Consider the following 72,089-nt stretch of genomic DNA (forward strand, 5'->3'; position numbering starts at 1 on the left):
CAACGAGCTCGGGTGTTCGCATCCATAATGAAATCGGAACACAACTCAACGAGTTTGGATGTCTCATAATTCTCATGAACTCGGACCACAACTCAACGAGTTCGGATCTCAATTTCTTAGTGACAAGTCACTTGTATCCTAACCTATTCCTAAGGTTCAAACGGGCTCTTTCCTCGATCATACGCCTTTGCCATCTTTCTCATTATGTCAATATCGATACTCCGATGGCAACTCATATTTTTCAAGTATTCCACATAATTTGTATAATAATTCAACAATAATCATAGAATGCAACAATACGTAAACAATAATCATCATACTATTATCAAGACATCAACAACATATAGTAATGTTGCACCATTTACATAATATCAAATTATTCACATATATGTATATTTACAATTCATGTAATATCATAACATTAACATTAAAATACACATTGCATTATTAAAATCATATGAACTTCCTCGTATGCGAAAATAGTCATTTTTACCATTTTGTCCACAAATTGGTATTTTGCCGATTTTAGCCCGAATTTCGATTTTCCTTACTCTATCATTTCAAATATAGCCTAATTAGGACTCATATTATTCAAATCAACCCAAAATCATATTTTGGAAAAATTACAATTTTACCCTTAAACTTTCGCATATTTACGCTTTTTCCTCAAATCTCGTAAATTAAACTTCATCCTAATTTCTTATGTTTTATGATATTCTGATCATTTTTTTCCTTCTATAGCAACATCCAATTCTCACTCTAACATGTACTTATGAACATTAGGTATTTTTACCAATTATGTCATTTTACTCGTTTTCACGTAAAATCACTCAGCAAAAGTCGTTTATCTAACACCCAACCTTCATTTTCTATCATTAGAAATCAAAATACATGCATATTATTCATGGGTAAATTTTTAGACATGAACCTTAGCTCAAATTAATGGTAGAAATAAGTAGAACAAGTTACCGGGATTTCAAAAATGTAAAGAACTTTAAAAATGGGGCAAAATGGACTTACAATCAAGCTTGGAAGTTTTAAAAACCCTAGCCATGTCTTCCATCTCCATATACGGTTATGGCATGAGAAAAATGAAGAAGATGACATCTTTTTCTTAATTATTTTAGCTTTATTAACCAATTTACTAAAATACCCTTAATGAAAAATATATAAAAACATACTATGCCATGTCTATTTTTGTCCACTAATTACAAGATGGGCTATTTACCATTTAAGGACCCCCAATTTAAAAATCCATTACTCACAAGTACTTAGTACCTTTGTAAACTAGAATACACATTCTGCAACTTTTACAATTTAGTCCTTTTGACTAAATTGAGTGCCCGAGTGTCAAAATTTTCGAACGAGATTTTCACAAAATTATTTCGTAAAATCGTAAACCATAAAAATATAATAAAAATAAAAATTTTCTTCATCGAATTTGTGGCCCCGAAACCACTGTTCCGACTAGGTCCAAAATCGGGATATTACAAAGCAAGAATTAAAACTCACAATTAAGAATAAGAACAAGTATCTATCATATAAATCAAAGAGTAATAAGATTCGTCTTAGGTTTCATCTCCCTTAGGTATTTAGGGAGTTTAGTTCGTAATATTAATAGAAAACATCTCAAAGTTTGGAAAACAACAAAACATAAAGAAACCCAAAGAACTTCTAGGAAATTGGATGGAAATCTTCAGTCTTGATGTAGATCTTGGCTTCGAGGTGATTCCGATGGCTATTCTCGAGTATTTTCTGCCTCCAACTCTGTGTGTCCCCCCTAATCCTTTTCTAGGGTGTTTATATAGGCTTTAGAATGCTTCCAAACCCTCAAAAGTGGCCTTTTCCAAGTAGAACTAGACTTGGGCTCGACAGGGACATGCTGTGTGCCACACCCGTGTGTAAGTGCTCAAACCGTGTGCAATTCTAACTTGGATTTATGTTGACACGGCCACGACACACGGGCGTGTGGACTGCCCGTGTGCCTCACACGGGCGAGTGGTTTACCTATCTGGAAGTGTTTAGGTCGTGTCTAACACTATTTTAAGCCAAATTTGTCCATTTTGGCTCGTTTCTCGCTCTTTTTGTTACCCTAGGCTCTCCTGAGTATAAAAACATTAAATTAAAGGATTAGGAGCATCAAATTCACTAAAACCAAGGAAAAAAAATCATTCCTAAGTATGCCAAGCATGGGGTAAAAATATGTATAATTTACGGTTTATCAGACACACGGTCGTGGCCCAACCCGTATCCATACCTGTGTAACTCACTGACTTGGGTCACACAGCCAAGCCACACGCCCATGTGCCAAGCCATGTACCTTTCGAAATGGCCTCGCACACCCGTGTGCTAGTCGTGTGTCTCATACGGCCAAGTCACACGCCCGTGTGTCTGGCCATGTGGACCTAAAATGTGTCTTAAACAACAAGTTTAACTTTTCCTACTTGCTTGGGCATTAAGTAACACAAAAACCATTCGTTTAACCTATTCAAAACATGATCAAACACACTCAAAACATGCCAAAACAATCACCCTAAGTGTCTAACCAATGTACCCTCATTGGTACCACATTTATATCATCAAAACATTTCATTAATGCATCGTTCAAATCCAAATTATAAACATACCAAAATCACTCCATTTAGTCTAGTTCGTAACCACCTAAACATCAACTAAAATTCACAAACACTTAACCTATCTTGGTTCAATTAAACATTTCATATTATGGCATCAAACGCAAACAAATGATTACATATACACCAATCAACATTACACTTATAGTTTTATTTACAATCCATCCACAAAATAACTATCAACTAGACATCCCAGGTACATGCCAACACAAAAGATAAACATCACCACATTTGAGATCGGGATCGTTGTTGGATACTGAATCGGCAATCAAAAGTGAAGTGCCTAACCTGCGCATGGAAAACAAAACCGTACTCTAAGTAAAATTCAGTGATATTTCTATAATCTGAACATTTAAAGACAAAAGAATACAATTTGCAAACTTGAATTATAAACACATATTAATATTTAAAAATCACAACTACCATATGCCAAACCTTTGAATTCATACATAATGGCATATCATTTCATACTATATTCAACTTACACATGCTATCATATTTCATTTGTTTAACAAATGTCCCAATTCTCATACTTGCTATATAAATAGCTTTTCACATATCAAACCACATTTCATTTTAACAATGACATAATTCAACTATATTCAATCAATAAGTACATTACTCATATATCTCATTTATAATCACAAACTTTTTCACCTTTCATATATCAATTCACTTTTCCATTTCCAATTCACATATTTTGTCATTTCAATATTAATCACAGAATTTGTTATTTAATTACCACTATTAACACGAATCGGACTCGGACGGATACACGAATCCAACCAACACACCAGTTTGGCACCCAATGCCTCATCGGATAAATCCGAAGTAATAATTGCGCCCAACGTTTTATAAATTGACACTCTCATCGGTTAAACCGAAGTAAATTGGCACCCAGTGCCTTATCGACTCGAAATCCAAGAAATACCTAAACTCTTCCTATCTTATGGCATGCCATCTATATCCGACTTAGCCCGATACAATTAATAGGGTTTAATTTCACATTTCAAAAACAACGAATATCCAATATCAATTTTTCATATAATCACATATACACATGAATTCAATTCAATTTATAACAATTAATAATCCAATTTTCAAAATGTCAAATACTCACCTCAAACACTTACTGTATGCATTAAATCGAATTACAACAATTAACAACTAGGTTCGAATTATAGAAATACAAACCGTGGATTCCGAGCTATTCGGCGTCGATTTTATCCTTCCCCTTTCTAGTCGAGGATTTCGGTATGAAGTTAGCTATGGAATTAAAACAATTAAAATTCATCAATACAACTCTGTTCAATTTCACATTGAATATTTCAATTTTTACTCAATATTCGCTTAAATTCCAATTTAGTTCCCTAAATCAAGACTAATTTTTATTCTTTACATTTAATTCTATATTTTCATGCAAATTTCATTTTAAACTAAATTTAAATCCCAATTTTCAATTAAACCCCTAAATTTTGAATTTTTCACAATTTAGTCTCTATTATTCACAATTTACAATTTGTTCTACAATTTAATTCTTTTCTATTTCTAGCTTAAAATTTTATCAATTTAATCCCTAATACTAAAATTATTTAACAATAACAATATTTAAAAACTTAATCAATGCTAAAATTACAACATGGTTCGGGTAGACCTAAGTATCGGGTTCCAAAAACATAAAAATTGCAAGAAAGGGGGACTAAATTGACTAACCTATTGAAATTTGAAAGTTTGAAGCCCTTAGTTCGTGCATCTCTCCTTTCTCCTTTCTTTCTCTTTTTCTTTCTGAATTTTGCATGTCTTTCTATTTCTATTTCTTTATTCTTTCTTTTAATACCTATTTTGTTTTATTATACTAATTATTATATAATACATATAAATTTCATTTTATTAAACATAATATATAAATTTTATATATTAAATTATTATAAGCTATAATGCACATTAATGCGGTCCACTATACATATATATATAGGTATAATTGTTTCTTTAATCCTTTTAATTATTTTCAAATTATAATTTTACTTCTACCTTAAATGCAATTTAGGCCTTATACCTAATTAGTTTTAATTCAAATAAATCCGCTTAACTAGACCTGCTCATAGGCCGGGTTACCCGGCTCGGCCCGAAGGCCACCCCGAAGGCCCGCCCGAAATATGGGAGGGTTTGGGCAAAAATATAGGCCCGAAAAATGGGCTTGGACAAAAGAATGAGGCCCGTTTAAAAAATGGGTCTGGCCTCGGGTAAGGTATTTTTGGCTTGGGCCTGGCCCGGCCCAAATTCACTAAATGACAAAAAAGTTCTGCTATTTTTTTTTTGTTTTTGAATGTTATTTTCTTCTTGTTTTTTCTCTCTATTTTGCTACCATATTACTATTAGTTGCTCCTATTATGTTGTTATCATTTGGATATTGTATAAAACTTATTTTATTATTAATTTTGTTATTCTTTTAAAGGTATTTGTTAATTTTATTATTATTTTAGAGGTATTTGCTTGTTAAGTTACATCTATCTTAGTGCTATTTAAGTCTACATATTTTTTAAAATTTATTTTTAATTTGTTGGAAAATATTTATTTTAATTTTTTTAGTATTTTTGATGTATTATATATATTTAAAAATTATATAAAATAATATAAAAATAAATACGGGCGGACCGGGCCGGGCCTGGGTTTTAGTATTTTTATTTGGGTCGGACTTGGACAAAATTTTAGGCCCATTTTTTGGACCCGGCCTGGCCCGAGCCCAATGAATGGGCCTAAATTTTTAGTTGAGCCCGACTCGAACCTGGCCCTGCCCGGCCCATGAACACCTCTACGCTTAACCGAAACCTAATTAACTACACAACTAACTTCGTAAATATTTATTAAAAATATTAACGAGTCTGATTTATGGAAACAAAATCCTGAGAATGCAGTTTCCGACACCCCTGACTATCGGGTCGTTACAGATATATATGATCTATTTCTCTAATTCGTTGTTTCACATTTTCATATCATCGATTATGCAAACCATCAAGGTTATACTAAGCTAGTGAAGATATTAATCGGACATATATAATTAGGGCTAAAATAATTTGTAATTAAGCTTCGACGCTTCATCTATTAATTACAACATTATTTAGTCATGGAGTCATTCTAATAAAGTACCATAACTAAACTTTCCCTATTATATACCATTAAAAAATTTATTATATCAAGTGTTTGTCTAATGACCTTGTCATGTTTTCAAGATATACCAATCCAATTCAACATATTTTCAAGATAGATTTATGCATTTTTATAAGATAACCTCATCACATACCAAAACCAAGATTTGTTAGCCATACCAATGGCTGACCTTACATTCATATCACATTAACATTTACTTTATTAGCTTATACATGCCATTGATTTCCAAAATAAAGTTTCTTGATATATCGAAATCTTGAAGTTGATAGCGTGATGTGTCTCCGACCAAGTCCGACCTCCGAGCTCTTAACACTACAAAATAGGCAAAAAGGAAATAGGGTAAGCACTTTGTGCTTAGTAAGCTCATGTAACAAGAATTATACTTACCTAATATTTTCAATACAGTACAATAAACATTCATATATCCATTCAATGCATTATTACCCTAACATGCACAAACTTAACATTCAAGTTAGTACAATAATTTTCATGTGTCAATAATATATATACCATGATTGATGAACTCATCAATACCATGATTGATGAACTCATCAATACCATGATTTCCATTCCCTTATTATTTTTCCATATTTATCCCGTTGAATTTCTCGGAATTTAGATGGATTTTCAGAGGTATACTTTTAGTGTACAATTTCTGGGTCCGTCAATTCATATTTATGTGTGCAAATTTCCATTTCAGAGAGCACACTCTCGCGAACCTCATCTTTACAGCGGGATTACCAGTCCAGGCTAAATCCCCTGTAATATAAACTAATAGAGTATTGTCGAGATTACCAGTCCAGGCTAAATCCCTTGTAACGGCAATTACTCTAATGAGCTTGGATCTGAATTACCAGTCCAGGCTAAATTCAGACCCTAATTCAAATTATCTGTCCGGGATAAATCCATTTTACACATATTCTTCGGGAGGGCTATATCAAGATAGGATCACTCGTCCGGGTTAGATCCTTTTTACTGTCAATTCCTTTTCAGAGATCTATCGAATGTTCCTTTCATTCAACCGAGATTTCTCGATACGTGTTTGTAAACAAAAATCTACTAATCCCGAACTTTTTCCTTTCCTCGATCTAGCTTCGTATTTAAATCTGCTGGATTCGGTGCAAAAAATTATGAAATACCAGCTTAAAGAACCCCTCTTATGGCGTTTTGGTTGATGAGAATGAAGAAAAATGAAGAGAAATCTAGATATTTCCTATTTAGTCCTATCTTTATTTAGTTAATTATGCAATATTTCAATTTTGCTCTTAAATCATCAATTTTCCTACTCATTTCATACCCTTGCCGTCCAGCCCAAATAAATTTTAGGTCTAAATGCCTTTTAAATCCTTTCTCATTAGACACTTAAGCTATTTAATCATTCTAGCAACTTTTACACCTTTTCCAATTTAGTCCTTTTCATTTAATTGACTACCCAAACATTAAAATTTTTTAACGGAATTTTAATACCACATCACTAACATTTCATAAGTATTTATAAAAATATTTTTGACTCAGTTTTATGAGATCAAGGTCTCAATTCTTTATTTTTACCCAATTCATTCAATAATTCTTTTTTTTAACTAACACTAAATCGGTAAAATTTTTCTATCGATATTTTAATATGATTTTCCTATCATATAAATATTCATGCAAAAATATTAAAATAAATTTCTCTTTAAATTGGATTTGTGGTTACGAAACCACTATTCCGATAACCTTGAATTTAGGCCATTACAACTCTCCCTCCTTTAAGGATTTTAGTCCTCGAAAATCTTACCAGTAAAGAGGTTTGGGTATTGTTTCCTCATTGCCACCTCCAGTTCCCATGTCGCTTCCTCAATCCTGTGCTTTTACCACAATACTTTCACCAAATTTTTCTTTTTTACTTCTAAGCTAATTTATTTTCCATGCCAATATCTTGACTGGTTCTTCACTGTAAGTCATATCTGGTTGAATCTCCACTTCTGTTGGAGAAATAACATGTGAAGGATCTGATCGATATCATCGTAGCAGAGATACATGAAAAACATTATGGATTTTATCAAGTTCCGGTGGTAATGCCAATCGATAAGTGACCGGTCCAATTCTTTCTATGATTTCATATGGCTCGATAAATCTTAGACTCAATTTATCCTTTCGACTGAATCGGAGAACTTTCTTCCAAGGAGACACTTTTAGAAATACCTTATCACCGACATGAAATTCAATCTCTTTTCGTTTAAGATCGGTATATGATTTTTGATGATCGAAAGCTGCTTTTAAACTATCCCGGATAACCTTTGCTTTTTCTTCTGTTTTCCGGATCAAATCAACCCCATGTATCTTCTTTCACTGTGTATTGTCTAATATAACGATGTTCTAAATTTTCTACCATACAAAGCTTCATACGGAGCCATTTTAATACTGGACTGATAACTGTTATTGTAAGCAAATTCAATCAAAGGTACACATCTCTCCCAATTACCTTCAAACTCTAGTATACAATATCAGAGCATATCTTCCAATACTTGAATTACACGCTTAGAAATAAGACATAAATCGGGGATCTCTATTTGATATAATGGAGACATGCACTCCATGTAGCCTGACAATTTCAGATATGTACAGTTCAGCTAGTTTATCTAAAGAATAATCCATACGTACCGGAATAAAGTGCGCTGACTTTGTCAATCGGTCAACAATTACCCAAATAGCATCTTTTTTCCTCGGAGACAACGGTAACCCTGATACAAAATCCATAGTGATTCTTTCCCATTTTCATTCCGGTATAGTAATTGGCTGAAGTAACCCCGAAGGTACCTGATGTTTAGCTTTAACTTGCTGACATATTAAACACCTTGATACAAACTCAAAAATATCACGTTTCATTCCCGACCACCAGTACTTCTTTTTCTAATCATTATACATTTTATCACTCCCCAGATGTACAGACATAGTACTGCTGTGAGCCTGGCGTAGAATCTTCTGTATGAGCTCTGAATTCTGAGGTACACATACCCTACCTCTAAATAATAAACAACCATCAGAACCAATCTGAAATTCAGAATCAGTACCTGACTTACACTGTGCCCGTTTAACCTGTAACTTCTCATTATTATTCTGAGTTTCACATATTTGCTTTAAAAATGTTGGTTTAGCTCTCAATTCAGCTAGGATTGAACCATCATCAGTCAATGATAACTGGGTATTCATAGCTTGTAAAGAAAACAGAGATTTTCGGCTCAAAGCATCAGCTACAACATTAACCTTACTCGGATGGTAATTAATAATCAAATCATAGTCCTTTATCAGTTCAAGCCACCTGTGCTGTCTCAAATTCAAATATTTCTGTGTCATCAAATATTTCAAGCTTTTATAATCAGTATAAATATGACATTTCTCACTGTATAAGTAATGTTGCCATATCTTCAGCTCAAATAAAATAGGAGCTAATTCAAGATCATGTACTGGGTAATTTCTTCCATGTGGTTTAAATTGTCTTGAAGCATAGGCTATTACTTTACCTTCTTGCATTAAGACACAACCTAAACCACTTAATGAGGCATTACTATTAAAAAAATTCCTTACCCAGTTTAGGCTGCACTAATACAGGTGCTTTTGTTAGTAGATCTTTCAATCAGTTGAAATTCTGCTGACATTCATCAGTCTACTCGAACTTTACATCTTTCTACAATAATCGAGTCATTGGAGAAGCTATCATAGAGAATCCCTGTACAAATCTCCGATAATAACCAGCTAAACCCAAGAAACTTCTAACTTCAGATACATTCTTCGGTGGACTCCAATTAACAATAGCTGAGATTTTACTTGGATCTACTCTGATGCCTTCGGCAGATACAGTGTGTCCAAGAAAACCCACTTCTCAAAGCCAAAATTCACATTTACTGAATTTATCATATAACTGTTTCTCTCGCAGAATTTATCATATAACTGTTTTTCTTCATCCCGAAAATAAACCAAAATATCATCAATGAATACTACAACAAATCTGTCTAAGTACGGTATGAATATCTGGTTCATCAAATCCATGAATATTGCGGGTGCATTAGTTAACCCAAACGGCATAACCAGAAACTCATAATGCCCATACCTTGTTCTGAAGGCTATTTTTGGCACATCTGACTCCTTTACCCGTAACTGATAATAACCTGATTGGAGATCAATCTTTGAAAACACTATAGCATCTTTCAACTGATCAAATAAATCATCAATCTAGGGTAATGGGTACTTATTCTTTATGGTTACTTTATTAAACTGCCTGTAGTCAATACACAATCTTAAAGACCCGTCTTTTTTTTCACAAATAGAACCGGAGTACCCCAAGATGAATGACTCGGTCGGACAAAACCCCTGTCAACAAGTTCTTGCAACTGTGTCTTTAACTCCTTTAATTCTGTAAGAGCCATCTGGTACGGAACTATGAAAATCAAAGTAGTTTTCGAAATCAAATCTATAGAAAATTCCACTTCTCTATTTGGTGGCAACCCTGGTAATTCCTCTGGAAACACATCGAAAAATTCGCATACCACTGGCACTGCTTGTATCTTTGACTCAGATACCTTGGTGTCAAGTACATAAGCCAAGAAAGCATCATACTTTTTTTTTGACATACCTCTGTGCTGCCATTACTGAAATCACATCAGATAACCCCTCTATTTGATTAGATTTAACTTGGAGCAACTCACTATTCTGACATTTTAGCACAATAAATTTCTGTCTACAATTTACTACTGCATCATGCTGGGTTAGCCAATCCATGCCCAATATCACGTCAAATTCATCAAATGGCAGCAACATCAAATCAGCCGAGAAACAATAACCTTTTACCATCAGTGGACAATTTTTTACAAATTTTTTATCCACCAAAACAGATTGACCCAGGAGGTTCGAGATTTTAACCACAAATTCAATAGATTCAATGGATAAATCTTTAACACATGCAAGCTTTATACATATATATGAATGCATAGAATTGGAATCAATTAATGCAATAATATCAGTGTCAAGTAAAGAAAATTACTGAGGCATATTCTCTGGCACGAATGGCACATGTCCTAGCAGGTGCACGTGCCTCAGGCCTGCCTACAGTATCTTTTGTAGCTCCAAGGCTACCACTGATATTACCGGATGGTCGAGGTGGTCTACCTCTCGAAATTGGATTACTCGACTTCAATATCTGTTCAGCTTCTTTTTCACCCCTTTCTGGACAATCTCTGAGGAAATGATCAAATGAACCGCATCGGTAACAAGCCCTACTTTTCAGCCGACATTCTCTAAAATGAGCTTTATTACAGTACTAACATTTCGGCCCAACACTGGTCACTGATGGAGTGGAAGGTCTTGGATTAGTGTGTTGAGAACATCGCTCTCTGCCCGAATACCCAGTGGCTGAGGTAGAACGATCCTGGTACTTCTTCAATTTCTTTGGAGTAGAAAATTGAGATTTTCCCATTGGTCTTTTACTAAAAATTCGAGCTTCTCTCTCAGCCTGTTTCTTTTCTTTGCTCAATTCTTCTGCTTTATAAGCTTTCTCTGCCAATGTAGTAAACTCTCGAATTTCAAGAATTCTGATCAATAGCTTAATGTCTTCATTCAACCATTTCTTCGAATCATTTGCATATTTTAGCTTCTGACTGTACCCATTCTCGAGCATATTTACTCAACCGAACAAATTCTCTTTCATACTCAGATATTGATCTATTGCCCTATTTCAGCTCAAGAAATTCTTATTTTATGATCAAGGAACCTCTGGCTGATATATTTCTTTTTAAATTTATTCTGAAAGAACTCCCATGTAATTTCTTCTTTTGGAACCACTGAAGCTTTAGTATTCCACCAATGATAAGCAGTGTCTTTTAATAGTGAGATGGCACATTTCAGACATTCTTCTGGTGTGCAAGATAGTTCCTCCAAAACTCGAGTAGTTTCTCTAACCAGAATTCAGCCCGTTCGAAATCATCATCAACTGCTGCTCGAAATTCTTCGTCCCCATATTTTTAAATTTTATCTACTGGAGCTTTTCCTGTTCTGACAGATTCAGTTCCTGTACCCTGTGGGATCTCGAGAACTGATGGAGGAGCAGGAGGGGGAGCTTGAACTTGCTGCACTACAGGGTTAGTTCTTAGGTATTGACTAAACCATTCATTCATTATTTGAAAGAATGTTGTTTTTGCCTCCTCCCATCGACCCTTTGTCTCGGGCCTTCTACTGCTAGTTTCTTCTCTTTGTACTGAACCCGCAGTATGACTCCCAGCTTCCTCGGATTGAGCTTGATCAGATGACATTACTATAAGAAAAACACATTTTAAATGGTCAGGAGATATCACACTATCAATAATAATTTAAATGGCATGTATAGCTAATCTCGTATTTGCTACATCGATCCTAAAACCGGCTAAACCGTAGCTCTGATACCAACAAATGTAATACCCCCTACCCGTATTCATCACCGGAATAGAGTATGAGGCATTACCGGATTTTTCGAATTAATTTTTTTTACTCAATATAGCCCCTTTATAGATATCTAACCTTCCCTGCAATATTAAACCGAGATCAATCCACATCAACCAATCCAATTCAACATATTTTCAAGATAGATTTATGCATTTTTATATGATAACCTCATCATATACCAAAACCAAAATTTGTTAGCCATACCAATGGCTGACCTTACATTCATATCACATTAACATTTACTTTATTAGCTTATACATGCCATTGGTTTCCAAAATAAAGTTTCTTGATATACCGAAATCTTGAAGTTGATAGTGTGATGTGTCTCTGACCAAGTCCGACCTTCGAGCTCTTAACACTACAAAACAGGCAAAAAGGAAATAGGGTAAGCACTTTGTGCTTAGTAAGCTTGTAATAACCCGAATTTTACAGTTATCGGAAAAGTATATTTTCGGGTCTCTGTTTCTGAAAAATAGATTTGTAAATATTTATTAAAAATATTTACAAAGTTAATTGAGTGGTTAATTAGAGTTTAATTAAGTGAATTAGCTTAAATTAAGGATAATTGGATAAAAGGATTAAATTGAATATAGTGTGAAAGTTTAATTATAGAATAAAGAAAATTGAAGGGACTAAATAAGAAAATAAGCCAAAGTGAATGCAAAGTGTGTGGCAAAAATAAAATACAAGTGTAATAAATATTATACATACATTTGTAATACATGTATGTATCTGCTTATTATTTAAGTAAATATTAATGTATTTATTATTATTAAATTGATGTAGAGGTGTGCATGGGCCGGACCGGGCCGGGTTCAAGCCAGGCCCATAAAAAAATTTCTGACCGTTTTTAAGGCCCAGGCCCGGCCGGACCCAAAGTATAGGCCTAGAAATTTGTCCAAGTCCGGTCCCAGAAAAAAATAGTAGGCTCGCGCCCGGCCCAGCCCGGCCTGGCCATATTAATTTTTTTTTCTTTTTTTATTAAATAAAAAATTAAAATATAATAAATCAAATACATTTAAAAACATAAAAACAAATATTAAAACAAAAAACAAATAAAAAATGAAACTAAAATAATTCTTAAAATAATACATAAATTAAAAATATAATAAAAAGTAATTATATTAAAATTGAAAAATTGAAACAAATTAGAACTAAATTAAGAACCAAATTATATTAATAACAAGAGTTTTACAATATCAAAATAACATTAAAAACAACGAAAAGAGTAAAGTCAAAGTACTAAAGTTACTTAAAATTAAAAATAAAAAATTTAAAAAATAATTTAATATTAAAATCGGGCCTGGCCGGGGCCAAAAAAATCTTACTCGGGGCCCGGCCCGTTTTCTAAACGGGCTTCGTTTTTTGTCCAAGCCCATTTTTTGGGCCTAAATTTTTACCCAAATCCTCCCATTTTTCAGGCGGGCCTTCGGGCCGAGCCGGGTCGCCCAGCCCATGCACACCTCTTATTGATATTATATGATGAATAAATTAAATAAAGACAAGTGTATGGCAATGATTTGTTACAAGTGTATAAATAAAAATATATACATTTGTAATACATATATTTATTTATTAATAGATATTTATTAATTAAATAATTATGTTATAAGATTTTTATGTAATAAATATATTAAATTATGACAAGTGTGTGGATATAAATGGATACAAATGTAAAATAAATATTTGATATTAATTAGATATTTATTAAGTTAACATATTATATATATATATATAAAGAAAATAAAGAAAGAAAACAAAGAAAGAAACAGAATGCTCAAACAAAAATGGGGGAAAGAAAGGGGAAAGAAAGAAAAAAGGGAGAAATTGAGGTTTTGAAGCTTTAAACTTTAATAGTTAGTGTTGTGCCGAAAAATCTCGGCTAGGAAAGAACATGACAAAGACGACGGGAGTTAGCTTGGAAACTACGGTTTGTATTTCTACAAACCGAATCTAATAATTATTTGTTGAATTTATTATTTATATGAATGGTAATTATTATTATGGTATTGAATTGAATAAAAATTCATGAATTATTAGTGATTATTGATGTTGAATAAAATATGCGAATATTGAGTGGAAAATTGAAAAAAGGATATTGCATTGAAATTGATTTGCATGTGGATTGATATGGAAAAATGTATTAAATTGAATTGAAATTAAATTACAAATGAAATTGAAATTTTGAAAGTTATTGAATACCCTATTAACTGTATCGAGCTAGTCGGATATAGTTGGCATGCCATAAGATTGGAAGTGTTCAGGGATATTCCGACTGTGTGTTGATGAGACACTATAAGTGTCGACTACTGTTACTGTTCCGGATTCGTTCCGAAGAGGTACTCTGTACTTGACTGTGACTGTTACTGTTACTGTTTTGGATTTGTTCCGATTAGGTACTTTGTGTACCGCTAAAGTTACTGTTACTGTTACCCTTTCGGTGTATTCCGGCTTCGGCCGACAAAACACTGTATACTATCCCCAGTGTGTAGGTTGGATCCATGTATCCGTCCAGATCCGAGTCATGTTAATAGGGGTAATGAAAAGTATTAAAGACTGACTGCTACTAAATAATTAAATGTTATAGAATAAATGACTAATACTGAATAAATAAATATTACTGATTAACCGATTATTACTGTTGACTGACTGGTACTGAATGATAAAGTTCAATTGGTTGTTACCAATGAATATTGACTGTTATTGAAATGAGATAGTACAAATTATTGAATGAAAGGTGAATAATATTATTACTCAAATGAATTGTAAATAAAAGTACTGAAAAACTAATTGTTACTGAATAATGGACTGCTACTGAATATCTGAATGATACTGAACACAGGTTATTACTGAATAAGTATGAAAAATTGACGGATAATAAATAAACATTGAAACTGTATACATTTCATCGAAAGTGATTAACAAGATCTTAGCATTATATATTAAAAAGAAATGATTGAACTATTAGGAGTAATAGATTGAATTTCTCAAGGTTCATTGATATATGATTTATTATTGACTTAAATATCGGTTTATAGAAATACCACTGAGTTCATGCTCCGCGTACGGTTTGTTTCCGTGTGCAGGTTAGGTTAAAGACGGATCGTCAAATCAGCATCATAAGTCGATCCCGAACTCAAAAAGGTAAAGCATGTTAATTATCGATAATGGCATGTACCTAGGATGTCTTAAGTGTGTTATATTGGATTGTGATTGTAATAGTGAAATAAGTAAATTGATAATTGATAATGATACATGATAAGTTTTTAAAGTTAAGTATTAGATAATATATAAAATGCGTTTGGATTGGTTTGATATTGGTATTGTATGGGTTGTGGATTGAAATTTACAGGATTGGTAAATTTTTAAACTACAAGGTTCATTTTAAGTTCACATAGTTTGTCACACGGGCGTGTGCATTGGTTGCCACGGCCGTGTCTTAAAGTCAGTTTAGTACACGGGTAGGCCACACGGACGTATTCATGGCCGTGTTTAAAAGTCAATGTTGCACACCGGTTGAGGACAGGGGCGTGTCCCATGCCGCACAGTCAGGTTAAATTAGCCACACGGGCGTGTGATACTGTTCAGAAAAAGAAAATTTAAAATTTCACAAAAAAATTACTAAGCTTAGCCACACGGGCGTTTGATACTGTTCAGAAGAAGAAAATTTAAAATTTCACGAAAAATTTACTAAGCTTTAGGATCGAATCCCGGTTTGTTTTAATTGCACTTGTAAAGTACTATGGACCCATTAAAATTATATTTAGATGGATATATTGCATTTATACTTGTTTATGTGTAAATGTACTGTAATGACTGGTAATACTCTGTAATTCTGTTCTGGTAACAGAACGGGGTTAAGGGTGTTACATTTAGTGGCAACAGAGCTAACCGGGTTTAGACGATCCTAGGATTAAATTGAGTACAGAAAGTGGCAACAGAGCTAACCGGGTTTAGACGATTCTAGGATTAAATTGAGTACAGAAAGGAGTCTAGAGGAACATGCCATAATTAAATTGAAATTGAGTCGGGATCGGATGCTGATATATTTGTTTGTTACTATTTTATAGTTGAAAATGTTAAATAAATATATCGATGGTATTGGTTACGAAATGTATACTGGAGACGAATAGTCTCGTAAATTAGATGGAAACTGAATCGGTAATATTGAGTATTAACTCAATGGATAATTATTACTGAACGATGACTGATGAAATAATAGAGAAAGAAATAGTGTATAATTATTTAGAACTCTGACAGATGCTCTTTAGTGAGTAGAGAGAAAAACTGTATCTGCTACGACATCTACCCCTCATGTTTCTCAATCGGTTCCCGAAGTGCTTCAAGGTACAGAGCCTGACTGAACGGGTAAGTTATCTGTTGTTAATACTCCGTAAATATAGTATGGAAGAATTGAGAATTTCAGTTGGAAATGATCTTGAAAGAACCGAAATATGGTTAGAGAATATTGTCAGGATTGTCAATGAATTGTTCTGTTCACCGATTAAAGGATAGAAATATATGATATTTCTGTTAAAAGATCTAGCTTACTAGTGGTGGAAAATACCGACTTATGATGTGATTAAAAAAGGGTTATTTGGAAAAAAAATTTAAAATAAGTTCTGAAAGAAATATATGTCAGTCAGAGATTTCTTGATCAGAGATGTAAATAATTCCTGAAGCTTAAACAGAGTTATATGACTGTAACTGTGTATGAAGGTAATTTGTTTGATTGAATAAATATATCAGAAGATGTATTCCGACAGAAACTGTAAGGTACAAGTGGTTTGAAAATGGTCTAAATGAAGACCTAAAGCTGAAGAATGAAGAATAAAGAGTGGAATATGTGTCGGATATGATTCTTTTAATCATTATTTTAGTGATTGCTTGAAAAGAGTTGAAAAAGATATTAGTCAGATTTCAAGAGCTTCCAGAGGTAGATTACTCTATAACTCCAGAAATACGAGTGATAATTGAAGCATGACAAAGGACTTCACTGTAATATCTAAAGAATGAACATCAGCCATGCCATATGTTAATCGTATACACGAAGATATTTTTCTACCGGATGTCATTATAGGTACTTTCTTCTTTATTGACACTGATATGATTATTCTAAATTGATTTTGGTTTGACTTATTCCTACGATTGCTTGAATTCAGTATTTGCTAAAGACTTGCCTGTTGAGTTGACTGAATTATGGTGGAAGTATCAAATCAGTATTTATTGGCTGATAAGATCTGCAGGAATTGTTTGATAATGATACTACTATTTTCTGTTCGATTTGATGTTATTACTATTTGATGTGATCTTGAGAATGGAATGGTTAATTCTGCATGATGCTGTGGTAAATTATAAGTAGAAGTATATTATATTGCGAAGTTAGGATGATGAAATGTTTTGTTGCATCAGAGAAGATTGAATGATTTACCTATTGAGACATTGATCATGTCAAAACAGAAATGTGCTGGAAAAAGGGTTATGGTATTTACTTTGTTTATGTATTGGATATTAAAGTATTCAAGTTAAAGTTTAAATCAGTGGCAACAGTGCGAGAGAATTCTGATGTGTTTCTAGAAAAGTTACCTGAATTACAGTTGATTGAAGAAGCCGAATGTGCTATAGATCTTGTGCTTGGAATGATATTGAAAAGTATATCTGAAATCAGAAGTTTTCTAAAACTAGTCGGTTATTACCAGAAATTTGAAAAAGGGATTTTTGGATGATATGATTACTACAGAAAGAAATGGCATTGGAATGATATGATAAATGTCAGCAAGGTTTGATTAGTTGAAAACTCAGTTAACTGAAGCACTAGTTCTGGTTTAGCCTGAAATTCGGTGAAGAAACTTGTAATTTACAAGGATAGCAGTGTTTTGATATAAGAAGGTGAACTAATAGTTTATGTTATGAAAAGTTGGAATCACATGGGAAGAATTATTTGATACCTGATTCGGAAATGGTAGTTATTGTTCTTGTATTAAAAGATTAATATATGATAATTAATTATCATCCGAGAAAGAAAAATGAAGGTATGTACATTTAGAATTGAAAGCTTTGTTTTGTGTTATGAGCTATGAAAATTTGACTGTAATCATTTAAAGATGGCTTAATTTTGGTTGAGATAAAAGTTAAACTGACTTTTCTAAAGCAGATCTGCGAAGTTCAGAAACGTGATAACGAGTTACGGGTTAAATGTGTATAGTATACAGATGACTTTTGATTAAAATTTTAGATTGAATTTGATAATTGTTTACTACTTAGAAATAGAAGCTGTACTGAAGAATTCAGAACTGTTACAGTTAGTGATGATATCAGAATGAAAATGAGATAGAATTCTTATGGGATTGAATTGGATTTATCTCTATCTGCGAAAAAAAGATGATATTTGAATAGTTGTAGAAGGTATGGTGAAGTCTGCATATTTTATTCTGGTATGAATAAATTTCTTACTTAATAATTGTCTGAAAGATGGGTTTCTGATATTGCCAGATTACATGGTATGTCAATTTCTATTATTTTGATTGGGATACATGGTTTATATTCTGATTCAAGAACAAGTACAAGAAGTTCTGGGTACGCAATAACAGTTTTCAGCATTGTATGAAGCTCTGTATGATAGTAAATGTAAAACTACATAGTATCTGATTGAACATGATGAGAAAAAAAATATGCAGGGTTGTTTCGATTAGTGAAACTGAAGAAAAGTGGAAGTGATTCGAGATAGTTTAAAAGCAGTACTTGATTGTCAGAAACTTTATGTGGATATTGAAGAGAATAAAAATGATTGAGTTAGAATTAATTCAGGAAACAGGGAATACTGTTAAAAAGATTCAAGATAAACCGAAAGCGGCTTTTGACAGACAAAAATTATGTATATTGAGTATTCTGCTAATGATAAGGTATTTCTTAAAGTTTATGAGAAATTAAGCTTTTGTTCTGTTTGGCTATGTGAAATTGCAGAAAAGTTAGATTGATAACGCATTGGTTGATATTGCTTCTGAAGTTACAGAAAATTTATGAGGTTTTTCAAGATTTAGTATTAAAAAGATATAGATCAGATCTTCCACATGTTACCTCGGTAAAAGAATATTGAAATTTGAACTGATTCATTGTATGAAGAAAAAGAACCGATTGAGGTACCAGATTGAAAGGTAAAGTTATAATATTGAGGAAGCAACTCGGGAACCGAAAGAAACAGTGAGATCTTTGTAACTCCACCTCTTTTAGGCAAATTTCGAGGACGAAATTTATTAATGAGGGAAGAATTGTAATGACCTGAATTTTACAGTTATCAAAAAAATATATTTTCGGGTCTCTATTTCTGAAAAATAGATTCATAAATATTTATTAAAAATATTTACGAAGTTAATTGAGTGGTTAATTAGAGTTTAATTAAGTGAATTAGCTTAAATTAAGGATAATTGGATAAAAGGATTAAATTGAATATAGTGTGAAAGTTTAATTATAGAATAAAGAAAATTGAAAGGACTAAATAAGTAAATAAGCCAAAGTGAATGCCAAGTGTGTGGCAAAAATAAAATACAAGTGTAATAAATATTATACATACATTTGTAATACATGTATGTATTTCCTTATTATTTAAGTAAATATTAATGTATTTATTATTATTAAATTGATATTATATGATGAATAAATTAAATAAAGACAAGTGTATGCAATGATTTGTTACAAGTGTATAAATAAAAATATATACATTTGTAATACATATATTTATTTATTAATAGATATTTATTATTAAGTAAAAGATATTTATTAATTAAATAATTATATTATAAGATTTTTATGTAATAAATATATTAAATTATGACAAGTGTGTGGATATAAATGGATACAAATGTAAAATAAATATTTGATATTAATTAGATATTTATTAAGTTAACATATTATAATATATATATATATATAAAGTAAATAAAGAAAGAAAACAAAGAAAGAAACAGATTGCTCAAACAAAAATGGGGGAAAGAAAGAAAAAGGGAGAAATTGAGGTTTTGAAGCTTTAAACTTTAATAGTTAGTGTCGTGCCGAAAAATCTCGGCTAAGAAAGGACAAGACAAAGACAACGAGAGCTAGCTTGGAAACTACGGTTTGTATTTCTATAAACCGAATCTAATAATTATTTGTTGAATTTATTATTTATATGAATGGTAATTATTATTATTATTATGGTATTGAATTGAATAAAAATTCATGAATTATTAGTGATTATTGATATTGAATAAAATATATGAATATTGAGTGGAAAATTGAAAAATGTATATTGCATTGAAATTGATTTGCATGTGGATTGATATTGAAAAATGTATTAAATTGAATTGAAATTAAATTACAAATGAAATTTAAAATTTGAAAGATTATTGAATACCCTATTAACTGTATCGGGCTAATCGGATATAGTTGGCATGCCATAGGATTGGAAGTGCTTAGGGATATTCCGACTGTGTGTCGATGAGACACTATAAGTGTCGACTACTGTTACTGTTCCGGATTCGTTCCGAAGAGGTACTCTGACCTGACTGTGACTGTTACTGTTACTGTTTCGAATTTGTTCCGATGAGGTACTTTGTGTACCGCTACTGTTACTGTTATTGTTACCCTTACGGTGTATTCCGGCTTCGGCCGACAAAACACTGTATACTATCCCCGGTGTATAGGTTGGATCCGTGTATCCGTCCAGGTCCGAGTCATGTTAATAGAGATAATGAAAAGTATTAAAGATTGACTGCTACTGAATAATTGACTATTACAGAATAAACGACTGATACTGAATAAATGAATATTACTGATTAACCGGTTATTACTATTGACTGACTGATACTGAATGATAAAGATCAATTGGTTGTTACCAATGAATATTGACTGTTATTGAAATGAGAAAGTACAAAATATTGAATGAAAGGTGAATAATATTATTACTCAAATGAATTGTAAATAAAAGTACTGAAAAACTAATTGTTACTGAATAATGGACTGCTACTGAATGTCTGAATGATACTGAACACAGGTTATTACTAAATAAATATGAAAAATTGACGGATAATGAATAAACATTGAAACGGTATACATTTCATCGAAAGTGATTAACAAGATCTTAGCATTATATATCAAAAAGAAATGATTGAACTATTAGGAATAATAGATTGAATTTCTCAAGGTTTATGGATATATGATTTATTATTGACTTAAATATCGGTTTATAGAAATACTACTGAGTTCATACTCAGCGTACGGTTTGTTTACGTGCGCAGGTTAGGTTAAAGACGGATCGTCGAATCAGCATCATAAGCCGATCCCGAACTCAAAAAGGTAAAGCATGTTAATTATCGGTAATGGCATGTACCTAGGATGTCTTAAGTGTGTTATATTGGATTGTGATTGTAATAGTGAAATAAGTAAATTGATAATTGATAATGATACATGATAAGTGTTTAAAGTTAAGTATTAGATAATATATAAAATGCGTTTGGATTGGTTTGATATTAGTATTGTATGGGTTGTGGATTGAAATTTACAGGATTGGTAAACTTTTAAAATACAAGGTTCATTTTAAGTTCAAATAGTTTGTCACACAGGCGTGTGCATTGGTTGCCACGGCCGTATCTTAAAGTCAGTTTAGTACACAGGTAGGCCACACGGACGTATGTAATAGCCGTGTTTAAAAGTCAGTGTTGCACACGGGTTAAGGAACGGGTGTGTCCCATGCCGTACAGGCATGTTAAATTAGCCACACGGGCGTGTGATACTGTTCAAAAGAAGAAAATTTAAAATTTCACGAAAAATTTACTAAGTTGTAGGATCAAATCCCAGTTTGTTTTAATTACAATTGTAAAGTACTGTGGACCCATTAAAATTATATTTAGATGGATATATTGCATTTATACTTGTTTATGTGTAAATGTACTGTAATGACTGGTAATACTCTGTAATTTTGTTCCGGTAACGGAACGGGGTTAAGGGTGTTACAAAACTCATGTAACAAGAATTATACTTACCTAATATTTTCAATAAGTGCAATAAACATTCATATATCCATTCAATGCATTATTACCCTAACATGCACAAACTCAACATTCAAGTTAGTACAATAATTTCAATGTGTCAATAATATTAGTACAATAATTTCCATGTGTCAATAATATATATACCATGATTGATGAACTCATCAATACCATGATTTCCATTCCCTTATTATTTTTCCATATTTATCTCGTTGAATTTCTCGAAATTTTCGATGGATTTTTAGAGGTACACTTTTAGTGTACAATTTCCGGGTCCGTCAATTCATATTCATGTGTGCACATTTCCATTTTAGAGAGCACACTCCCGCGAACCTCATCCTTACAACGGAATTACCAGTCTAGGCTAAATCTACTGTAATATAAACTCATAGAGTATTGTCGGGATTACCAGTCCAGGCTAAATCCCCTGCAACGGCAATTACTCTAATGAGCTTGGATCTGAATTACCAGTCCAGGCTAAATTCAGACCCTAATTCGGATTACTCGTCCGGGCTAAATCCATTTTACACATATTCTTCGGGAGGGCTATATCAAGATAGGATCACCCGTCCGGGTTAACTCCTTTTTACCGTCAATTCCTTTTCAGAGATCTATCGAATTTTCCTTTCATTCAACCGGAATTTCTCGATACTTGTTTGTAAACAAAAATCTACTAATCCCGAACTTTTTCCTTTCCTCGATCTAGCTTCGTATTTGAATCTTCTGGATTTGGTGCAAAAATTATGGAATACCAGCTTAAAGAACCCCTCCTATGGTGTTTTGGCTGATGAGAATGAAGAAAAGTGAAGAGAAATCTAAATTTTCCTATTTAGTCCTATCTTTATTTAGTTAATTATGCAATATTCCAATTTTGCTCTTAAATCATCAAATTTCCTGCTGATTTCATGCCCTTGCCGTCCAGCCCAAATAAATTTTGGGTCTAATTTCCTTTTAAATCCTTTCTCATTAGACACTTAAGCTATTTAATCATTCTAGCAACTTTTACACCTTTTCCAATTTAGTCCTTTTCATTTATTTGACTACCTAAACATTAAATTTTTTTAACAAAATTTTAATACCACATCACTAACATTTCATAAATATTTATAAAAATATTTTCGACTCAGTTTTATGAGATCAAGGTCTCAATACTTTTTTTTACCCAATTCCTTCAATAATTCTTTTTTTTTTCTAACTAAACACTAAATCGGTAAAATTTTTCTATCGATATTTTAATACGATTTTCCTATCATATAAATATTCATGCAAAAATATTAAAATAAATTTCTCTTTAAATTGGATTTGTGGTTACAAAACCACTGTTCCGATAACCTTGAATTTAGGCCATTACATTGACTCTATTACTAATTGAACTCAGGTTATCAATACATCAAAGTAATTGAGTCACGCACATATAGCCCGTTACTTAAAATTGAGTGCACTCAATTATTAAGTTACAAATTGGTTACTTAACTATTCAACTATATTAGATTTTTTTGGGTATTTTCATTTCATGTTAGCAATTGGCAACCAAAAAAGACAAATTTGAATAATTAGATGACTACTTTGTAACTTTCTATAGTTGGATAATTAAAAAATATAAAATTGAACATTCATTTTGCAATTTTTGATAGTTGGATAAAAAAAGGGTAAATTACACCAACAATCACTCAACTTTGATGTAACTGACAGCACAGTCACTTTGATTTCAATTCAGTCACTCAACTCTCGAAAAATAACAAATCAATTCTTTTAATCATTTTCCGTTACAGATGTAATGGAAAAGTGACATGGGATCCTACTATGTAAATGACCCCAATTTAAAACCCTAGCTGGGTTGGGCAGTAAAAGAAAAAGAAGAAGTAGAGAAGAAGAAGAAGAAAAAGAAAAAAAAGAAAAGGAGAAGAAGATAAGAAGAGAAAAAAATTCTAGAGTGGTTCTGCAGCAACATGAGGTTGTGGATTGTGGCGACGGCGGTGGGGCAAGTTTCAAAAAGATCAGTTTCGATAACGAGAACGATCGAGAGCTTTTCTTCGCCATAACCGTCCAAATGCACCATCTCATCTCTATTTCTTCTTCTTCTTCTTCCCTTCTTCTTCTTTTATTGTTAACTAGCCACGTCGATAGCTCGGATCGTATAGTATTCGTACCAAATGCTTTGGACGTAGAATCTGCCATAGTTTAGGGATAATTGTTGCTGTTGCAATCGAGTTCGAACCGATGGTCGCTGCATTTGGGAGGTTGGGTTGGTAATCGAAAATGGTAGCTCATTGTGACATTTCCACAAATAGTTGGGTTGCAATATTTGTTTCTAGTCTTGGCGTCACAATAATGGCGGCCACCAGGGCATAGATTGGAAGTTGTGGTTTGGGTTTTGGCATGAAAGAATCTGGATTGGAAGAGATTGAAAGGTAGAGAATGAGACAAAAGAGATTGACGGTAGAGTGAAATAGATCACCATCTTTGAAAATAGAGGTTGTTGGGATGGAGAAAAAGAAGTATAAACATATTGGGTTATTTACACAAAAAATAAAAATATAATGTCATTTATTAAGAGAACAGAAAATGAAGGACGAAAAAAATAGTCACTCAATTTACCTCGTCCAATGTGACTAATTAACTAGCCGCATTATCAGCTAATTAACTGGCTATGTCAGTGGTCTCATTAAGCTTGCGATATAAAATGTTAATAGGTGGTCGATTTGTCACTTTTTAATCACCTTAGTGATTAATTTATTATTTTTTTAAAAATTAAGTAATTGAATTGAAATTAGAATAACTATTTTGTTAATTACATCAAAACTATTCATGGATGAAAAAAAAAAACCTGTGGCTACCAATGTATTACCCGTTAAAAAAAATCAAGATTTAGGTGGCTATCCTTGTTTGTCATTCCCCAAAGATTTTTTTTCTTCTCCCTGCAAGTAAGTAGGTTACCTTCAAAAACAAGAATAAACAATGGCGGCAGTCAACGCTGGTGAAGTCCAGACACCATTCGAGCCTAAATATGATCGAGCTAGCGAAGTCAAAGATTTCGACGACACGAAAACTGGTGTCAAAGGGCTTGTAGATGCCGGGATTTCGGAGGTTCCCCGAATATTTCATCAGCCACCGGATACCGTCGGGGAAACCTCCGTTCTAAGTGCCACCCAGTTTAGCATCCCTGTTATAGATCTTCAAGGAGTAAAGGAAGACCCCAGTACTCACAAGGAGATCGTTAAACAAGTCCTTAATGCATCACACGAATGGGGCTTTTTTCAAATCATTAACCATGGAATTCCAGTGAGTGTTCTTGAGGAGATGAAGGTTCGTGCACATAGATTTTACGAGCTAGATGATGAGCTCAAAAAACAGTTCTACACTCGCGATACTTCGAAAAAAGTGGTCTATAATTCCAATTTCGATCTCTTTATTTCCCCAGCAGCTAACTGGAGAGACACTGTTTATTGTGACATGGCTCCTGACCCTCCTAAGCCTGAAGAGTTGCCTGAACCATTTAGGTATATACATATACATATACATATAGTAATAACCCTGCAATGGTGAATTGTTGCTGACCTGTGTGACTTTGGTATATAGGGGTATGATAGTGGAGTACACGGACCGGATGATGAGTTTGGGTCATTTGCTGTTTGAGTTAATATCAGAATCTCTGGGGTTGAACCCTGATCATCTGGTGAAGATAGATTGTGCAAAGGGTCTCGGCCATCACTTCCATTACTATCCGGCGTGTCCGCAGCCGGAGTTGACTATCGGTGCTGGCAAGCATGCTGACAGTTGCTTCCTAACCGTGCTTCTACAAGACCATATTGGTGGCCTCCAAGTTCTTTATGAAAATCAATGGATTAATGTACCTCCAATTCCTGGGGCTTTAGTAGTTAACATTGGAGATCTTTTACAGGCAAGTCCTGTGCTTTAAACAATCAACAATTAACAATGAGATCCGAAACTATGTGACAACTGACCAATTTACTTTCTGGTTTTTCCGTGCTCTTCTTTCCAGCTTATATCGAATGACAGACTTGTAAGCGTCAAGCATAGGGTGCTCGCGAATTCGGTTGGACCTAGAATATCGGTGGCAAGCTTTTTCTCCACTTATTTTAATCCGAACCCGAGATTGTATGGTCCTATCAAGGAGTTGTTATCATCAGATAATCCTCCGAAATACAGGGAAACTACTGTGCTAGAGTTCAAGAATCACTACTATAACAAAGGCCTTGATGGAAGTTCTGCACTGCTGCATTTCAGGATATGAACCAATTCTCTCAAAAGACAATTCCAGCTTTGGTCTTTCTATGTATAACTAGAATTAGAAAATGAATAGATTGTTATATATCTGTATGTATGCATGCACGCCTACATGTATTCTATTTATAAACATGAGAAATGTCGACTGTTGAATATGCCGTTTGCTGCTATGGCCATTGAAACTTTTGTTCCAGGAATTTCTTCTTATAATTAAAAAGAATAACATCCGTTAAATATGCAATCCCGCAATCTAGATATGAGGCTTAGAAATGAGACCGTGATTTCTTCAGGGATAGAACTTTGAGGTTGCAAGTGGTGCCAAGTTGCACCACAAAATTACAAAAAGCAAGGTAAAAAAGAGACGCCATTTATATCAATTGCGGTGTGGCATTAAACAATGCTCTTCATGGGGTCACTGAAGATAATAGCATTGATAGTTATCATAAAAAAACAAATTTAGTCAACACTTCATAATCTAAAAAAAGAGGGAAAAATATTTCCATTACAGAAAACAAGAACAATCTCCTTCCTAGTTCCTCCTCTTTCTTGTCTAACAAGAAATGGGGACACTGAACACACCTGAGTATGATAGATCAAGCGAACTGAAAGCTTTTGATGACACAAAAGCTGGAGTTAAAGGCCTTGTCGATGGTGGAATCACGAAGGTCCCTCAAATATTTCATCAACAGCCTGAAAAACTCCACAAATTCCCAGTTTCAAACGATTTCCAGTTCAGTATTCCGGTCATAGATCTCGAAGGAGTGAACAAAGATCCGATTACTCGAAAGGAAGTGGTGGATAAAGTTGGGAATGCATCAAGGAAATGGGGGTTTTTCCATGTGATCAATCATGGGATTCCAGTTTGTGTTTTGGAGGAGATGAAGGATGGTGTTAGGATGTTTTATGAGCAAGATGAAGAAGTGAAAAATGCAATATTATACTCGTGATTTTACGAAATCAGTGGTTTATAACAGCAATTTCGATTTGTATACAAGTTTAGCAGTCAATTGAAGAGATACATTTTTCAGCCGTATGGCTCCTGATCCTCCAAAAATGGAAGACTTGCCACCAGTTTGCAGGTATGGTTCAACATCTATTCATTTGCTTAGTTTGCATAAATGGCCTATACTGTGATGAATAGCATCTGTTATGTCTGCAATCACGATAATGAGGTAATTCATTTGCAGGGATATAATGGTGAATTACTCGAAACAAGTGATGAATTTGGGTAATTTACTGCTGGAATTGCTGTCCCAAGCTCTTGGGTTGAAACCTGACCACTTGAAAGACATGGACTGTGGCAGGGGCCTTCTTATGCTATGCCACTATTATCCAGGGTGTCCTGAGCCAGAATTGGCTTTGGGAACAAGTAAGCATGCAGACAATGATTTCTTCACTGTGCTGCTTCAAGATCATATTGGTGGTCTCCAAGTACTTCATGAAGACAAATGGATTAATGTGCCTTGTTCTCCTGGGGCTCTAGTGATTAACATGGGTGATCTTTTACACGTTAATCCGTTGTCACTCCCGACTCTTTATTTTCCTTAAAGCACTCATGTCTAAAACTTATGTCTTGAATGCTAGTGAATATTTGGGAAATTTCAATTTATTTTTTCAGCTTATTTCGAACGATGCTTTCGTAAGCGTGGAGCACAGAGTGCTGGCAAACTCGGTCGGACCGAGAATTTCAGTTTCAGAACTTCGGACCCCAGACTGTACGGTCCTATCAAGGAACTGTTATCAGAAGAGAATCCACCAAAGTACAGGGAAACCACAGTGAGAGATTATGCTATGTACTCCAATGGAAGAGGGCTTGATGTTGATGATACTTCTCCCTTGCTGCATTTCAGGTTATGATCCCATGATATGAAATATCAGCTTAAGAACTGAATAATTTGGTAGATTTATTATGATTGAATTGTGTATTGGGCCTATTTAGTTTCCTCCATGTAATGAATGTGATCATAATCAATCAAGATAAATATTGATATCGCTTTATAATTACTAATTAAACCCACGAGTTGTTATTGTATTAGATATAAATACTATGATATCCTTAGAATAAAATATATTGGTATGATCCATCAATCAGGTTCCAACTCAATTAAAAAATTAACAAAAAATTTTTTTTTTTTAGAAAGTAAAATTATATTATTATGAACCAAGAACACTATTAATATTGAATCTTCAATGTTACAATTTTAACCAAAGTATCATTTAATTTCTATATAAACTTTTAATGCATTTATATAAATTTTAAATTAATCGAGTTGATAAATCTTTTTTAATTTATTAACTGAATTTGATTTGAATATTAAAATTAAATCAAGTGAAAAGAAATTTAAATAAAATTAAATAAAAAATTATTTAAATTAATCAAATTTTCAAATCATATTTTATCTATCTGATTTGATTTGAATTTTTAAATCCAAGTCTTTTTCAAATTAGTGGTTGTAATAGTTAGAATTTTTTTGGTCTAGATAATGACTTGTGTGTGGCCAAGTCAACGACGGCTTTGTGGAAAGGTTGCTTCCTTCATCTCCTACTTTATTTTGATCCAAAATTGCCTTATTACACTAACAATTTCATTCAAAAATCAACACCATGGGCTCAGAAACCGGTGAATTTCAGGTAGATTCTAACCCGGATTATGATCGTGAAAGTGAAGTAAAGGCTTTTGATGATACAAAAGCCGGTGTGAAGGGAATAGTAGATTCGGGTGTCACACAAATCCCTCGTATATTCATAGATCAAAGCCTTATCCTTGAGAAGAATAACACCGATTGTTCCAATAATCAGCTGGGTGCCTCGATCATAGACCTCCAAGGCATCGGTGGAGACTCAGCTCGGCGTGCCGAGGTGATTAACCAAGTTCGAAATGCTTGTGCGGATTGGGGTTTCTTTCAGGTCGTTCACCATGGGATTCCTGCAAGCGTTTTGGATGAAATGATTGATGGGATCCGTCGGTTTCATGAACAAGACATCGAGGTGAAGAAACAGTTCTATTCACGCGATGCAACTCGCAAGGTGTTGTATTTAAGCAACTATGACTTGTATAAATTGAAAGCTGCTAATTGGAGGGACAGTTTTGGTTGTATCTGTTGAAAAGTCAACAAAGGTAGGAAGCAACTTGTTAAAAAGGTGAAGCAAGTTGCACCGAATGTTGAAAAGTTGAATGGGATAATTGCAATTTTGGTCCCTAATTTTTTAGGCCATTTGCAAGTTAGTCCCTGAACTTCAACTATAAATAGACCTTCTCATTTTTCATTTCAACTATCTCAACCAATCTTTCTCTCTTAGTTTTCTCTCTTCTCCCATTTGAGAATTCTTAAGGAATTCTATTTGTTTGTATTATTTTAGAGATAATAAAGTTATCATCTGGTGTTAGTGCCCGAGGACGTAGGTATAATTTACCGAACTTCGTTAAAACTCTTGTGTTTTTTCTTGTCCTATTTTTCTTTCAATATTTGAGGGTATAATAGTAGTATTTAATTGTGCTATTAAATTACTATAGAGGAATATTCTGACTAAGGAAAGACTTGGTATTTAAGAGATCCATGTGATCCACCACTCTTCCCTGGAAATTGAACTTTGTGTGATTTTTTAGTACAATAATTTACACGCTTCCGACCCTATTGAAACAACAAGTGGTATCAGAGCCGAAGGTTAATCGTATTATGCTCTGTGGTTGCAGTTTAAACTGATCTTCCACATCATAAAAGATTTCCTTAGGTATATTGAAAGATTATGGAGAAAACGGTCGGTGTAGAAGCTTCAACATCGTCCATGTGGACAAGACCGACAATTGCAAATGCAAGATTGGCCGTGGAGATCTTTGATGGCACGGGCCATTTTGGTATGTGGCAAAGTGAGGTTCTAGACGCCCTTTTTCAACAGGGTCTAAACATTGCCATTGATGAAGAGAAACCAGATGATGTACAGGAGAAAGATTGGAAGGCGATCAATCGGTTGGCATGTGGCACAATTCGATCATGCCTTTCTCGAGAGCATAGGTATGCTTTTTCAAAGGAGACTTCTGCAAAGAAGTTGTGGGTGGCACTTGAAGAAATTTTTTTGAAGAAAAATAGTCAAAATAAGCTCCACTTGAAGAAAAGACTGTTTCGCTTCACTTATGTCCCAGGTACCACAATGAATGATCACATCACCAAATTTAATCAGTTAGTCACTGATTTGCTAAATATGGATGAGACATTCAAAGATGAAGATTTGGCTTTGATGCTGTTGGGGTCACTTCCTGAGGAGTTTGAGTTCCTAGAAACTACTCTACTTCATGGCAGGAGTGAGATATCTCTGAGCGAAGTTTGTGTGGCCTTATACAGTTATGAACAGAGAAAAAAGGACAAACAGAAAAAATCAATCAGAGATACAAAAGCTTTAGTAGTCCAAGGTCGTTCGTACATTTGGAAGAAAACTCAAAAGGGGAAATCAAAGTCAAAGTCCAAACTTGGGAAAGATGAATGTGCCTTTTGTCATGAGAAAGGCCACTGGAAGAAAAATTGTCCAAAGCTGAAGAATAAGGGAAAAGCTGCTGTAGATGCTTGTGTTGCAAAGCATGATACTAGTGACTCTGAACTATCACTGGTTGCATCATCATCGTCGTTCCATTCAGATGAGTGGATTTTGGATTCGGGTTTACCTATCATATGTCTCCTAACCGGGAGTGGTTCTCTGATTTAGTATAACTAAATGGAGGAGTTGTTTATATGGGCAATGACAATGCCTGTAAAGCTATTGGGATAGATTCAATCCAATTAAAGAATCAAGATGGATCAACCATAGTTTTGACTGATGTTCGGTACGTGCCCAGTTTGAAGAAAAATCTCATCTCATTGGGAGCCTTGGAATCCAATGGTTCAGTTGTTACTATGAGAGATGGGGTTTTGAAAGTGACATCTGGCGCACTTGTGATATTGAAGGGTATCAGGAAAAATAACTTGTATTACTACCAAGGTAGTACAGTTATTGGAGCAGCTTCCGGTAACAAAGAATTGGACTCAATGCAGTTGTGGCATATGAAGTTGGGACATGCCAGTGAAAAATCCTTGCAAATTCTGGTAAAGCAAGGATTGTTGAAAGGTGCAAAGGCTTGCAAATTAAAATTTTGCGAGCATTGTGTTCTGGGAAAACAAAAGAGAGTGAAATTCGGCACTGCTATCCATAATACAAAAGGTATTTTGGAATATGTTCACTCAGATGTGTGGGGGCCTTCCAAAACACCTTCGTTGAGAGGAAAACACTACTTTGTTACTTTTGTTGATGACTTTTCCAGAAGAGTTTGGGTGTATACCATGAAAACTAAGGATGAAGTGCTTGGAGTTTTTCTTAAATGAAAAACTACGATCGAAAACCAGACTGACAAGAAAATCAAGCGGCTTAGGACGGACAATGGAGGGGAATATAGAAGTGATCCGTTCTTCGATGTGTGCCAAGAGTATGGTATTGTTCGACACTTCACAGTTAGGGATACACCACAACAGAATGGAGTGGCAGAGCGTATGAATTGAACATTGCTGGAGAAAGTTTGATGTATGTCGTCCAATGCTGGGTTGGGCAAGCAATTTTGGGCTGAGGCTGTGACATACGCTGGCCATCTTGTTAATCGTTTCCCATCATCTGCATTAGAAAGAAAAACTCCTATGGAGGTATGGTTTGGAAAATCGGCTACAGATTATGATTCCTTACATGTGTTTGGATCCACTGCATATTACTATGTGAATGAGTCAAAGTTAGATCCGAGGGCAAAGAAAGCTCTCTTTATGGGAATCACTTCTGGAGTGAAGGGATTTCGTCTTTGGTGCTTAGACACAAAGAAAATGATCTGTAGCAGAGATGTTACCTTTGATGAATCTGTCACATTGAAGAAGGTAGCAGATAAAGATATTCAGATGAGCAATACTCTACAGCAGGTGGAGTGTACTCTAAAACAGGTGGAGTTTGAGCAGATGGGGATTTGCCTAGTTAATAAGCCTAATTCTCCAGCCACAATGGAGGAATTAGAGATTGAAGAGGTTCTGACCCAAAAATCGTTAAGTACACCAGAACCAGTTGCAGTTGCAATGCCACGGAGAGAAATTCATATACTTGCTCGATTTACTGATATGGTGGCCTACGCCCTTCCCGTTGTTGATGATGATATTCCTATCACTTATCAAGAAGCAATGCAAAACTTAGAAAGTGATAAATGGAAAAGCGCCATGGATGAAGAAATGCAGTCTCTCTGGAAGAACAATACTTGGGAGTTGGCGCAATTACCGAAAGGTAAAAGGGCAATCGGATGCAAGTGGGTATTCGCAAAGAAAGATGGATCTCCTAGCAAGAAAGATATTCGCTACAAGGCAAGATTGATAGCTAAAGGCTACGCTAAGAAGGAGGGAATTGACTACAATGATGTATTTTCCCCTGTTGTGAAGCATTCCTCAATCAGAATTTTGTTGGCCTTGGTAGCACAGTTGAATTTAGAGCTAGCTTAACTTGATGTTAAGACGGCTTTCTTGCATGGTGAGTTAGAAGAGGAGATCAATATGACTCAGCCCGAAGGATACACAGATGCTGGTGGTAGAAATTGGGTTTGTAAGTTGAACAAATCGCTATATGGATTGAAGCAATCCCCGAGGCAGTGGTACAAGCGATTTGATAGCTTTATAAGAAGGCAGAAGTACATAAGAAGCAAATATGACAATTGTGTGTGTTTGCAGAAGCTGCATGACCGATCTTTTATTTATCTACTCTTGTATGTTGATGATATGTTAATCGCTTCGAAGAGCCAAAAAGAGATAGATAAGCTGAAGGCTCAGTTGAATCAAGAGTTCGAGATGAAAGATCTAGGTGAGGCCAAGAAGATTCTCGGCATGGAGATAAGTAGAGATAGACAGAGAGGCAAGCTTTGTTTGAATCAGAAGCAATATCTGAAAAAGGTATTACAATGTTTTGGTGTAAATGAAAACACAAAACATGTAAGTACCCCACTTGCTTCTCATTTGAAACTTAGTGCTCAATTATCTCTGAAAACTGAAGAAGAAAGAGAATATATGGCAAAAGTCCCATATGCTAATGCAGTTGGGAGTTTGATGTATGCTATGGTGTGTACGCGGCCTAACATTTCACAAGATGTTGGAGTTGTGAGCAGGTATATGCATGATCCTGGAAAAGGTCATTGGCAAGCTGTGAAATGGATTCTACGGTATCTTCGAAAAACCGTAGACATTGGTTTAGTTTTTGAGAAGGATGAAGCACTTGGTCAGTTTGTAGTTGGATATGTTGATTCCGACTTTGCTGGTGATTTAGATAAACGTCGTTCAACTACGGGGTATCTGTTTACTCTTACGAAAGCTCCAGTGAGTTGGAAATCTACCTTACAGTCTACAGTAGCTGTGTCTACTACAGAGGCAGAATATATGGCAGTTACAGAAGCTGTTAAGGAGGCTATTTGGCTTAATGAATTGTTGAAAGACTTGGGAGTTGTTCAAAGTCACATTAGTCTATATTGTGACAGTCAGAGCGCTATTCATTTAGCGAAAAATCAAGTCTATCATTCAAGAACCAAGCATATCGACGTAAGATATCACTTTGTACGGGAAGTCTTTGAAAAATGAAAAATTTTACTTCAGAAGATTTCAACAGTAGATAATCCCGCAGATATGATGACCAAGGTGGTAACAACAATCAAGTTTAATCATTGTTTGAACTTGATTAACATTCTGAGAATTTGAGCACCTTCAGGTGTATGGCGCTCAAGAGCGCATTTGTAGGCACTACAAAAGATAGCTTTATCAAATTTAGGGAGTTGAAGGAAGTGTGTGAAGATGTGATTATCCTAATCAAATCTTCAAGGTGGAGATTGTTGAAAAGTCAACAAAGGTAGGAAGCAACTTGTTAAAAAGGTGAAGCAAGTTGCACTGAATGTTGAAAAGTTAAATGGGATAATTGCAATTTTGGTCCCTAATTTTTAGGCCATTTGCAAGTTAGTCTCTGAACTTCAACTATAAATAGACCTTCTCATTTTTCATTTCAACTATCCCAACCAATCTTTCTCTCTTAGTTTTCTCTCTTCTCCCATTTGAGAATTCTTAAGGAATTCTATTTGTTTGTATTATTTTGGAGATAATAAAGTTATCATCTGGTGTTAGTGCCCGAGGACGTAGGTATAATTTACCGAACCTCGTTAAAACTCTTGTGTTTTTTCTTGTCCTATTTTTCTTTCAATATTTAAGGGTATAATAGTAGTATTTAATTGTGCTATTAAATTACTATAGAAGGAATATTCTGACTAAGGAAAGACTTAGTATTTAAGAGATCCATGTGATCCACCACTCTTCCCTGGGAATTGAACTTTGTGTGATTTTTTAGTACAATAATTTATACGCTTCCGACCCTATTAGAACAACAGTATCATGTCTCCTGATGATCCAGTTCACCCTGCAGAGTTGCCTCAAGTTTGCAGGTACGTGTTAGTACTAGGTTATGTTACTCGAATTCAGTTGTCAGTTGTGAGTATCGTATAGGTGACATGTATTGAGTTTTGTTGCAGAGACATAGTGATGGATTACTCCAAGCAAGTATTGACATTGGGGTTCACACTGTTTGAACTGCTGTCTGAGGCTCTTGGGCTCAACCCTGGTTGCCTTAATGATTTGGGTTGCGCCGACTTACTGCTTCTAATGGGACATTACTATCCTCCATGTCCTCAACCAGAACTAACAATGGGAACCACCAATCACAAAGACAGTAACATCATTACCATTCTTCTGCAAGATCAAATGGGTGGCCTCCAAGTTCTTCATCACAATCATTGGATTGATGTCCCTTGCATACCTGGAGCTTTGGTAGTAAATGTTGGAGATCTTCTACAGCTTATATCAAACGACAAGGTCAAAAGCGTGAATCACAGGGTGTTGGCGAAACGAGCAGGGCCTAGAATATCAGTGGCATGTTTTCTGATAATGCAAGCGAATAACAAAGGAAATGAATCGAGACTTTATGGACCAATCAAGGAACTGTTGTCTGAAAACAATCCTCCAATCTACAGAGAAATCTTGATCAAGGACTATTTGTCACAACATTACTCAAAAGGGCTCAGCGGTAGCGATTCACTTTCACATTTCAAGCTGTCTGAAAATTAGTCTCCGTAAGATCATTGCAGGCAAAACTTATGAGTTGCAGAAGAGATAGTAGTTCTTAATTACTTTTTGAATAATTTAAATTTGTATACATATATGATGAACAAGTTAAGCACAAGTATGTTCTGCCTTTGTCCCTGTCCGTACATTGCTCTGTTTTTAATCTTTATGAAGAAAAAATAGTGGATAGTGAAGAGTATGGGACCAAGCAGCTATCACTGGTATCATCGTTTTCGACGTGGCTGATTAATAAACAAATTTCCATCCTTTTCTGAATCGTTTTTTTCGAAATTGAATAAAAGGAATTGATTAATTATAAAAATATTCAGGTGTAAAATCTTATATAAGAATGATCTATTTTATACAGTGATTATTAATGCTGCTAACTTGACCGGCAGTATCATCCCTCATCATTACCCAATGATTATATATTTAAAAAATAATAATTATTTTTGTGCCGTTACTGTGTCTAATGACACCAGTATGTATTTCCTCAAATACCCTTTAAAAATACGAGTAACTAGGGAGGAAAAAATTAATATTTTAATAGGTGTCGTTTTCTTCTTTAGCGGCAGCAGAGAAATTTTATTTTTAAAAGTGTCAAATAAAAAGTCAATATACTTTTCGATGCCGCCATTCTTCTTGGTGGCACTGGTGTCTTTTCTAAAAAAATAAATTTTTATGTCGTTGATCTATTAGGTAACCCTGTTAAAATTTTTTAAAAACTCAATAATATGAACATTAAAAATTCTGACAAAACTCATTGAAAAATTTCATTGCATCGCTAAAGAAGTGAGTAGTAAAACAAGACAAAACCCACAAAAAATAAACATGGAAAAGAAATATATACCTAGAAAAGTTTTTTTGCAAGAGTAGAGTAATGAAGCGAAAACTTTGAAATCTTCACTCTTTAAGAAAATATATTGAGAATGAAAATTTAAGAAAAATTGAAAGTTTGTTTCAAAATAAAACTTCTTTTTGAATATTTCAGCAACATATAAAGTTGAACCCAATTTTATTATAAAAATAATTATTAGTTCTATTCAATGTCTTGTAAGTTGAACACATTTAAAATACTTTAACTTTTAATCTGTGTGTAGATTCTCAATATTGAGAATTAAAATATTGTCTCAAGAATTTACATTGAATAGAACTATAAAGGATACAAGAGATCAATGTTATGAAAATGCAATGTGGTTTTCACGGGGAAGATCTTTGGGAGCAACCATTAAAGGAGGAGAGTGAACAGATTGCCCATGTTTATTTTAAGGACATGCTGGTTGGGTTCACAAGATTGATAGGGCAGGTGGTACAGGACAAGGATGAGGATGATGTTTAGTTGCTTGAGGGGGACATGATTGTTGGAATAGAGGACAACATGTCGACGATTATATTTTCTGGTCGTGTTCACTAGATTTTGTATAAGAGCATGTCAAAAACGATCATGGATTTATAGAATGATTATTATTTGGTTAAGCCACAAGAGGTTATGTTTGAACTTTTACTGAAGGTCCGTGGATAGTGTTTGGTCATTATCTCACGGTGCAACCTTGGTCTGAATATTTTTCCATGAGTTAACCATTCTCATCTAGTGTCGTCGTATGGATTCGATCCCCAGGTGTTTTGGGCTTTATGTATAGAAGAAGTGTAATTAAGTTGATTGGGGAAATAGTTTGCGGGGCAAGTTTGTTCGTTTGGAATTTATGGTTAACCTGAATAAACCATTACTATCTAGGATTAAAGTAGATGGTCAAGTGTAAAGGGTGGAGTATGAATCTCTTCCTAACACATGCTTTGTGTATGGTCACTATGGTCATATGAAAAAGTTGTGTCCGGCTTTTTATTTTCAGGAGAAGCAAGGAGGTGATGATGTTGTATTGCATTCGGTTACACTCTCAGTGGACTTAAGGTTAATCATGAAGGGATCGAAGAGTATGGTCCTTGGATGGTAGTTGATCTGTGTTCAAGGAGAGCTGATCGGAGTAAGGGCTCTGACAAGGATGACAAGGTAAGTGCAAATCTTTAGGGATCCCGATTAATGCTCTGCAAGATTTAAGGGAAAATGAATTAGGGAATGTGCAGATTTCTAAGTGTGGAATTATTGCTAAATCTAAGGGAAAAGGTTTGGCCATTTATGATAATCCATTGGGGTCGGTGATTCAATTACGGATCGTGACAATGGGAAGGGATTTGGGTCGTGTTGATTTGTTAAGGCCTCTGAGATTGTCAACAGGAAAGGCTGTGTCTTTGGGGACTCGTCTAATAGGTCTAGCGGGTCCACTATTAATTCTACTATTAATAAGGGAATGGGCCAGATTGGGAATGATATGTTTTCTTTGGTTAATTTAGGGGTTAATGCCCAACTTGAAGATAAGTGAACTTCGTTGCAAGATAACACTTCATGACAAATTGAATTGACGACGATTGGGGGTAGAGGTGTGCATGGGCCAGGCCACCCGGCCCGACCCGAAGGCCCGCCTGAAATGTGGGAGGGTTTGGGCAAAAATATAGGCCCAAAAAATAGGCTTAGGCAAAAAAATTAAGGCCCGTTTAAAAAACGAGCTGAGCCTCGGGTAAGGCATTTTTGACTCGGGCCATGCTCGAATTCACTAAATAAAAAAAAATTATTTTTTAAAAATTTATTTTCTTATTATTTTCTCCCTATTTTGCTACTATTTTACTATTATGTTGCTACTATTTTGTTGTTATTGTTTGGATATTGTATAAAACTTATTTTATTGTTAATTTTTTTATTATTTTAAAGATATTTGTTAATTTTATTATTATTTTATAGGCATTTGCTTGTTAAGTTGTATCTATTTTAGTGTTATTTAAGTATACATATTTTTAAATTTTATTTTCAATTTGTTGAGAAATATTTATTTTGATGTTTTTACTATTTTTGATGGTTTATATATATTTTAAAATTATATAAAAATAATATAAAAATTAATATAGGCGGGCTAAGTCGAGTTTGGGTTTTAACATTTTTATTCGGGCCAAGCTTGGGCAAAATTTATGCCTATTTTTCGGGCGCGACGGGCCTGGGCCTAGCAAACAGGTCTAAATTTTTAGTTGGGCTCGACCCGAACCCGGCCCGGCCTAGCCCATGCACACCTCTAATTGGGGGGTCTAGTTCGTTGGTGGAAAAAATCATGAGGACCACGCTTAATGTGGATAATCATTCTGTGAAAAAAATGTGATTGTTATAACTATTAAAAAAATATTTTTTAAAAAAGGGTGGCAGAAGAAGTTGTTATTACAACTATTAAAAAAGATTTTTTAAAAATGTATACAACTTTTTCAATAAAGGGCGACTATTACAACTTTATTTCATTCAACTTTTTCAATAAACGGTGGCTGTTAAATCTTTATTTTAAGGGTAAAGTGTCTTAATTACAACTAAAAGAAAATATTTTAAATTTATTTATTTTTTCTAAACCTCTGTTCATCAATCAATTCAACGGACATTTTATTTAGAAACTTTTTAATAATTACAGTTTTCCTTATAATAATCACTTTTTAAAAAAAATTAAATTGATCATTTATCAGCTTTATTATAGAGGAAGGGATGTTGTTGGAGAAGAAAGAGAAAAAAAAGGAAAGAGCTTTATTATGAGATTTTAGTAACGGTGATGATGTTTCTTCTTCTTTGTCTCACGCTTATAAAAGTGTATTTCTTTTTGCTACACTAGATCCAAGTTTTCATTCTAGAGAATGGATGACAAAATTATTTGTTTTTTTTAAAAATTTGGTGCCACATGATAGAACGACAACGCACAATTTTTTTTTAAAATTTATTTAGTGCAGCCATAGAAGCTGGCCACCCATTAAAAAATATATTTTAAAAAAATCTCTAGTGTCGCCAAAGAGGTCGGTGACACCAATTAATTTCTTTTTCTTTTTCTTTTTTCTCCTAAATATTCGTATTTTTTATGGGTATGTAGAAAAAAATACATACTGGTGCCACTGGATATAATGGTAGCACCCAAAAATATATATTTTTTTAAAAGAATGATAATTGCCTGATGATGAGGGGGTGATGTCACCAATGGGTATAACAACATCAGCGTGCACAGTAGAAAACAAATCATTCTCGTACAATATTTTGGTGTTGAGTTATTTTCATAATTAATTATTTTATTTAGGTCAATTTAAATAAAAAAAATTAAATAAACCTCAAAACTCAAAATCAAAACAAATTTTTTTTAAATTTTAAAAATCGAATTTAGAGATGAGATGGAAGAGATTAGTTTATCATTAAAAATTTTGTTGGGTTAGTATCAAGTTTAAAAAAAATTATCTTACTCTGTTATGATATATTTACAAAATACATCTCTTTTAATTTTATAACTATTTTCCTGTTTTTAATTATAATTCCATAATTTTATAATATGACTAACATATATTGTAATTTTATAAATATTATTAATTTTTAAGGTTTTATAATGCATGGTTTAATTTTGTAAAATTTAATAGATTATAATTTCGGAGCATGGGACCAAGCAGCTATCATCAGTCTTATCGTTTTCGACGTGGCTGATTACCATCCGCATTACTGATAAACAAATTTCCATGCTTTCTAACCTCATTTGTCATTCTCAGAAAATTTCAAATGCTTTTGTTACATTAAAACGGAAGGAACAAAACACAGTTAAAAAATGGTGGTCACCAGTGGAGCTGACGTTCATGATGATTCCAACAACTACGACAAAGAAAAGGAACTGAAAGCATTCGACAATTCAAAAGCCGGTGTCAAAGGTCTGGTAGATGCTGGAATCACTAAGGTTCCTCGTATGTTCATCCGTTCAGACATTTCATCGAACACTTTAGAGACAACCAAGAAAACCCAATACAATATTCCAGTTATTGATCTACAAGGGATCGAAGATGATCCACGGCGGCATAAAGAGATCAGTGACGAAGTCAGGCATGCATCAGAGACATGGGGCTTCTTCCAGATTGTCAACCATGGGATACCTGTAAGTGTTCTTGAAGATCATATTGGTGGTCTCCAAGTACTTCATGAAGACAAATGGATTGATGTGCCTTGTTCTCCTGGGGCTCTAGTGATTAACATCGGTGATCTTTTACACGTTAATCCGTTGTCACTCCCGACTCTTTATTTTCCTTAAAGCACTCATGTCTAAAACTTATGTCTTGAATGCTAGTGAATATTTGGGAAATTTCAACTTATTTTTTCAGCTTATTTCGAACGATGCTTTCGTAAGCGTGGAGCACAGAGTGCTGGCAAACTCGGTCGGACCGAGAGTTTCAGTTTCAGAACTTCGGACCCCAGACTGTACGGTCCTATCAAGGAACTGTTATCAGAAGAGAATCCACCAAAATACAGGGAAACCACAGTGAGAGATTATGCTATGTACTCCAATGGAAGAGGGCTTGATGTTGATGATACTTCTCCCTTGCTGCATTTCAGGTTATGATCCCATGATATGAAATATGAGCTTAAGAACTGAATAATTTGGTAGATTTCTTATGATTGAATTGTGTATTTCGCATACCTAGTTTCCTCCATGTAATGAATGTGATCATAATCAATCAAGATAAATATCGATATCGCTTTATAATTACTATTTAAACCCACGAGTTGTTATTGTATTAGATATAAATACTATGATATCCTTAAAATAAAATATATTGGTATGATCCATCAATCAGGTTCCAACTCAATTAAGAAATTAATAAAAAATTTTATTTTTTTACGAAGTAAAATTATGTTATTATGAACCAAGAACACTATTAATATTGAATCTTCAATGTTACAATTTTAACCAAAGTATCATTTAATTTCTATATAAACTTTTAATACATTTATATAAATTTTAAATTAATCGAGTTGATAAATCTTATTTAATTTATTAACTGAATTTGATTTAAATATTAAAATCGAATCAAGTGAAAATAAATTTAAATAAAACTAAATAAAAAATTATTTAAATTAATCAAATTTTCAAATCATATTTTATCGATCTCATTTGATTTGAATTTTTAAATCCAAGTCTTTTGGTTGTAATAGTTAGAATTTTTTTGGTCTAGATAATGGCATGTTTGTGGCCAAGTCAACGACGGCTTTGTGGAAAGGTTGCTTCCTTCATGTCCTATTAGTAACATAGACTTTAGTTTGATCCAAAATTGCCTTATTACACTAACAATTTCATTCAAAAATCAACACCATGGGCTCTTCCGGTGAATTTCGGGTAGATTCTAACCCGGATTACGATCACGAAAGTGAAGTAAAGGCTTTTGATGATACAAAAGCCGGTGTGAAGGGAATAGTAGATTCAGGTGTCACACAAATCCCTCGTATATTCATAGATCAAAGCCTTATCCTTGAGAAGAATAACACCGATTGTTCCAATAATCAGCTAGGTGTCCCGATCATAGACCTCCAAGGCATCGGTGGAGACTCGGCTCGCCATGCCGAGGTGATTAACCAAGTTCGAAATGCTTGTGCGGATTGGGGTTTCTTTCAGGTAGTTCACCATGGGATTCCTGCAAGCGTTTTGGATGAAATGATTGATGGGATCCGTCGGTTTCATGAACAAGACACCGAGGTGAAGAAACAGTTCTATACACGCGATGCAACTCGCAAGGTGTTGTATCTAAGCAACTATGACTTGTATAAATCGAAAGCTGCTAATTGGAGGGACAGTTTGGGTTGTATCATGTCTCCTGATGATCCAGCTCACCCTGCAGAGTTGCCTCAAGTTTGCAGGTACGTGTTAGTACTAGGCTATGTTACTCGAATTCAGTTGTCAGTTGTATCGTATAGGTGACATGTATTGAGTTTTGTTGCAGAGACATAGTGATGGATTACTCCAAGCAAGTATTGACATTGGGGTTCACACTGTTTGAACTGCTGTCTGAGGCTCTTGGGCTCAACCCTGGTTGCCTTAATGATTTGGGCTGCGCCGACTTACTGTTTGTAATGGGACATTACTATCCTCCATGTCCTCAACCAGAACTAACAATGGGAACCACCAATCACAAAGACAGTAACATCATTACCATTCTTCTGCAAGATCAAATGGGTGGCCTCCAAGTTCTTCATCACAATCATTGGATTGATGTCCCTTGCATACCTGGAGCTTTGATAGTAAATGTTGGAGATCTTCTACAGCTTATATCAAACGACAAGTTCAAAAGCGTGAATCACAGGGTGTTGGCGAAACGAGCAGGGCCTAGAATATCAGTGGCATGTTTTCTGAGAATGCAAGCGAATAACAAAGGAAATGAATCGACACTTTATGGACCAATCAAGGAACTGTTGTCCGAAAACAATCCTCCAATCTACAGAGAAATCTTGATCAAGGACTATCTGTCACAATACTACTCGAAAGGGCTCAGCGGTAGCGGTTCGCTTTCACATTTCAAGCTGTCTGAAAATTAGTCTACGTAAGATCATTGCAGGCAAAACTTAAGAGTTGCAGAAGAGATAATAGTTCTTAATTACTTTTTGAATAAATTAAATTTGTATACATATATGATGAACAAGTTAAGCACAAGTATGTTCTGCCTTTGTCCCTGTCCTTACATTGCTCTGTTTTTAATCTTTATGAAGAAAAAATAGTGTATAGTGAAGAGCATGGGACCAAGCAGCTATCACTGGTATCATCGTTTTCGACGTGGCTGATTAATAAACAAATTTCCATCCTTTTCTGAATCGTTTTTTTTAGAAATTGAATAAAAAGAATTGATTAATTATAAAAATGATTCATGTGTAAAATTGAATTATCTATTTTATATAGTGACTATTAGTGTCGCTAACTTGACCGGCGGTATCATCCCTCATCATTACCCAATGATTATCTATTTTAAAAAAATAATTGTTTTTGTGCTATCACTGTGTCTAATGACACCGGTATGTATGTATGTGTTTTCTTAAATAATTGGAAGGAAAAAATTAATATTTTAATAGCCGTCGTTGTCTTTCTAGCGGCAGTGGAGAAATTTTTTTTTAAAGTATCAAATAAAAAGTCAATGTACTTTTTGGTGCCGCCATTCTTCTTGGTGGCACTAGTGTCTTTTTTAAAAAAATAATTTTTTATGTCGTTGGTCTATTAGGTAACCCTGTTAAAATTTTTAAAAAATTCAATAATATGAACATTAAAAATCTTGACAAAACTCATTGAAAAATTTCATTGCAACGTTAAAGAAGTGAGAAGTAAAACAAGACAAAACCCACAAAAAAATAAACATAGAAAAGAAATATATACCTAGAAAAGTTTATTTTGCAAGAGTAGAGTAATGAAGTCAAAACTTTGAAATCTTCACTCTTTTAAGAACATATGTTGAGAATGAAAATTTAAGAAAAATTGAAAGTTTGTTTCAGAATAAAACTTCTTTTTGAATATTTCAACAGCATATAAAGTTGAACCTAATTTTATTATAAAAATAATTATTATAATTCTATTCAATGTTTTGTAAGTTAAACACATTTAAAATATTTTAACTTTTAATCTGTGTGTAGATTCTCAAGATAATATTTTAGAATAAATTACTTGTATTGAGAATTAAAATATTGTCTCAAGAATCTACATATAGATTAAAAGTCAAGATAATTTAAATGAGCTTAACTTATAAGATACTGAATAGAACTATAAAGGATACAAGGATACAGGAGTATGGTTCTTGGATGGTAGTTGATCTGTGTTCAAGGAGAGCTAATTGGAGTAAAGGCTCTGACAAGGATGACAAGGTAAGTGCAAATCTTCAGGGATCCCGATTTCATGCTCTGCAAGATTTAAGGGAAAATGAATTAGGGAATGTGCAGATTTCTAAGTGTGGAATTATTGCTAAATCTAAGGGAAAAGGTTCGGCCGTTTATGATAATCCATTGGGGTGGGTGATTCAATTATGGATCGTGACAATGGGAAGGGATTTGGGTCGTGTTGATTTGTTAAGGCCTCTGAGATTGTCAACAGGAAAGGCCGCGTCTTTGGGGACTCGTTTAATAGGTCTAGCGGGTCCACTGTTAATTCTGCTATTGATAAGGGAATGGGCCAGATTAGGAATGATCTGTTTCCTTTAGTTAATTCAGGGGTTAATGCCCAACTTGAAGATAAGGGAACTTCGTTGCAAGATAACACTTCATGACAAATTGAACGGACGACGATGGGGGGTCTAGTTTGTTGGTGGAAAAAATCATGAAGACCACGCTTAATGTGGATAATCATTCTGTGGAAAAAAATGTGATTGTTACAACTATTAAAAAAGATTTTTTAAAAATGTATACAACTTTTTCAATAAAAGGTGGTTATTACAACTTTATTTCATACAACTTTTTCAATAAACGATGGCTGTTACATCTTTATTTCAAGATTAAAAGTGTCTTAATTACAACTAATAGAAAATATTTTAAATTTATTTATTTTGTCTAAACCTGTGTACATCAATCACATTTTTCCTTATAATAATCACTTTTTTCTTTTAAATTAAATTGATCATTTATCAGCTTTATTATAGAGGAAGAGATGTTGTTGGAGAAGAAAAAGAAGAAAAAGGGAGGAGCTTTATTACGAGATTTTAGTAATAGTGATGATGTTTCTTCTTCTTTGTCCTCACACTTTTTTACTCCACGATGAAATTGTATTTCTTTTTGATACACTAGATCCAGGTTTTTATTCTAGAGAATGGATGACAAAATTATTTTTTTTTTAAAATTTTGGTGCCACATGATAGAACGGCAACACACAAAAAAATATTTTTAAATTTATTCATTGCAACCATAGAGGTCTGCCACCCATTAAAAAATATTTTTTTTTTAAATTTCTAGTGTCGCCAAAGAGGTCGATGACACCAATTAATTTCTTTTTCTTTTTCTTTTTCCTCCTAGAATACTCATTTTTTTTTCAAGAATGTAAAAAAAATACATACTGGTGCCACTGGACATAATGGCGACACTCAAAAATATATATTTTTTAAAAGAATGATGATTGCCTGATGATGAGGGGGTGATGTCACCAATGGGTATAACGATATCAGCGTGTACTGTAGAAAACAAATCATTCTCGTACAAGATTTTGGTCTTGAGTTATTTTCGTAATTAATTATTTTATTTGGGTCAATTTAAATAAAAAAATTAAATAAACCTCAAAACCCAAACATGAATTTGATAAAAAAACAGATTTTTTTATTTTAAAAATCGAATTTAGAGATGAGATGGAACAAATTAGTTTATCATTAAAAATTTTGAGGTTAGGTCAGGATCAAGTTTAAGAAAAATTATCTTACTCTGTTATGATATATTTACAAAACACATCTCTTTGAATTTTTTTCTTTTGGTAAGGAGAACACACTCCTAATATCTAAGAATGGACAACACTCGAGTTCCTCTCATATAAGTGATTTTGACTATCCTCTTCAAGCAGCCTTATTACATACTTTGGTGGACCTGAAAATATTACTATCTGATTAAACTTCCCTGTTACCACCCTTGCCAGACAATTAGCAACCTTATTACTTCCTCGCCACACATGCCAAAACCTCACTTTTTAATCCTTCTTACACCATCCATAAATTAACCGGACTTCTATAATGTTACTAATAGATACAAACCCCTTACAAATAGTATTCATAAGCATCGCATTATCACAATTAATCTCAACCTGTTTATACCCTTCCACCCAAGCTAGCTTCATCCCCTCAATAACCGTTCGTGCCTCAATCCTGAAGATTTCATCCATCCCTGTTACCATATTAAAGCCCGTTAGCCTCTTCCCATTCGAGTATCGTATAGCACCTTCGATCGTTGCTTTGGAGTTATTAATTGAAACAGAGCCGTCAACATTAATCTTGACCCATCCTGACTCAGGGCGTTGCCACCTTTGTTCAGTTTTAGAAGAGCAAGCCAGATAAGATATCTTGGTGCCGAGACCACACGACTTCGTCAGGCAAGAGCCGATGCAATGAGATCATGACTACTTCTACTAGAACTTTTGAAAATAAAGTCATTGCGACTTTTCCAAATGAATCAAGTCACTATTGAGAAAAGGGTCGACCATTCACCACTATCAACATTAAGCATCCCTTTATTCAATATATTCTAGTGTACTCATTCCCGAATATTAAGATTAAAAAAGACACTCCACACATTCCTCGGCAATACATGCTTCCATACCAATTGAGAAAAATCACAATCTCTCAAGCATGAAGGGCAGACTCATACGACTTGCCACACTGTTCACAAAAAGGAGAGAAAGACATAACTCGTCGTACTCGTTCCGCATTTGTTAAGATCTTATTCCAGACAAGCAACCACAAGAACGTCTTAAATCTTTGAGGAGTTTTCAATTTCTAGATGACTTCATCATCTTCAAGTTGACCGGATACGATGGGACCACAAATATGCTTGTATGACTGTAACGGCCCAAATTTCAGTGATATCGGAACAGTGATTTGAAATCACTAAATCTGACATGTGAGTTTAGATATTAGTAAGTAAATGTTAAGTCTGGTTTTAGAAATAATTTTGAATTAAATGAAATTATGTAGTATAGGAAGTTGTAGATAAAACAGAATAAAAACGAGGTATCGAGACCTCGAATTCATAAATCGAGCCATAAATATTTTTAAAAATATTTATGGAGTGTAAATAAGTTTAGTAATGCTTCGTGCTCGACTCCGGCGACTGTCTCGGGTAAGGGGGCGTTACAATGACTCTCGCATAGAAAATTTCCTAACGGACATCCACCTCCACGAAAGATGATCCACTCCTGATCCCCTTAAAGGAGGGTTACAAGATTGTATTCGATTAACCACCTCTCTAGGAAGGACTGTTAAGAGCCAAGTGGAGTTCCAATCCCCTTCTGCGTTTAACACATCACAAACACAAATAGATTCATCAAGAACGCCACTCCCATTGAATTGGGATTTAAGAGGCCCCAAATCGTGAATCCAGACGTCGTTCCAGAAAATAACAATTTGCCCATCCTGAATCATCCAAACGAGTCCCTTCTTTACTTCATCCTAGACCTTCACAATGGATTTCTAGATGTAAGAACGGTTACTTTGATGTAAATCATTAGTGTTGACACCATTTTTTGGATGAAAACGGGGTCGACTTGGATTTTGAAAATAAAAATGAAAACGGGAGTCGCCACCAATCCTTTTTGATGAGGTGTGATCGGATCACCTTGAAAAGTGGTTGTTTTTAATAAACGATTTAATTTTATTAAAACAACAAGTTTGGTCCACGAATTCAGAAAAATGGGTTCGGGAGTCGATTACGTACGAGGAAGGATTAGCACCCTCGTAACGCCCAAAATTGGTACCTAGTTGATTACTTAATGTCTTGGTGTCGAAAATTGAGAACTTTAAAGAATTTAAAAATACGATCCTTCTTTATGTGTGTTATTTTTAAAATTACTTGAATAAATAAAAATGGAAAATGCCTCCTTATCTCGAAGTAACAAGAAGTCACACCCAGTAAGTTAGGACCCGGCATTTCATATTTTGAGAGTAAGTTTGCATTTCACTTTTTATTTAAACCTCATTTATTTTAATTTTTAAAGGATATTCAGTTATTTAGAATCAACGAGAAAAATCGAAACCCAGTAAGTTAGGGCACGATTTCTCGAATTTTCTAAATATAGAATACTGCCCTTATTTTCAAAATTTTATGTGTTTGGAAATTTAAAAAGATATTTTGCTATTTTGGTCGAATAAGAAAATGTAACCCAGCACGTTAGGGCACGTTTTCTCGATTTTCCCAACGCAAAACATTGCCTTATTTAGGAAAAAAATTTGAATGATAATGAGTAGGATAATCGAAGTAAGCATTTATCTTATTTAGAAAAAAGGATGATAAAGCAATCTAAGTTGGATAACCATGTGGGGTTTAATTTACAATATGATGACGTGAAATAACAATATAATAATAAACATGGAATAATGATACATGGATAATTACACAAATGTATGACAATAATATGAAAATACGAGTAAACTAATTATGGTACACACAATGACAATACACACTCAAACACATTATTTGAATACTAGTATTAAAAGACGAATGAATTAAGTAGCATATAACAATTTCAACATGAATAGCATAAGACAAATTAGAACAAATAAAATGTAGGACAGTCCTTAAAACATAATAAATAAAATTTGAACAAGTAATGTGACAAAGAAATATATAAAATATATATATATATACAAAATAATTTTAAAATACTACGTATGGTAAAATTTTAAAATAAGTAACATGTATGTACATATAGAAGCGTGAAATAAGAAAAATTTAAAAATGGATAATAGGCAAAACATAAAACAAATAGCATAGTTGAAAAGGTACAAAATAATTTTAGAATAATTAGTGTATATAATGCATTCTAATATGTATAAGATAAAATAATATATTATGCACTAGAGATAAATGGCTAAAAAAATTTATATCATATAAAAGCTTAAAATAAGTACGTAAAAAAAAGGGTAAAGAAATTTTTTTTAAAAACAAAACAGTGAACTAAAGTAAATAATGTGCATATATATATATTTGAAATAAATAAAATATAAAATTTGAGATGAATACTAATTGATTTTAAAATAATTTGAATGTATATAAAAATTCTAAATAATAAAAGAAACAGTTTTAAAGAATATATATATAAAAAAAAAGCTAAAAGGTCAAGGACATGATTGAAACCAGAAATAAAATAAAGGGGATAATTAAAAAAATAAAAGATGGGACGAGGGACTGATTCGCAACGTGCTAAAAACATCAGGGAGTGAAGGAGAAAATATCCCAAGACCCTTGTGCGCAGCGTTTCAGTGCAAAGGGGCACACATGGTCAAAGGACCCGATTGAAGCAGACACAGAATTCGCAGTCCAAATCGAAAAAAATAAAAAGGTCAGATTGCACTTTAGCGCAAGATGGAGGGACTAATTTCATAAATTACCCATTAGGGCATAGAATGCACAAATCCCCCATCAAACAGCGCCGTTCCACTTTCTTTACAAAAACTAAAGTTTTTTACTCCTTCAGCCATTCAAAGTAAAAAAAAAAATCACAATCTCTCAACACTCCCCACACCTCTGACCTATGGTCTCTGGTAACGAAATGGTCGCGCCGCCGCCTTAGCCAATGACCGACGACGGAAAACGATGGGCCCTTCAACCCCTGTTACGGCGTCCTTGAGAGCCAAGCTCTCTCAACCCGCGAGAAGTGAAAATAAAGGAGGTTCTCGGCCTCTTAGCCCGACTTGGACGACGGAGGAGAGACCCTCCGACGACGGAACCAAGACCGCTTCCGGTGAGATCCCTTCCCTTTTATTTCGCTTTCGATTGTTATTAGTTATTTAGAATGGATTTGCAAAAAATAAAAAATAAAGAAATAAAACAAATGAACAAAATCAGAAAAAAGAAAGAAATGACAAAGAAACGAAGAAAACAATTCAAAATCAACTTTTTTCTTTTATCTTGATTTTATTTGATTTCAATATCTGTGTATTCGTAAAAAAAGTAGAAGACCAATACAATCGTTTCATTCGGCCTTTTATAGCCGATTTAAAAAAAGAAATTAAATTTCTTCTTTTGTCGTTTTGTTGTTTGGACTGTTCATTGTTCTTGCAGGAGGTCTGACGCGCGTGAAGGGCTAGTGATAGGCGAACGGTGGCGGCGAGCATGCGAGGAGGTGCCTGGCAGAGCACGCGACGCTGGGAGTGGTAGGCGAGGAGGCATGCGGCGCAAAGAAAAACCAAGGTTTTCTGCTGCTAAAATTTTAGTTTCCTGGGCTAGGATTTTTATTTGGGTTTGGGCTTGAGTTTGTAAATGGACTGTTAATTTTGGGTTTATTATTTGGGTTATTTTGTTGGTATAGGCCCGGGCAGATTTTGGGCTTTACAGCTGCCCCTCTTTGCTCGTTGTCGTGTAACGAAAACAGAGCAAAGACCAAGAAAGACCAAATTTGCCCGGGCTTACCGAGCCTTGGCTTCTTCTGGTGCTTTTCTTCTTCAAGTAGCCTCGTTCTGTTCTGCTGTGTCTCGTTGCTTCAATCCACTTCACTGCGCTCTAGAGAAACATGACTTAAATCTATTCTGCTGCAACTCCATGGGGATGAGATTTGTGGTTTTAGTCTGCTCCACTACTGCTTAGGGAGATAAGACTGGATGTGATCTACTCCACTACTGCTTAGGGGAATAAGATCTGTGGTTCTGTCTGCTCCACTATTGCTTGGGGAGATAAGACTTGAAGCGATCTGCTCCACTATTGTTTAGGGAGATAAGATCTGTGGTTTTGTCCGCTCCGCTACTGCTTAGGGAGATAAGACTTGATGCGATCCGCTCCACTATTGCTTAGGGAGATAAGATCTGTGATTTTGTCTGCTCCGCTACTACTTAGGGAGATAAGACTTGATACGATCCGCTCCACTATTGCTTAGGGAGATAAGATCTGTGGTTTTCACTCTATTCCACTATTGAATGCAGGGAGATAGAGTTATCGGCTTCAATGTACTCCACTGTAGTCAGGGAGGTAAAATCCGCCATCGTCGATCTGCTTCGCTGCCCAATACAGGAAGGCAAGATCTGCAATCTTCAATCTATTCCACTGCCAGATACAGGGAGATAGAGTTATCGGCTTCAATGTACTCCCCTGTAGTCAGGGAGGTAAAATCTGCCATCTTTGATCTGCTTCGCTGCCAAATACAGGAAGGCAAGATCTGCAATCTTCAATCTATTCCACTGCCAAATACAGGGAGATAGAGTTATCGGCTTCAATGTACTCCACTGTGGTCAGGGAGGTAAAATCTGCCATCTTTGATCTGCTTCGCTGCCAAATACAGGAAGGCAAGATCTGCAATCTTCAATCTATTCCACTGCCAAATACAGGGAGATAGAATTATCGGCTTCAATGTACTCCACTGTGGTCAGGGAGGTAAAATCTGCCATCTTTGATCTGCTTCGCTGCCAAATACAGGAAGGCAAGATCTGCAATCTTCGATCTACTTCACGCCAATACATGAAGATAAGATCTGCTTTCTTCGATCTACTTCGCCACCAGTATGGGAAGACAAGATCTGCATCGCCACCAATATAGGAAGACCGGACCTGTTATCTTTGATCTACTTCACGCCAATATATGAAGACAAGATCTGCTTTAATGACTTCAATCCATCCCACTGTAACTTCAGGGGTATAGGATTTGTTTCTTTGATCTGTTCTCTGGGGAACATGACCTGCAAAATCCATTTCATGGACCTATTTATGCCTAGTGTTTAGGATGACATGATCAGAATGAATCAAATGCTCCTAACTAGATGTGTATGTATTATATTTGTAGAATGTCATGAGAATGATCCATTTTTAATGCTTATGTTGTCATTCCTCATTGTTCATCAAGGTTCTATCACTGATGCCTTCTTGTTCAGCCAGTTTGACAGAAAACCCAAAGAAATAGACGCTATTTAGACTATCATTTCTCAAATGTTTCCAACCCTTAGGTTTGGTTAGTTCTAAACAATAGTCCTATTTCAGGTCCTCGTATTATTTAGAAACTTTCAGAGTAATATGCAGAACTCCTTCTGCGTGTGTATTGTCAGTCCATTAATCGTTATTTCAATGAAAAATGCTTGAAAAAGATTATCAAAATGGACAAAATGAAATTTTGTTGAGAGCAAAGCTCTAAACAAACAAATCAATCAAGATAGCAAATTTTGCTGAGATACGAGATGAATAAGATGGAAAATATTATCACAATGGATAAGATGAAAATTTGTTGAGAGCAAAGCTCTAAATGAACACATTAATCAGGATAGCAAATTTTGCTAGAATACAAAATGAGAATAAATTAATCAAGATGATGTATGAACAAAATGGGAATAGGTGCCCCAGATATCGTAGCATGAGCTTCTCTGCCCCAAACTTCTTAAGGACCCTTTTGAACTTGATATATGTTTAGAAGTCCTAGAAGGCTTTGTTGATGCCCCAAGATGTAGCATCTTTCCTTCTTGTTAATTCGGAGAAGACAAAACTACTCTATGCCTCATCTTTGATCGAAAATTTGAATTGCCCATTCCTGGGTTTTCAATTCAAAACCCCTTTGGTCTCAAGGCGCCCTTTGCAGATTTTCACCTTGGCCTCTCCTTTTTCTTTTTCTTTTTTATTTTCTTTTTTCATTTTTTCATTTTTCTTTTCGTTTTTTTTCAAGTGAAGTATTTATTTCTTGAATCAAAATTCTCGAGATTAGGTAGGTTCTTGCCATCCATCCTGTCAATATCAACGCTTTTTCAGATAAGGCCTTCCACATAAGGTCCTTTCCAGTTCGGCATCCATTTTCTTCTGAAGTCCTTTTGTATGGCAAGAATATTCTTCGATATCAGGTCTCTGGGGCGAACTTTTTGGTGAGCTCGCGTATTTTATTTTTGGTACTTTTGACCAAGACGGATAACCTTGAATCTTTCCTCTTCAATCAAATTTAACTGATCATATCGGGTTTGGATTTGCTTCATCCAAATTCAGCTCTGACAAGACTTGAAGGAAAGGAATATCAACTTCGATGGGTAAAACTGTCCCTATTCCATATGCCAATGAGAAATGAGTTGTCCTGGTAGAGTTTTTTTTGTTTTTGCTTTTGTTTTTTATTTGGTTTTTATTTGTTCTTTTTTTGGCCTCCACTAAATTGTTCATTTTGAGGGCAACATGGTGTTAATCTTGAACAAACTGCAAACTTCTGATGTCGTGCCGTTGTTCAAATTCAATGCATTGTCTAATATGATCCTTTTTGGCATTCCATATCGACATATGATTCTTCAAGAAATTTGCCGAGTGTCGACTTTATGATATTGGCATATGAAACAACCTCTACCCACTTGATGAAGTAATCGACGAACACAAAGATAGATCGATGACCGCCAGAAGCTTTTGGCGAGGTCGGCCCAAATAACATCCATGCCCCTCATAGAGAAAGTCCATGGAAAATTCATAACATGAAGAGATAAAGGAATCACATAAATCTTGTCTCCGTAAATTTGGCACTTGTGGCGTTTCTTGGTATAACTGGTGCAATCCCCTTCCATGGTGGGTCAGCAGTACCCAAATCTCATGATTTGCTTGGCCATTGCAAAACCATTAGCACGTGTTCCTCGTCCAAGATCTTCTTAACCTCAAGAGCATCCACTTGTCTAAAAACTTCTTTGAATTCTTAGAGTAACTCAATGACGTCTCGCTTTGTCTCTGCAGTGATACAGGCTCTAATCTTCACCTTTTTCTCTTCTCCTAAGCTCACAATTCCCCACTGAATTTTTTTTTGTAAGGTTGGATCTATTTTTTGACTTGCCTTACCATCCTTAACAAATCAGGAGATAAACTACAGTCTTGATCATCTTCGAAGTCTTGAGGATCCTCTAGACACATATCTTGCTTGAAAGAAAGTTCTGAGTCAATAGCAGTGTCGCTCATATCATTGATATCTGGGGACCTATTCTAGGGACGAAGGAAGTCTCAAAGAGCTAACGAATCAAAGGGTAATTACCTGGTGGTATGAGTATGAATGAATTGGAAGGAACAAAAGAATATTTGCCAAAACAAGACACAAAGATGCATTTCGTTGAAATAAAGAATAGTGGACATGTGCCTTTTCACAAAAGGATTTTCTATTGCTCCCAGGCTTAGAACAATAAGAGCGTTCCAAATATTACTCTGAAATGGTCCTAAAAATTACAAGAATCTCCTCCACGGTCCAGTTGTTTAAAACGCCTCTAGGGATGTAGAAACAAATTCAAGATAGGTTTTTTTATTTTTTAGTTCTTTTTCAAAGGCATACACATCTTCACCTTTCGAACCATCGATATATTCAAAGAATTCCAAACCATCTGGTTTTGTACTAGAGTTCTAAACTCGGCGTACTTTTGGATTTTAGGAAATTTATTGTATGCAATGAAATGTAATGTTGATGCATGAACGCGTATTTTTGGATTTTAGGAAATTTATTGTATGTACTAAAATGTAATGTTAATGCATGAACGCGTATTTTTGGATTTTAGGAAATTTATTGTATGTAATGAAATGTAATGTTAATGAATGAAGAGATACGTGCAATGAAATGTAATGCAGATGTATGAATGCAAAAAGAGACATTGATTCTTGATTCAATTCTATTAGAACAACTTTACTAGAAAACAAATCTCTTTATATAAAGCGGATACATATACGGCTTTGCCCTCATATGCGGAGACATTCGATCATTTTCTTCGTTCGAGCGTTAAGATAAGTCTCACGAACTCTTCAAAAGGGACGTATCTTATATCTCCTTTTTACTCAATCCGGGCCGTGACTCGTTGCTCACAAAACCTCATGGTGCTCGTTGGCTTCTCTGTTAAGAAAGTTCAGCGGCTCTCGAATAATCCTTGTCACATTAAATTCTCGGGCCACGGAGCAATGGTTTTGTGGTCCTCCATTAAACTATCATCCTTCTCTTATCACGTTTTCTTGGACCATATTCGGACAACCGTATTATTATCCACTTTATCAAGAAACCCATTTCCTTATGACAAGCTCTCTATTTAACAACTGAACGTGAATCAACACCTCTTTTTATGATGAAAATGCAATGCAATCATAACAAAAAGAAAACAGGTTAGTACAAAGCAAAAGCAAGCAAGAATAAATAGAACACCTATTTGGGTGAATACTAGGGGTTCGAAGTGGTTCTACCTAGGGTGGGCTCCTAAGGTTCACTACATGAGGTTTGGTTCTAAAGTAAGGGTACCCGAACCAGCAGATTCCTCGATCCTCACCCATTATAGGCTCATGCGGACCGAGTTCGGTTCAGGGGGATACATTTCTCCATGGCCATGCGGAGATGAAAATCTCACGAAGACATAGGTACGGATGTATCCCGGAAGCGATTCACTATCCCATGCGGAGGTGAAAACCTCACGAAGGCGTAGTTTCTCACTCCCACTTAAAAGGTGTGACCAACGGTCATGCAATGGAATGTGCAGAAATATACACCTAAACTCTAAACAAAGCAGTAATTATAAACAAATAATAAAAGCCAAAATAAAGGCAAAAAGCAAGTTTTCAATTTTTGACACAAAGACAAAAAGCAATCAACTCGTGGCTTGACTCTCTTATTTAAGTTCCCCAGTGGAGTCGCCAAGCTGTTGACACCATTTTTTGGATGAAAACGGGGTCGACTTGGATTTTGAAAATAAAAATGAAAACGGGAGTCGCCACCAATCCTTTTTGATGAGGTGTGATCGGATCACCTTGAAAAGTGGTTGTTTTTAATAAACGATTTAATTTTATTAAAACAACAAGTTTGGTCCACGAATTCAGAAAAATGGGTTCGGGAGTCGATTACGTACGAGGAAGGATTAGCACCCTCGTAACGCCCAAAATTGGTACCTAGTTGATTACTTAATGTCTTGGTGTCGAAAATTGAGAACTTTAAAGAATTTAAAAATACGATCCTTCTTTATGTGTGTTATTTTTAAAATTACTTGAATAAATAAAAATGGAAAATGCCTCCTTATCTCGAAGTAACAAGAAGTCACACCCAGTAAGTTAGGACCCGACATTTCATATTTTGAGAGTAAGTTTGCATTTCACTTTTTATTTAAACCTCATTTATTTTAATTTTTAAAGGATATTCAGTTATTTAGAATCAACGAGAAAAATCGAAACCCAGTAAGTTAGGGCACGATTTCTCGAATTTTCTAAATATAGAATACTGCCCTTATTTTCAAAATTTTATGTGTTTGGAAATTTAAAAAGATATTTTGCTATTTTGGTCGAATAAGAAATCGTAACCCAGCACGTTAGGGCACGTTTTCTCGATTTTCCCAACGCAAAACATTGCCTTATTTAGGAAAAAAATTTGAATGATAATGAGTAGGATAATCGAAGTAAGCATTTATCTTATTTAGAAAAAAAGATGATAAAGCAATCTAAGTTGGATAACCATGTGGGGTTTAATTTACAATATGATGACGTGAAATAACAATATAATAATAAACATGGAATAATGATACATGGATAATTACACAAATGTATGACAATAATATGAAAATACGAGTAAACTAATTATGGTACACACAATGACAATACACACTCAAACACATTATTTGAATACTAGTATTAAAAGACGAATGAATTAAGTAGCATATAACAATTTCAACATGAATAGCATAAGACAAATTAGAACAAATAAAATGTAGGACAGTCCTTAAAACATAATAAATAAAATTTGAACAAGTAATGTGACAAAGAAATATATAAAATATATATATATATATACAAAATAATTTTAAAATACTACGTATGGTAAAATTTTAAAATAAGTAACATGTATGTACATATAGAAGCGTGAAATAAGAAAAATTTAAAAATGGATAATAGGCAAAACATAAAACAAATAGCATAGTTGAAAAGGTACAAAATAATTTTAGAATAATTAGTGTATATAATGCATTCTAATATGTATAAGATAAAATAATATATTATGCACTAGAGATAAATGGCTAAAAAAATTTATATCATATAAAAGCTTAAAATAAGTACGTAAAAAAAAGGGTAAAGAAATTTTTTTAAAAACAAAACAGTGAACTAAAGTAAATAATGTGCATATATATATATTTGAAATAAATAAAATATAAAATTTGAGATGAATACTAATTGATTTTAAAATAATTTGAATGTATATAAAAATTCTAAATAATAAAAGAAACAGTTTTAAAGAATATATATATAAAAAAAAGCTAAAAGGTCAAGGACATGATTGAAACCAGAAATAAAATAAAAGGGGATAATTAAAAAAATAAAAGATGGGACGAGGGACTGATTCGCAACGTGCTAAAAACATCAGGGAGTGAAGGAGAAAATATCCCAAGACCCTTGTGCGCAGCGTTTCAGTGCAAAGGGGCACACATGGTCAAAGGACCCGATTGAAGCAGACACAGAATTCGCAGTCCAAATCGAAAAAAAATAAAAAGGTCAGATTGCACTTTAGCGCAAGATGGAGGGACTAATTTCATAAATTACCCATTAGGGCATAGAATGCACAAATCCCCCATCAAACAGCGCCGTTCCACTTTCTTTACAAAAACTAAAGTTTTTTACTCCTTCAGCCATTCAAAGTAAAAAAAAAAAAATCACAATCTCTCAACACTCCCCACACCTCTGACCTATGGTCTCTGGTAACAAAATGGTCGCGCCGCTGCCTTAGCCAACGACCGACGACGGAAAATGATGGGCCCTTCAACCCCTGTTACGGCGTCCTTGAGAGCCAAGCTCTCTCAACCCGCGAGAAGTGAAAATAAAGGAGGTTCTCGGCCTCTTAGCCCGACTTGGACGACGGAGGAGAGACCCTCCGACGACGGAACCAAGACCGCTTCCGGTGAGATCCCTTCCCTTTTATTTCGCTTTCGATTGTTATTAGTTATTTAGAATGGATTTGCAAAAAATAAAAAATAAAGAAATAAAACAAATGAACAAAATCAGAAAAAAGAAAGAAATGACAAAGAAACGAAGAAAACAATTCAAAATCAACTTTTTTCTTTTATCTTGATTTTATTTGATTTCAATATCTGTGTATTCGTAAAAAAAGTAGAAGACCAATACAATCGTTTCATTCGGCCTTTTATAGCCGATTTAAAAAAAGAAATTAAATTTCTTCTTTTGTCGTTTTGTTGTTTGGACTGTTCATTGTTCTTGCAGGAGGTCTGACGCGCGTGAAGGGCTAGTGATAGGCGAACGGTGGCGGCGAGCATGCGAGGAGGTGCCTGGCAGAGCACGCGACGCTGGGAGTGGTAGGCGAGGAGGCATGCGGCGCAAAGAAAAACCAAGGTTTTCTGCTGCTAAAATTTTAGTTTCCTGGGCTAGGATTTTTATTTGGGTTTGGGCTTGAGTTTGTAAATGGACTGTTAATTTTGGATTTATTATTTGGGTTATTTTGTTGGTATAGGCCCGGGCAGATTTTGGGCTTTACAATTAGGTATGATCCCATGTATATTATATTTGCTCTTAAGAATCCTTACCCATAATGTATCCATGTTTGTCACCAAACTAAAGTCCAATTTTAAAAGAAATAACATATCTTGATCATGCAACCGTCGAACACCAAGACCACATTTATCTACTGGTCTACATACATCACTCCAACTTACAAGAGCTACCAATCTCCTTTCATTGTTAGAACCCCATAGGAAAGACCGAACTACCTTCTCAATTTCCTTACAAATTGTAATTGGAATTCGAGCTGCTGTCATAAAATAATTTGGAATCGAAAACAAGACCGACTTTACCAACGTGAGCCTTCCAGCGAAGGATAGTTTTCGAGCATCCCAACCATTAAGACAGTTCTGAACTTTATCCAGAACAAAGGAGAAAGTATTCCTCCCAACCCTATGATGAAAAAGCGGTATACCAAGATAAAATCCCAAATCCTCTACTCTAGTGAAACCCAAATTGGTGCTTATTTCATTAGCAACCACCTCTGACACATTGCTTGAAAAAAAAAACCTGTGTCTTTTGTCTATTAACTTTATGGCCAAAGAACCAACAGAAACTCTCCAACACCTTCCTATGGCAGTCTGTTCCTTGACTCGTAGCTCTACCAAAAAGTAAAAGATTGCCGGAAAAAAAGAGATGAGAGATGTCCGGTCCTCGTCGTGAAAGCTTAATTGGTTCCCAAACCCTTTTTTCAGCCTAATTCTCAATAAAATGACCCAGGCGCTCCATGCCAAGAACAAATAAATAGGGAGATAGCGGATCCCCTTGATGCACACCTCTAGATGGGCTAAATTCTTCTGAGAGAGAACCATTCCAGAGTAGTTGTAAAGTAGATGATGAAACATAGTACATAATAGTTCGCACTATTGTTGCCGGCAAACCAACGTCATGCAAAGTATCCTCAAGAAAATCCCACCAGATCCTGTCATACGCCTTCTCAAGATCCACTTTGACTACCATCCACCCTTTTTTACTCTTTGTGGTCTTCATGTAATGAATAATTTCCTGTACTATGATTATATTGTCCGAAATGTTCCGTAAAGCAATAACACTTGATTGGTTTTGCTTAACCAGCGTTTGCATAGCTTGTCGGAGGCGAATTACAATCGTCTTGGTGATTATCTTGTACAATACATTGCACACACTAATGGGACGGAATTGATTGATTGTTTCAGCTCCAAAAAACTTGGGGATAAGCACTAAGAGGGTCTTCTTAACCCTTGGATCCAATCATTCTCCCAAGAAAACATGTTTGACTAGATTAAACACACTGACCCCTACAACCTCCCAATTGGCTTGGTAAAATTTGGCGTGAAAGCCGTCCACCCCAGGTGCCTTAAGAGGATTCATGCTAAAAACAGCCCGACGAACCTCTTCTTTAGTGACCTCAGCCAATAAGTCTGTTATGACATTCGACTTGAGTCTCGAGAAACGCCCACGTACAGGAAAACTCCCTATCAAATAACTATCCACTGTATACAGCTTGGAGAAATAATCTGTCGCATGCCTCCGTAGCATATCGTTATCAAAACATCATTCAGACCCTTCAATTTAGTAGAGCTTCAATTTTATTTTGTCGCCTTCGCTTTACTGTGCGATTGTGAAAAAAAGCAGTGTTTCGATTTCCATTCAAAGGCCATTCACTTTGAGATTTTTGAAACCAAAGTAGTTCTTCCTGATTTAAAATGTGTTCTAACTCAAGTCGAATTTCGGATTCTCTAAAACTAAGTTTAGTGTTGTATCTTCTTTCCAAAGCCCTTTACATCTGCTCAAGTTCTCTCAACTTCATCTTTTTCTTGTCAAAGATATTACCAAACATAGACTTGTTCTAAACCTATATTGACTTCGAAAAAACCTCAAGATTTTGCATAATGCCATTGTCAGAACTCTAACATTTTCAGAACTCTAACCCTTCGCAATACATCCTTGAATTCGGGATGAGACAACCAACTTGCTAGGAAACGAAAAGGTCAAGTTTCATTTTCAACCTTTTCCGGATTCATGGAGACCATCAAGGGACAATGATCAGATTTTAACTTATAAAGGTGTCGAACTATGGTATTAGGAGCAAAAGTTTGCCACTCACTATAGCAGAAAGCCCAACCAAGTCTCGGGAAAAGTTGCCCCTTACTCTACGTAAATTTTGGTCCTCGGAAACCCAAATCAAAGAAACCATGGTTACAAAAAAAAATTCCTAAATCGAGAACATTCGATTTTACTATTAATAGCTCCACATTGGCGTTCATCAGCACTCATAACCACATTGAAGCCACCTGCCAAAATCCAAGGTTCATTAATTCCAGTAGCTAAGAGATCAAGTTCTTCCGATAACTGAGTCCTTAAGCCTGAGTGGGGACTTGCATAAACTGCTGTACATAGGAAAGGTCTGCAGCACCTTCGGTCCCGGATTCGCACATGAATAAATTGAAGATGTGCCTCAAAAAATTCCACACTCGAGCCCTCATTCCACAATAACCAAATGCCACCAGCAAACCCTGTTGCTTCTACTCTAAAAGAGTAATCAAACCCCAAGTTAGCAATCACAACTTCAGCCCGAGCACCACTTATTCTAACTTCAAACATAGCAACGAAATCTAATCTAAACTCTCTAAAATATTCTTTCAACATCTTATTGAAACGTGGATGACCACAACCTTGGAAATTCCAAAACAGAAACCAAAAATCTGCTGTCATAAAATCTAAAATAAAAGGAATAGAGGAAAGCGCTTACCTCGAACTCAAACTCTATCAGCATCCTTCAGAGACTCATCATTTGAAGCATCGCCCACCACCACATCAGCCCCTTTATCAGGGTTTTCACCCACGTGACTATGTAACCCATAGATAATTCCCTCACTGCTTCCACAACCGGTATCGATGGCTCAAAATTAAAATTCGAATAGGGAGGTTCTTGCCCAGTATTTTCCCCCATCTCTCTTCCATTTCGTTCATTTGATTGTTGGCCTGAATTCTCCACTGTACGAATTAAAAAGTTAGAAGGCCTATTTTTCTGGGCACTCGTACCTACTGCGTTCTTCCTTTCACTGGAGGGAAAAATCACTGCCATGTTTTCTCCCCATCTAATTTTGGGCCTGCTGCTTGAAAATGAAATTTCCCCATGTTTTCCCCAAGTAGAATGGGTCTCATCTTAGATCCATCATCAAATGGATTCTTAGCCAGGCTAGAGGAAGGCCGACTAATAGAGTTGATGGTTTCGAAATCTTACGGCCAACTTTCAGCCTACCCTCTAGCATTGGACTCTTCCCCTTATTAAGGGATTTATTCTTGCTCCTATTCCTCCCACTGACATTAACAACAAATTGTCGTTTATTTAAACTTTCTCTCTTATCGTCCTTAATTCGCGCCCTATCGTCCTCTATTTGTACTTTATCAAGCTGAATCGAATCTCCCACATTAATGTCTTGAGCAAAATCCCCCACATCATCGCCCAGATTCTCACATAACAAAACAAATCTAGACCCTTTACTCTCGCCGGCCATCGTATCTCGAGCTGATTTTTTCGGGATCGATCGGACTCCTTTCCTATGCTTCCGTTCAAGTAGCATCCAAGGACCATATCTGCCCTCCTCAACACACTTTGGGCTTGCAGACACCTCCTCCTCCGCATACTGTACCTTCTCCTTATCCGATCTAAAAGAGTAAATCTCTCTACTGTGCCGATATCTTCCACAATCGAAGCATACTACAGGTAAGGACTCGTATTCCACACGTTGGATCCTACCATTAATTAAGATCTTAGACACTAGCGGCTGATCCAAGTTAACATAAATCGCAATTCGGGCAAATTGTCCTCTAGCTCTATTGTCAGTATTCTAATCTATTCTAGCGACCGGGCCAATCACCCACCAATAAATTTTAGTAGACTTGAGGTATACATCCCTTCTGGTAAGCCAGGGAGCCTAACCCAAACCAACAGATTGTTGGGTTGCGCTTGGTCAGTTGAGAAGCTCCGTGACCATGGCCTAACCATTAAGTAATGACAAAAGATTGTCCACGGTTCTCCCGAAATTGTAGCAATGTATTCACTCTCGTTTTGAAAACGAACAGAAAAAAATCATTCTCCAAGTCAAGGGCCTTTAATGCTTGATTCGTTTTTCATATCACTTGGAGTTTATTCGACATGGCGTGGTAAGAAATCTTTCGACCCAGAAGTTTCACAATCACTGTCTTGGCCATTCGCTGGGCAATGAAATTATGAACACGTTCAGAGAAAGTAATTGAAGGTATGCCATCAATCACCTCCTTTGAAACATCACCATCATTCAACTTGAAATCTTCCTTATCCTTAGAAGGTCCATAGATCTCAACCTGGCCTAATACCGTCCTACCCTGCTCATCCATAATAGGATCATTAGGATTAAGAGGTTCATTCGACCTCATTCGGATTTTCTTTGTAGCGCGTCCCAAAGAAACACCAGAGACCAAAACTCCGTCGGACATGCTTTTTTTACTGCTCTTACATCTCTTTTAATTTTATAACTATTTTCCTGTTTTTAATTATAATTCCATAATTTTATAATATAACTAACATATATTGTAATTTTATAAATATTATTAATTTTTTAAGGTTTTATAATGCATGGTTTAATTTTGTAAAATTTAATATATTATAAAATATTATTTAAAATTTCGGAGCATGGGACCAAGCAGCTATCATCGGTCTTATCGTTTTCGACGTGGCTGATTACCATCCGCATTACTGATAAACAAATTTCCATGCTTTTTAACTTCATTTGTCATTCTCAGAAAATTTCAAATGCTTTTGTTACATTAAAACGGAAGGAACAAAACACAGTGAAAAAATGGTGGTCACCAGTGGAGCTGAAGTTCATGATGATTCCAACAACTACGACAGAGAAAAAGAACTGAAAGCATTCGACAATTCAAAAGCCGGTGTCAAAGGTCTGGTAGATGCTGGAATCACTAAGGTTCCTCGTATGTTCATCCGTTCAGACATTTCATCGAACACTTTAGAGACAACCAAGAAAACCCAATACAATATTCCAGTTATTGATCTACAAGGGATCGAAGATGATCCACGGCGGCATAAAGAGATCAGTGACCAAGTCAGGCATGCATCAGAGACATGGGGCTTCTTCCAGATTGTCAACCATGGAATACCTGTAAGTGTTCTTGAAGAGATGAAAGATAGGGTTCGAAGATTTTTCGAGCAAGATATTGAGGTGAAGAAAAAGTATTACGTAAGAGAATCGGGAAGCAGGTTTAGATATCAGAGCAACTTTGACTTGTATACAGCTCCATTTGCGAACTGGAGAGATACCTGTTTCTGCATGATGGCTCCTGATCCTCCCCAGCCTCAAGAATTGCCTGAGGTGTTGAGGTATGTTTATTAATTCCTTCATATATTAATTTTTGGGTCAACTACATTAATAAGTCACTTAACTATGTGATAAACCCAATTCCTTCAAATTACAACATACAATTATATTGAATAGAAAAGTATACTTTTAAATAAAAAGTTAAATTCTGATTTTGATTTTGATCCCTCCATTATGATTAAATTTAGATTTTAGTTTTTATATTTTAATTTAATATTTTAATTGACTATAGTTAACAATGTTAGCTATTTGAATTAATTAATAATATTATAAAAGTAAAAGAATTTGTAAAATTAAAGTACATAGATTAAATCTTAAATTTGACATAGTAGAAGGACCAAAACTGCAATTTAACCAAAGTAAATGACTTGATTAATTTTATATTTTAAAGCTTTTATTATTAAACTAACCCTTGGATTGCAGAGATATTCTAGTGAAATACACGAAGGAAGTAATGAGATTGGGGAGTTGTTTATTTAAAGTATTGTCCGAAGCTCTTGGACTAAGCTCAAATCACCTGGAGGAGATGGGATGTGCCGAGGGACTTGCAGTCCTAAGCCATTACTATCCGCCATGTCCCGAACCCGAACTGACCTTCGGCACGAGCAAGCACTCCGACAATGACTTCCTAACGGTGCTTTTACAAGACCAAATTGGGGGCTTGCAAGTGCTTTATGAAGATCAATGGCTCGATGTTCCTCCGGTGCCTGGTGCCTTGGTGGTTAATGTTGGAGATCTTTTACAGGCAAGTCTCACTTTCTAATTATTCTAGTTTCCCCCACACTTGGATGTCATCATTTTTATATTTATAGTAAATTTTTATCTCTACGAATATTAAATCCTTTAATGATTTTGGGTTCACGATTTAATAACATCAATTCAATTGGGTAATTGGGTAATAATGAAAATACTCTTACTTTATAAAATAAATTATAGGGTAAATTATAATAGAGGTCACTCAACTATGTTTTTTTTCTTTTTTAGTCACACAACTATAAAAAGTTACAAGATGGTCATCCAACTATTCAATTTTTTTTTTGTCACCAGCTAGCTAACTTAGAAATAGAAACACTCAAAAATCCAAGATAGTTAGGTGACCCAAAAAGATAAAATTGAATAATTGTGTGATTATTTTATAATTTTTTATAGTTGAGTGACCAAAAAATGAAAAAAGAAACCATAATTGGGTGACTTTTATTATAGTTTACCTTAAATTATATTAGTCTAGGAGTATTTTTATCATTTCATATCTTTTATATAGAAAAATACATATAAATACACATAATAAGATTTGAGCCTAAGTTTATAGTTTTCTAACATTTACCTTTTACCATTTAAACAAAGTATGATTTATTAATTATATTAATTTTTTATAAATATACTTATTACATTATTCAATGAAGAAAATAAAGTAATACTAACCTCTATTGAGTCAAGTAGGAAGGAACTTGGTACCAACTAAAACAAAATATTAGTTTTGGGTCTTGTGAACGAAGAATGACTTTAAGAAAGCTTTCCCTTTATTTGAGGATCAACTCGATGCAATTCAAAATAAATCGGGATATAATGTGCTTATCAGATGCCAAAAGGTATTAGACCAAAAAGATAGTTCACATTTTTGTATCTATAAAATTAGAGGTTTAGTATATGTTATTTCATCGGATAAATTACATGAAACAACTGAATTAAACTCTGAGTTGGTCTGCATTCACTTCATTCGTTTGTGATTTAATAGCTTATAACAAATGACAAGTTCAAAAGCGTGGAGCACAGAGTTTTGGCAAACCGTGAAGGACCAAGAGTATCAGTGGCAAGTTTTTTCACCACAGGCTTATTACCAACTTCAAGGGTTTATGGACCCATTAAAGAGCTGCTCTCTCAACACAATCCTCCACTTTACAGGCAAACCACAGTTAAAGACTATGTTTCCTACATTTATCAACATGGTCTTGACGGAACTTCTCCCCTTCATCTCTTTAGGCTCTGAAAAAATTTTCGCCCCTAAACTTGTGAGTTGCAGAAGACATAATGGTGTTCTTAGTTACTTATCATTGCAGCTATTATCGTTTTTTGACGTGGCTCATTTCCATCCACTCTTCTGGTGAATAAATTTTCCTATTTGGTATTTTCATGGGGCTGCTTTAGTTAAAGGAACAAAAAGAACCCGACAAAAATGGTGGTTGAACTAATTTAAAATATAAAACCTGATGATTTAATTGGAATATTTTTAAATTTTAGTTAATAATTTGATGAAGTAAGATGTAACATTAGATAATTATGGATTGAACTAAATTTAGTTTCATTATCCTATAGGATATATATGGAGCTAAAATTAAATCATCCATAAATTTTGAATTGATTTGTTTTGGATGTAGGGTGGAATGGGGTAAATTTTCTTTTTAAACAGTGGTTATGGAGCTGTTTTAATTATTAATTCACCTATTTCGCTCTTTTCAATAATTATGGAATAGAGGTGGATTTGTCATCGCTACATATGCTCAATACATCTCAACGCATCAAAATATAATTCGGGTTTTTCTTATCTTAATAAAAAGATGTCTAAATATAGAAAAGAGGTTGTAGTTAAATTTGAATTTGTTGATTATCATTAAGAAAAAAAAAGTTGAAAATGGAATTATTAATTAAGTGAAAAGCTTATCCGAAATCCATAATGTAATTTAAGCACTAATCTGTTGCTTTTAAAAATACAAAAAAAAAAGAGAAAAAAAGAATATTGTCAATAAATGCAAAAAAAAAAAGATCATTAATATTTATTTCATTCAAATAAAATTTCAAAGTATCTCTTAAAAAACCATTAAATTTTAATTAAAATCTGAATAAATTTTTAATATTTAATTATAAAATAAAAGAACATAGATCAATTTTTCAATCTAAAATAAATTTTTTCAAAGTACAAATAAAAATAAAATATTAAAAAACTTAAAATATAATTCAAACAATAAAGGGTAAATTATGCTATTAGTCTTTGTACTTTATAAAATTTTTGGATTTAATCTTTGTACTTTAATTAGTCATTTTTAGTCCTTATACTTTTCAAATTTTAAAATTCTAATCCTCAAATGATAACTTTTAAATTCATTAAGTTCTACATTTCCAAAATTTGATGCAACTAGCATGATATTATCATATGTGCAATATTACGGTACTTTGTTATTTTCACATATTACTTACTAAAAATGTAGTTACTGGATCAATGGTTGTAATTTATGTCAAGATTGAAATTTTAAATTCAAAAAAGTTTAGGGACTCAGAATGATCTAATTGAAGAATATGGACTAAAGCTTTAACTGTATACATAATACAAGACTAGTAATTTTAACCTAACGGAACCAATTGCTAGTGTTTGGGTCAAGACTAAAATTTCAAAGCTTGAAAATTACAGGGACTAAAGAAGAAGTTAACCAACAATAAACCTTAAAAGCGTTATTAACACGTAAGAATAGTGGCGTAAGACATCATTAAAAATTGAGTATAAAGTTACTTAGCCCATTAAAATTGAGAGTTGAGCTCAGGGGGGAGTTAGGTAGTTGAAACTGTTGAAACCTTGAAATTGAAAATGGAAAGTGACAATTTTTTTGTTCGGTATTTTATCATTACCATTTCCATTATTGTCAAGTGTCAACAAAACCTGTTTATTATTATTATTATTATTATTATTATTTGCGTATCAAATTAATGTCCATAATAATTTTTTCTAGTTGGTCAAGTTGCTTGTTCGACTTGTTAATGCTGCCCTTCTTGTTATTGTTCCTTTTGTATTCTCTGGGTTTCTTCAAAATTCTTAATTTAAAAAATTTTATCATCTAATCTGCCGATTTCAGTTTCTGGGTCTTTTTTATTTCTCTTAAAAACAACTTCTTCTTTTTTCCTTTTTTTTTTTTATGAGCTATGGAGATCTAGTGAAAATTGTTCTTTGGATTTGGAGGTAAAAGTAAAAAATGAGAGCAATTCCTGGAAGTCCAGGGACTTTGACTAGCCTATTCTTGAGGATTATGCAGTGTGTTTTTGCAGCTGGTTCAATTGCTTCCATGTCTACAACTTCAAACTTCTTCAATTTCACTGCTTTCTGGTATTTTCCCTTTTCCTCTTTTCCTGTTCTTCCATTTTGGGTATGATTTTTCTGGGGCTATGCTCCTTTGCTTTTGCTTTTTAATTTCTATTTTGTGTTGTGAAGTTGAAGCTCATGTTAGGTGTGAGAATCCTTTTCATGGTTTTTGTTCATTTTGCAAAATTTGGTTAGGCATATTTGAACTGGCCGGCTGTATTTAACTTTTGTTTTGATGCTGTACCAAAGATCTGATTTAATGAATGGATTCTCTCCTTGAGGTTGACTAATAAAGGCAGTGCTATACATATATATATGTATGTATGTATATGTTTGTTTGTTTATATTAATTTGTGAGGTTGAAAATATATGCTTTTCTTGCTGTTTATGGTAACAGTGAGTTGAATTATTTTGTTCAGAAATGAGTTGCATTTTTCTGTAAATCAGTATAATCTAACTGAAAAAATAGGAATTTTTTTGATGAATTTGATACTATGTTAGTCGGACTTGTGGCGACACTTGTTTTATCCAAGTTTTTCCATGCATTTAGAGAATCATACTTCAATAGCCATATCTGAATCCGAATTTGTGTCGGGCAGTTTTGGGGAAACCGAAGAGTTCGGGTTACATAGCCAATGCATTCTTATCAAACTGTTGAATTTATGAAAAAAGGAGAAGGCAGACTGCAAACCATATGTGTAACTTTCCAGATTCAAGTAATTTTGTATTAGGACAATTATGGAATTCGGGTTTTCTTTAGGGTTTATATTTGATGCATGGACAGATACTAGGTAGACATGGATTAGAGAAAAGAAACGGAAGACAGAAATTACTTTATTCGTTGTGGCAGATTCTAGTATGTTAGGCTAAATAAGGGATGATATATCTGCTTATGCTTTTGTTTAGATCTTCTTCATGTATCCTTTGTATCCGTCAGGGACGGTGTTAGGATCAAGTATATGACAACAAGATTATGCTTTGTGAAGTTACGAGCTGAGTTAAAATATAGTAAGGTTTAAGTTTATGATAATAAAACCTTCATCATCTTTTGGAACCATAGCAGGGAGATATTAATGCTAAGACTTCTCATTGTGGATCTTGTTTTATGGCTTAAACAAGTTAGCTACCAGATATGTAAATAGTTCATGCAATGAATTCTACTTTTTTTAATGTATTAAATTCAAGTGCTGAAAGTTTTGTTTGAGTTACTAATCCTTGTGAACAAAGATATTGAATCTTAGCTGCATATTTGTGGTTCATCGAGTCTTCATGGTCCATTCCTATATTTCCCCGCTTTACTCATTTGTAAAGAAGTTCAAATCCATTACTTAGACTCGAATGTGAGTGTCGGATATAATGGCTTTTTAATTATTTATAAGCTTTTCTAAAGTATTTCAAGGGTCTTTTGAGGGTTATATCTCTGTACTGATATCCTCAATGCAACGTGTTTATAATTGGATAACTCTTTAACGGTTTGCTTGTGCAGCTACCTTATTGCTTCAATGGGATTGCAAGTTGTGTGGAGCTTTGCACTTGCGATATTAGACGGAATTGCCTTGGTGAAAAAGAAGGTCCTCCATAATCCGGTTTTAGTCAGCCTTTACGTTGTCGGAGATTGGGTCAGCCTCTTTTCAAACTTCAAACCCTCTTGATATTTTTTACTGCCAATGAAAACTCAAAACTTGTATCAAATTTTACACAGGTGACCGCTTTGTTGTCTTTGGCTGCCGCATCTTCCTCAGGCGGCATTGCCGTATTATATTTCAATGACTTGGGAAGTTGTGGACTCGGAGAAGAGTGCCAAAAATATCAATTGGCAGTTGCCTTAGCTTTCCTTGGTTGGGTAGCAGTTTCTATATCATCCTTAATCATGCTATGGCTATTTGCGGCCGGTTAAACCGGTTGTTGTACAGGCTCTCGGTCTTCTTCCACGCTCCAAGAAACTGTTAGTCTTAGAAATTTTGATTGTTTATACCGTCCATAGAAAAAGAAAAAGGGTTGATTGTAGTTATACTCAAGCAGCATTATTTTATTCCCTTATAGGTACCATTTTTTGTTTCTGGTCTGGTAAATAAAAACATCAAATTTGTGGATATAGAAAGTAAATAGATAGGGGAAGTTTCCTCCTTTAAGTGCAAACAAGTTGGGTTACCTGAAGAACTAATTGTTCTGAATTCTGGGTTGAATTCAGTTGATTCATGCAATCACTAATATAGGTTTAAGGTTCGGGCTTTAGTATCTGCAGTCTTTTTTCTCAATTCTTGTATCATAACTTCTTTTATAATACAGATTAGACAACATTTAATTTTTAAATTCAATTTTTATAATGACGTGATTGCTTTGAGATTATCATATTATCATTTAATTTTTTATAATTTTTTAAATGATAATATGACACAATATAAAAATATCACATCATCATCATATTTATTCTTCTGTAATTGGAGATGGGATAAGGGAGAACATTATCATATTTCTGCATATCATGTGAAATTTAGTGGTGAATTGGTTGCCCAGTCATGCTCAAGCCAACATGCTTAGAATGCAAGGCATGAAAGTTAACTTTTCCCTTTTCGATAACTTGCTGAAAAAAAAAATTGCATTATTTACATTTTCTTTTACTAATATGATTTTTATTTTTTTTAGTTAAATTTGACCCTCAACTTTTTAAAAAGAATCAAATTTAATCATCAATCTTTCAAAAGAAGAGTCAATTTGTTATTTTTAAATGGAAATACCAATTAAAGTATTAAGATTTTAAACATAACAGCCTGTATGACAATTCACATGTATTTCATGCTTTTTTTATATAATTTTTATAATTTTTTTAATATCTTTAAATTATTTATGAATGTGAATATAAAACAAGTAGTGTCATGCCAACATGAAATACATGCAAACTAACATGTGGGTTGACATGCCAATCTCATTAAAAGATTAATGTCTTATTCCTTATTTTCGTTAAAATAAAACAACTCGACTTTTTTAAAAGTTAAAATTTGACTAAAAATAATAAAACCTAAATTGACAAAAGACGTAAACGTTAAGGGTTAAATTTATCATTATACCAAAATAAATCAATTAAAATTTAATTTTTTTAAACAAGATAATTCTAATAAAAAAGCCAATGATAAAAGTTTTCTATAAAAAAAACATAAATAAATAATTACTTAATGTAATTTATTTAGTTAATTAATTTATTTTAATTTTATTTCACATTATATTATCCTTTAAAGATTTCACCTTTAAATTTTAAAAATTTACATTTATCAAACTAACTATTTTTTTTCAATTGTTTTATTTAACATTATATTATCTTTTAAATATTTAGCCTTTAAAATTTTAAAATTTAGATTTATCAAACAACTTAACTATATTTTGTTTTTAACTTTATATAATATATTAAATAGATTTTATAATCTTTTAATATTTAATTTATCAAAGCTGAATATATTTTTATGTATTTATATAATTTATATCCTTGTTAGTTGCCCTTTCATTCTGTTAGATTGTATGCTTTGTATCATCATTTCTAAGAGTAAATGCAATGCCAAACCTTAGTACAAGATATATTGGATTTAATGCTCTACCCCACAACCATACATCATTCATCCTCAACCATCCTTTACAATAGGGGAAGTTAGAATATTTTTTAAGTCCCAAAATTAAAATATAAATTTTCGAGGAGGTTATGGTATGATTTTATCATTATATTTATTTATAATTTTATAAATTTTAAAAAAGATAAAGGAGCAAATTTTTTTTTTTTTTGAAGGTCAAGGTTACTGTATGCTCCTTTTACCTTTACCCTTGCTTTATGATTAATACTGTTTTCTTACAGTATCACACATAATTTAGAATTTAATTGATAAGAATACGGATGGTAAATAAACCTTAAACCTCGAACATGCATTCCATAGAGAGAGTTTTTTTTTTTTTTAAATTGGGTTCTAAGATAAGATGAAACGAATCAGTTTATTGTTAAAATTTTCGAGGTCCGATTGAGATCAAAGTTTAGGAAAAAT

General features: G+C 34.3%; 5 protein-coding genes and 2 pseudogenes across 6 annotated transcripts; all 7 read left to right on the forward strand.

Moving 5' to 3' along the window:
• The first annotated feature begins 24,995 nt into the window (after positions 1 to 24,995).
• LOC107923101 (1-aminocyclopropane-1-carboxylate oxidase homolog 1) lies at positions 24,996 to 26,679 on the forward strand. Its single transcript, XM_016853310.2, has 3 exons — positions 24,996 to 25,776; positions 25,856 to 26,177; positions 26,280 to 26,679. Exons 1-3 carry the CDS (start codon positions 25,235 to 25,237, stop codon positions 26,529 to 26,531), a joined length of 1,116 nt encoding a protein of 371 aa, XP_016708799.1. The 5' UTR covers positions 24,996 to 25,234; the 3' UTR covers positions 26,532 to 26,679.
• A 258-nt stretch (positions 26,680 to 26,937) lies between these two features.
• On the forward strand, positions 26,938 to 28,516 carry LOC107923290 (1-aminocyclopropane-1-carboxylate oxidase homolog 1-like; annotated as a pseudogene).
• Positions 28,517 to 28,923: 407 nt separating this feature from the next.
• On the forward strand, positions 28,924 to 35,670 carry LOC107923372 (1-aminocyclopropane-1-carboxylate oxidase homolog 1-like; annotated as a pseudogene).
• Positions 35,671 to 40,237: 4,567 nt separating this feature from the next.
• Positions 40,238 to 41,261, forward strand: LOC107923124 (1-aminocyclopropane-1-carboxylate oxidase homolog). The gene is made up of 2 exons (XM_016853336.2): positions 40,238 to 40,743; positions 40,867 to 41,261. Exons 1-2 carry the CDS (start codon positions 40,323 to 40,325, stop codon positions 41,103 to 41,105), a joined length of 660 nt encoding a protein of 219 aa, XP_016708825.1. The 5' UTR covers positions 40,238 to 40,322; the 3' UTR covers positions 41,106 to 41,261.
• A 351-nt stretch (positions 41,262 to 41,612) lies between these two features.
• LOC107923229 (1-aminocyclopropane-1-carboxylate oxidase homolog 1) lies at positions 41,613 to 43,335 on the forward strand. Its single transcript, XM_016853442.2, has 2 exons — positions 41,613 to 42,397; positions 42,481 to 43,335. The coding sequence occupies exons 1-2, from the start codon at positions 41,856 to 41,858 to the stop codon at positions 43,070 to 43,072; spliced, it is 1,134 nt and encodes a 377-aa protein (XP_016708931.1). The 5' UTR covers positions 41,613 to 41,855; the 3' UTR covers positions 43,073 to 43,335.
• An 18,777-nt stretch (positions 43,336 to 62,112) lies between these two features.
• On the forward strand, positions 62,113 to 66,123 carry LOC107924285 (1-aminocyclopropane-1-carboxylate oxidase homolog 1). 2 transcript variants are annotated; one of them, XM_016854647.2, is made up of 4 exons: positions 62,113 to 62,347; positions 63,406 to 64,000; positions 64,422 to 64,743; positions 65,734 to 66,123. In XM_016854647.2, the coding sequence occupies exons 2-4, from the start codon at positions 63,462 to 63,464 to the stop codon at positions 65,983 to 65,985; spliced, it is 1,113 nt and encodes a 370-aa protein (XP_016710136.1). In that variant the 5' UTR covers positions 62,113 to 62,347; positions 63,406 to 63,461; the 3' UTR covers positions 65,986 to 66,123. The 2 variants fall into 2 exon arrangements, with proteins under 2 accessions (XP_016710136.1, XP_016710135.1); XM_016854646.2 differs by lacking the exon at positions 62,113 to 62,347 and adding an exon at positions 62,502 to 62,882.
• A 1,358-nt stretch (positions 66,124 to 67,481) lies between these two features.
• On the forward strand, positions 67,482 to 70,377 carry LOC107923145 (CASP-like protein 5B3). Its single transcript, XM_016853359.2, has 3 exons — positions 67,482 to 68,088; positions 69,551 to 69,683; positions 69,767 to 70,377. The coding sequence occupies exons 1-3, from the start codon at positions 67,958 to 67,960 to the stop codon at positions 69,959 to 69,961; spliced, it is 459 nt and encodes a 152-aa protein (XP_016708848.1). The 5' UTR covers positions 67,482 to 67,957; the 3' UTR covers positions 69,962 to 70,377.
• The last annotated feature ends 1,712 nt before the right edge of the window (positions 70,378 to 72,089 follow it).

Source organism: Gossypium hirsutum, chromosome A02, assembly GCF_007990345.1.
Source record: "Gossypium hirsutum isolate 1008001.06 chromosome A02, Gossypium_hirsutum_v2.1, whole genome shotgun sequence".
NCBI lineage: Eukaryota > Viridiplantae > Streptophyta > Magnoliopsida > Malvales > Malvaceae > Gossypium > Gossypium hirsutum.

Coding starts and splice junctions, on each gene's coding strand:
- LOC107923101 (XM_016853310.2), top strand. CDS start 25,235: ATGGCGGCAGTCAACGCTGGTGAAGTCCAGACACCATTCGAGCCTAAA. Junction 25,777..25,855: donor GAGTTGCCTGAACCATTTAG/GTATATACATAT, acceptor TTTGGTATATAG/GGGTATGATAGTGGAGTACA. Junction 26,178..26,279: donor ACATTGGAGATCTTTTACAG/GCAAGTCCTGTG, acceptor TCTTCTTTCCAG/CTTATATCGAATGACAGACT.
- LOC107923229 (XM_016853442.2), top strand. CDS start 41,856: ATGGGCTCTTCCGGTGAATTTCGGGTAGATTCTAACCCGGATTACGAT. Junction 42,398..42,480: donor GAGTTGCCTCAAGTTTGCAG/GTACGTGTTAGT, acceptor GTTTTGTTGCAG/AGACATAGTGATGGATTACT.
- LOC107924285 (XM_016854647.2), top strand. CDS start 63,462: ATGGTGGTCACCAGTGGAGCTGAAGTTCATGATGATTCCAACAACTAC. Junction 64,001..64,421: donor GAATTGCCTGAGGTGTTGAG/GTATGTTTATTA, acceptor CTTGGATTGCAG/AGATATTCTAGTGAAATACA. Junction 64,744..65,733: donor ATGTTGGAGATCTTTTACAG/GCAAGTCTCACT, acceptor GTGATTTAATAG/CTTATAACAAATGACAAGTT.
- LOC107923145 (XM_016853359.2), top strand. CDS start 67,958: ATGAGAGCAATTCCTGGAAGTCCAGGGACTTTGACTAGCCTATTCTTG. Junction 68,089..69,550: donor TTCAATTTCACTGCTTTCTG/GTATTTTCCCTT, acceptor TTGCTTGTGCAG/CTACCTTATTGCTTCAATGG. Junction 69,684..69,766: donor TTTACGTTGTCGGAGATTGG/GTCAGCCTCTTT, acceptor AATTTTACACAG/GTGACCGCTTTGTTGTCTTT.
- LOC107923124 (XM_016853336.2), top strand. CDS start 40,323: ATGGTGGTCACCAGTGGAGCTGACGTTCATGATGATTCCAACAACTAC. Junction 40,744..40,866: donor GGCTCTAGTGATTAACATCG/GTGATCTTTTAC, acceptor TTATTTTTTCAG/CTTATTTCGAACGATGCTTT.